Here is a 72,089-nt window from a genome sequence, read left to right on the forward strand (position 1 = left end):
GCAGGCAATGATATCCTATGGAAGGGAATTCAAGTTACTGGTAAGTATTGTTAGAATTTCTTTTCAGGATCAGTATTGGGTTCGAAGATGCAGCACTGAGGTCTCTCATGATAATAGGTGAGTAATTCGGAATTCGTAGTTCGGCTGATTTTAAAGGAATATTTGTAAGTTTCTAAAAATCGACACTTAGAAACTTTTTCAGCAAAAAGCAGGCAATGATATCCTATGGAAGTAAATTCAAGTTACTGGTAAGTATTGTTAGAATTACTTTTCAGGATCAGTACTGGGCTCAAAGATGTAGCGCTGAGGTCTCTCCTGATAACAGGTGAGTAAACAGAATTCGTAGTTTGGCTGATTTTAGAGGAGTATTTGTAAGTTTCAAAAATCGACACTTAGAAAGTTTTTCAGCAAAAAGCAGGCAATGATATCCTATGGAAGGGAATTCAAGTTACTGGTAAGTATTGTTAGAATTTCAATTCAGGATCAGTATTGGGCTCAAAGATGCAGCACTGAGGTCTATCATAATAACAGGTGAGTAAATCGGAATTCGTAGTTCAGCTGATTTTAAAGGAATATTTGTAAATTTAAAAAATCAACACTTAGAAACTTTTTCAACAAAATGCAGGCAATGATATCCTATGGAAGGAAAATCAAGTTACTGGTAAGTACTTTTAGAATTACTTTTCAGGATCAGTACTGGGCTCAAAGATGCAGCACTGAGGTCTCTCCTGATAAAAGGTGAGTAAATCGTAATTCGTAATTCGACTGATTTTAGAGGAATCTTTGTAAGTTTCAAAACTCCACACGTAGAAGAATTTCCAAGTGAAACCAGTCAATGTTAGCCTACTGAAGGAAATTCAAGTTACTGGTAAGTATGGTTAGAATTACTTTTCAGGATCAGTACTGGGCTCAAAGATGCAGCACTGAGTTCTCTCCTGATAACAGGTGAGTAAATCGGAATTCGTAGTTTGGCTGATTTTAGAGGAATATTTGTAAGTTTCAAAACTCCACACTTGAAAGAATTTCCAAGTGAAACCAGTAAATCTTAGCCTATTGAAGGAAATTCAAGTTACTAGTAAGTATGGTTAGAATTACTTTTCAGGATCAGTACTGGGCTCAAAGATGCAGCACTGAGGTCTCTCCTGATAACAGGTGAGTAAATCGGAATTCGTAGTTCGGCTGATTTTAGAGGAATATTTGTAAGTTTCCAAACTCCACACTTATAAGAATTTCCAAGTAAAACCAGTCAATCCTAGCCTATGGAAGGAAATTCAAGTTACTGGTAAGTACGGTTAGAATAACTTTTCAGGATCAGTACTGGGCTCAAAGATGCAGCACTGAGGTCTCTCATGATAACAGGTGAGTAAATCGGAATTCGTAGTTCGGCTGATTTTAGAGGACTATTTGTAAGTTTAAAAAATCGACACTTAGAAACTTTTTCAGCAAAAAGCAGGCAATGATATCCTATGGAAGGAAATTCAAGTTACTGGTAAGTATTGTTAGAATTACTTTTCAGGCTCAGTACTGGGCTCAAAGATGCAGCTCTGAGCTCTCTCCTGATAACAGGTGAGTAAACAGAATTCGTAGTTTGGCTGATTTTAGAGGAATATTTGTAAGTTTCAAAAATCGACACTTAGAAAGTTTTTCAGCAAAAAGCAGGCAATGATATCCTATGGAAGGAAATTCAAGTTACTGGTAAGTACGGTTAGAATACCTTTTCAGGATCAGTACTGGGCTTAAAGATGCAGCCTTGAGGTCTCTCATGATAACAGGTGAGTAAATCGGAATTCATAGTTCGGCTGATTTTAGAGGACAATTTGTAAGTTTCAAAAATCGACACTTAGAAAGTTTTTCAGCAAAAAGCAGGCAATGATATCCTATGGAAGGAAAATCAAGTTACTGGTAAGTACGGTTAGAATAACTTTTCAGGATCAGTACTGGGCTTAAAGATGCAGCCTTGAGTTCTCTAATGATAACAGGTGAGTAAATCGGAATTCATAGTTCGGCTGATTTTAGAGGACAATTTGTAAGTTTCAAAAATCGACACTTAGAAAGTTTTTCAGCAAAAAGCAGGCAATGATATCCTATGGAAGGAAAATCAAGTTACTGGTAAGTACTTTTAGAATTACTTTTCAGGATCAGTACTGGGCTCAAAGATGCAGCACTGAGGTCTCTCCTGATAAAAGGTGAGTAAATCGTAATTCGTAATTCGACTGATTTTAGAGGAATCTTTGTAAGTTTCAAAACTCCACACTTAGAAGAATTTCCAAGTGAAACCAGTCAATGTTAGCCTACTGAAGGAAATTCAAGTTACTGGTAAGTATGGCTAGAATTACTTTTCAGGATCAGTACTGGGCTCAAAGATGCAGCACTGAGGTCTCTGCTGATAACAGGTGAGTAAATCAGAATTCGTAGTTCGGCTGATTTTAGGGGAATCTTTGTAAGTTTCAAAAATCGACAGTTAGAAACTTTTTCAGCAAAAAGCAGGCAATGATATCCTATGGAAGGAAATTCAAGATACTGGTAGGTACGGTTAGAATTACTTTTCAGGATCAGTACTGGGCTCAAAGATGCAGCACTGAGGTCTCTCCTGATAACAGATAAGTAAATCGGAATTCGTAGTTCGGCTGATTTTAGAGTAATAGTTGTAAGTTTCAAATATCGACACTTAGAAACTTTTTCAGCAAAAAGCAGGCAATGATATCCTATGGAAGGAAGTTACTGGTAAGTACAGTTAGAATTACATTTCAGGAGCAGTACTGGTCTCAAAGATGCAGCACTGAGATCTCTGCTGATAACAGGTAAGTAAATCGGAATTCATAATTCGGCTGATTTTAGAGGAATATTTGTAAGTTTCAAAACTCCACACTTGGAAGAATTTCCAAGTGAAACCAGTCAAGTTAGCCTACTGAAGGAAATTCAAGTTACTGATAAGTATGGTTAGAATAACTTTTCAGGATCAGTACTGGGCTCAAAGATGCAGCACTGAGTTCTCTCCTGATAACAGGTGAGTAAATCGGAATTCGTAGTTTGGCTGATTTTAGAGGAATATTTGTAAGTTTCAAAACTCCACACTTGGAAGAATTTCCAAGTGAAACCAGTAAATCTTAGCCTATTGAAGGAAATTCAAGTTACTGGTAAGTATGGTTAGAATTACTTTTCAGGATCAGTACTGGGCTCAAAGATGCAGCACTGAGGTCTCTCCTGATAACAGGTGAGTAAATCGAAATTCGTAGTTTGTCTGATTTTAGAGGAATCTTAGTAAGTTTCAAATATCGACACTTAGAAAAATTTTCAGCAAAAAGCAGGCAATGATATCCTATGGAAGGAAATTCAAGTTTCTGGTAAGTACGGTTAGAATTACTTTTCAGGATCAGTACAGGGCTCAAAGATGCAGCACTGAGATCTCTGCTGATAATAGGTGAGTAATTCGGAATTCGTAGTTCGGCTGATTTTAAAGGAATATTTGTAAGTTTCTAAAAATCGACACTTAGAAACTTTTTCAGCAAAAAGCAGGCAATGATATCCTATGGAAGTAAATTCAAGTTACTGGTAAGTATTGTTAGAATTACTTTTCAGGATCAGTACTGGGCTCAAAGATGCAGCGCTGAGGTCTCTCCTGATAACAGGTGAGTAAACAGAATTCGTAGTTTGGCTGATTTTAGAGGAGTATTTGTAAGTTTCAAAAATCGACACTTAGAAAGTTTTTCAGCAAAAAGCAGGCAATGATATCCTATGGAAGGGAATTCAAGTTACTGGTAAGTATTGTTAGAATTTCAATTCAGGATCAGTATTGGGCTCAAAGATGCAGCACTGAGGTCTATCATGATAACAGGTGAGTAAATCGGAATTCGTAGTTCAGCTGATTTTAAAGGAATATTTGTAAATTTAAAAAATCAACACTTAGAAACTTTTTCAACAAAATGCAGGCAATGATATCCTATGGAAGGAAAATCAAGTTACTGGTAAGTACTTTTAGAATTACTTTTCAGGATCAGTACTGGGCTCAAAGATGCAGCACTGAGGTCTCTCCTGATAAAAGGTGAGTAAATCGTAATTCGTAATTCGACTGATTTTAGAGGAATATTTGTAAGTTTCAAAACTCCACACTTGGAAGAATTTCCAAGTGAAACCAGTAAATCTTAGCCTATTGAAGGAAATTCAAGTTACTAGTAAGTATGGTTAGAATTACTTTTCAGGATCAGTACTGGGCTCAAAGATGCAGCACTGAGGTCTCTCCTGATAACAGGTGAGTAAATCGGAATTCGTAGTTCGGCTGATTTTAGAGGAATATTTGTAAGTTTCCAAACTCCACACTTATAAGAATTTCTAAGTAAAACCAGTCAATCCTAGCCTATGGAAGGAAATTCAAGTTACTGGTAAGTACGGTTAGAATAACTTTTCAGGATCAGTACTGGGCTCAAAGATGCAGCACTGAGGTCTCTCATGATAACAGGTGAGTAAATCGGAATTCGTAGTTCGGCTGATTTTAGAGGACTATTTGTACGTTTAAAAAATCGACACTTAGAAACTTTTTCAGCAAAAAGCAGGCAATGATATCCTATGGAAGGAAATTCAAGTTACTGGTAAGTATTGTTAGAATTACTTTTCAGGCTCAGTACTGGGCTCAAAGATGCAGCTCTGAGCTCTCTCCTGATAACAGGTGAGTAAACAGAATTCGTAGTTTGGCTGATTTTAGAGGAATATTTGTATGTTTCAAAAATCGACACTTAGAAAGTTTTTCAGCAAAAAGCAGGCAATGATATCCTATGGAAGGAAATTCAAGTTACTGGTAAGTACGGTTAGAATACCTTTTCAGGATCAGTACTGGGCTTAAAGATGCAGCCTTGAGGTCTCTCATGATAACAGGTGAGTAAATCGGAATTCATAGTTCGGCTGATTTTAGAGGACAATTTGTAAGTTTCAAAAATCGACACTTAGAAAGTTTTTCAGCAAAAAGCAGGCAATGATATCCTATGGAAGGAAAATCAAGTTACTGGTAAGTACGGTTAGAATAACTTTTCAGGATCAGTACTGGGCTTAAAGATGCAGCCTTGAGGTCTCTCATGATAACAGGTGAGTAAATCGGAATTCATAGTTCGGCTGATTTTAGAGGACAATTTGTAAGTTTCAAAAATCGACACTTAGAAAGTTTTTCAGCAAAAAGCAGGCAATGATATCCTATGGAAGGAAAATCAAGTTACTGGTAAGTACTTTTAGAATTACTTTTCAGGATCAGTACTGGGCTCAAAGATGCAGCACTGAGGTCTCTCCTGATAAAAGGTGAGTAAATCGTAATTCGTAATTCGACTGATTTTAGAGGAATCTTTGTAAGTTTCAAAACTCCACACTTAGAAGAATTTCCAAGTGAAACCAGTCAATGTTAGCCTACTGAAGGAAATTCAAGTTACTGGTAAGTATGGCTAGAATTACTTTTCAGGATCAGTACTGGGCTCAAAGATGCAGCACTGAGGTCTCTGCTGATAACTGGTGAGTAAATCAGAATTCGTAGTTCGGCTGATTTTAGGGGAATCTTTGTAAGTTTCAAAAATCGACAGTTAGAAACTTTTTCAGCAAAAAGCAGGCAATGATATCCTATGGAAGGAAATTCAAGATACTGGTAGGTACGGTTAGAATTACTTTTCAGGATCAGTACTGGGCTCAAAGATGCAGCACTGAGGTCTCTCCTGATAACAGATGAGTAAATCGGAATTCGTAGTTCGGCTGATTTTAGAGTAATAGTTGTAAGTTTCAAATATCGACACTTAGAAACTTTTTCAGCAAAAAGCAGGCAATGATATCCTATGGAAGGAAGTTACTGGTAAGTACAGTTAGAATTACATTTCAGGAGCAGTACTGGTCTCAAAGATGCAGCACTGAGATCTCTGCTGATAACAGGTAAGTAAATCGGAATTCATAATTCGGCTGATTTTAGAGGAATATTTGTAAGTTTCAAAACTCCACACTTGGAAGAATTTCCAAGTGAAACCAGTCAAGTTAGCCTACTGAAGGAAATTCAAGTTACTGATAAGTATGGTTAGAATAACTTTTCAGGATCAGTACTGGGCTCAAAGATGCAGCACTGAGTTCTCTCCTGATAACAGGTGAGTAAATCGGAATTCGTAGTTTGGCTGATTTTAGAGGAATATTTGTAAGTTTCAAAACTCCACACTTGGAAGAATTTCCAAGTGAAACCAGTAAATCTTAGCCTATTGAAGGAAATTCAAGTTACTGGTAAGTATGGTTAGAATTACTTTTCAGGATCAGTACTGGGCTCAAAGATGCAGCACTGAGGTCTCTCCTGATAACAGGTGAGTAAATCGAAATTCGTAGTTTGTCTGATTTTAGAGGAATCTTAGTAAGTTTCAAATATCGACACTTAGAAAAATTTTCAGCAAAAAGCAGGCAATGATATCCTATGGAAGGAAATTCAAGTTTCTGGTAAGTACGGTTAGAATTACTTTTCAGGATCAGTACAGGGCTCAAAGATGCAGCACTGAGATCTCTGCTGATAACAGGTGAGTAAATCGGAATTCGTAGTTCGGCTGATTTTAGAGGAATATTTGTAAGTTTCCAAACTCCACACTTATAAGAATTTCCAAGTAAAACCAGTCAATCTTAGCCTATGGAAGGAAATTCAAGTTACTGGTAAGTACAGTTAGAATAACTTTTCAGGATCAGTACTGGGCTCAAAGATGCAGCACTGAGGTCTCTCATGATAACAGGTGAGTAAATCGGAATTCGTAGTTCGGCTGATTTTAGAGGACTATTTGTAAGTTTAAAAAATCGACACTTAGAAACCTTTTCAGCAAAAAGCAGGCAATGATATCCTATGGAAGGGAATTCAAGTTACTGGTAAGTATTGTTAGAATTTCTTTTCAGGATCAGTATTGGGCTCAAAGATGCAGCACTGAGGTCTCTCATGATAATAGGTGAGTAATTCGTAATTCGTAGTTCGGTTGATTTTAAAGGAATATTTGTAAGTTTCTAAAAATCGACACTTAGAAACTTTTCCAGCAAAAAGCAGGCAATGATATCCCATGGAAGGAAATTCAAGTTACTGGTAAGTATTGTTAGAATTACTTTTCAGGATCAGTACTGGGCTTAAAGATGCAGCTCTGAGCTCTCTCCTGATAACAGGTGAGTAAACAGAATTCGTAGTTTGGCTGATTTTAGAGGAATATTTGTAAGTTTCAAAATTCGACACTTAGAAAGCTTTTCAGCAAAAAGCAGGCAATGATATCCTATGGAAGGGAATTCAAGTTACTGGTAAGTATTGTTAGAATTTCTTTTCAGGATCAGTATTGGGTTCGAAGATGCAGCACTGAGGTCTCTCATGATAATAGGTGAGTAATTCGGAATTCGTAGTTCGGCTGATTTTAAAGGAATATTTGTAAGTTTCTAAAAATCGACACTTAGAAACTTTTTCAGCAAAAAGCAGGCAATGATATCCTATGGAAGTAAATTCAAGTTACTGGTAAGTATTGTTAGAATTACTTTTCAGGATCAGTACTGGGCTCAAAGATGCAGCGCTGAGGTCTCTCCTGATAACAGGTGAGTAAACAGAATTCGTAGTTTGGCTGATTTTAGAGGAGTATTTGTAAGTTTCAAAAATCGACACTTAGAAAGTTTTTCAGCAAAAAGCAGGCAATGATATCCTATGGAAGGGAATTCAAGTTACTGGTAAGTATTGTTAGAATTTCAATTCAGGATCAGTATTGGGCTCAAAGATGCAGCACTGAGGTCTATCATGATAACAGGTGAGTAAATCGGAATTCGTAGTTCAGCTGATTTTAAAGGAATATTTGTAAATTTAAAAAATCAACACTTAGAAACTTTTTCAACAAAATGCAGGCAATGATATCCTATGGAAGGAAAATCAAGTTACTGGTAAGTACTTTTAGAATTACTTTTCAGGATCAGTACTGGGCTCAAAGATGCAGCACTGAGGTCTCTCCTGATAAAAGGTGAGTAAATCGTAATTCGTAATTCGACTGATTTTAGAGGAATATTTGTAAGTTTCAAAACTCCACACTTGGAAGAATTTCCAAGTGAAACCAGTAAATCTTAGCCTATTGAAGGAAATTCAAGTTACTAGTAAGTATGGTTAGAATTACTTTTCAGGATCAGTACTGGGCTCAAAGATGCAGCACTGAGGTCTCTCCTGATAACAGGTGAGTAAATCGGAATTCGTAGTTCGGCTGATTTTAGAGGAATATTTGTAAGTTTCCAAACTCCACACTTATAAGAATTTCTAAGTAAAACCAGTCAATCCTAGCCTATGGAAGGAAATTCAAGTTACTGGTAAGTACGGTTAGAATTACTTTTCAGGATCAGTACAGGGCTCAAAGATGCAGCACTGAGGTCTCTCCTGATAACAGGTCAGTAAATCAGAATTCGTAGTTCGGCTGATTTTAGAGGAATCTTTGTAAGTTTCAAAACTCCACACTTAGAAGAATTTCCAAGTGAAACCAGTCAATGTTAGCCTACTGAAGGAAATTCAAGTTACTGGTAAGTATGGCTAGAATTACTTTTCAGGATCAGTACTGGGCTCAAAGATGCAGCACTGAGGTCTCTGCTGATAACTGGTGAGTAAATCAGAATTCGTAGTTCGGCTGATTTTAGGGGAATCTTTGTAAGTTTCAAAAATCGACAGTTAGAAACTTTTTCAGCAAAAAGCAGGCAATGATATCCTATGGAAGGAAATTCAAGATACTGGTAGGTACGGTTAGAATTACTTTTCAGGATCAGTACTGGGCTCAAAGATGCAGCACTGAGGTCTCTCCTGATAACAGATGAGTAAATCGGAATTCGTAGTTCGGCTGATTTTAGAGTAATAGTTGTAAGTTTCAAATATCGACACTTAGAAACTTTTTCAGCAAAAAGCAGGCAATGATATCCTATGGAAGGAAGTTACTGGTAAGTACAGTTAGAATTACATTTCAGGAGCAGTACTGGTCTCAAAGATGCAGCACTGAGATCTCTGCTGATAACAGGTAAGTAAATCGGAATTCATAATTCGGCTGATTTTAGAGGAATATTTGTAAGTTTCAAAACTCCACACTTGGAAGAATTTCCAAGTGAAACCAGTCAAGTTAGCCTACTGAAGGAAATTCAAGTTACTGATAAGTATGGTTAGAATAACTTTTCAGGATCAGTACTGGGCTCAAAGAGGCAGCACTGAGTTCTCTCCTGATAACAGGTGAGTAAATCGGAATTCGTAGTTTGGCTGATTTTAGAGGAATATTTGTAAGTTTCAAAACTCCACACTTGGAAGAATTTCCAAGTGAAACCAGTAAATCTTAGCCTATTGAAGGAAATTCAAGTTACTGGTAAGTATGGTTAGAATTACTTTTCAGGATCAGTACTGGGCTCAAAGATGCAGCACTGAGGTCTCTCCTGATAACAGGTGAGTAAATCGAAATTCGTAGTTTGTCTGATTTTAGAGGAATCTTAGTAAGTTTCAAATATCGACACTTAGAAAAATTTTCAGCAAAAAGCAGGCAATGATATCCTATGGAAGGAAATTCAAGTTTCTGGTAAGTACGGTTAGAATTACTTTTCAGGATCAGTACAGGGCTCAAAGATGCAGCACTGAGATCTCTGCTGATAACAGGTGAGTAAATCGGAATTCGTAGTTCGGCTGATTTTAGAGGAATATTTGTAAGTTTCCAAACTCCACACTTATAAGAATTTCCAAGTAAAACCAGTCAATCTTAGCCTATGGAAGGAAATTCAAGTTACTGGTAAGTACAGTTAGAATAACTTTTCAGGATCAGTACTGGGCTCAAAGATGCAGCACTGAGGTCTCTCATGATAACAGGTGAGTAAATCGGAATTCGTAGTTCGGCTGATTTTAGAGGACTATTTGTAAGTTTAAAAAATCGACACTTAGAAACTTTTTCAGCAAAAAGCAGGCAATGATATCCTATGGAAGGGAATTCAAGTTACTGGTAAGTATTGTTAGAATTTCTTTTCAGGATCAGTATTGGGCTCAAAGATGCAGCACTGAGGTCTCTCATGATAATAGGTGAGTAATTCGTAATTCGTAGTTCGGTTGATTTTAAAGGAATATTTGTAAGTTTCTAAAAATCGACACTTAGAAACTTTTCCAGCAAAAAGCAGGCAATGATATCCCATGGAAGGAAATTCAAGTTACTGGTAAGTATTGTTAGAATTACTTTTCAGGATCAGTACTGGGCTTAAAGATGCAGCTCTGAGCTCTCTCCTGATAACAGGTGAGTAAACAGAATTCGTAGTTTGGCTGATTTTAGAGGAATATTTGTAAGTTTCAAAATTCGACACTTAGAAAGCTTTTCAGCAAAAAGCAGGCAATGATATCCTATGGAAGGGAATTCAAGTTACTGGTAAGTATTGTTAGAATTTCTTTTCAGGATCAGTATTGGGTTCGAAGATGCAGCACTGAGGTCTCTCATGATAATAGGTGAGTAATTCGGAATTCGTAGTTCGGCTGATTTTAAAGGAATATTTGTAAGTTTCTAAAAATCGACACTTAGAAACTTTTTCAGCAAAAAGCAGGCAATGATATCCTATGGAAGTAAATTCAAGTTACTGGTAAGTATTGTTAGAATTACTTTTCAGGATCAGTACTGGGCTCAAAGATGCAGCGCTGAGGTCTCTCCTGATAACAGGTGAGTAAACAGAATTCGTAGTTTGGCTGATTTTAGAGGAGTATTTGTAAGTTTCAAAAATCGACACTTAGAAAGTTTTTCAGCAAAAAGCAGGCAATGATATCCTATGGAAGGGAATTCAAGTTACTGGTAAGTATTGTTAGAATTTCAATTCAGGATCAGTATTGGGCTCAAAGATGCAGCACTGAGGTCTATCATGATAACAGGTGAGTAAATCGGAATTCGTAGTTCAGCTGATTTTAAAGGAATATTTGTAAATTTAAAAAATCAACACTTAGAAACTTTTTCAACAAAATGCAGGCAATGATATCCTATGGAAGGAAAATCAAGTTACTGGTAAGTACTTTTAGAATTACTTTTCAGGATCAGTACTGGGCTCAAAGATGCAGCACTGAGGTCTCTCCTGATAAAAGGTGAGTAAATCGTAATTCGTAATTCGACTGATTTTAGAGGAATATTTGTAAGTTTCAAAACTCCACACTTGGAAGAATTTCCAAGTGAAACCAGTAAATCTTAGCCTATTGAAGGAAATTCAAGTTACTAGTAAGTATGGTTAGAATTACTTTTCAGGATCAGTACTGGGCTCAAAGATGCAGCACTGAGGTCTCTCCTGATAACAGGTGAGTAAATCGGAATTCGTAGTTCGGCTGATTTTAGAGGAATATTTGTAAGTTTCCAAACTCCACACTTATAAGAATTTCTAAGTAAAACCAGTCAATCCTAGCCTATGGAAGGAAATTCAAGTTACTGGTAAGTACGGTTAGAATAACTTTTCAGGATCAGTACTGGGCTCAAAGATGCAGCACTGAGGTCTCTCATGATAACAGGTGAGTAAATCGGAATTCGTAGTTCGGCTGATTTTAGAGGACTATTTGTACGTTTAAAAAATCGACACTTAGAAACTTTTTCAGCAAAAAGCAGGCAATGATATCCTATGGAAGGAAATTCAAGTTACTGGTAAGTATTGTTAGAATTACTTTTCAGGCTCAGTACTGGGCTCAAAGATGCAGCTCTGAGCTCTCTCCTGATAACAGGTGAGTAAACAGAATTCGTAGTTTGGCTGATTTTAGAGGAATATTTGTATGTTTCAAAAATCGACACTTAGAAAGTTTTTCAGCAAAAAGCAGGCAATGATATCCTATGGAAGGAAATTCAAGTTACTGGTAAGTACGGTTAGAATACCTTTTCAGGATCAGTACTGGGTTTAAAGATGCAGCCTTGAGGTCTCTCATGATAACAGGTGAGTAAATCGGAATTCATAGTTCGGCTGATTTTAGAGGACAATTTGTAAGTTTCAAAAATCGACACTTAGAAAGTTTTTCAGCAAAAAGCAGGCAATGATATCCTATGGAAGGAAAATCAAGTTACTGGTAAGTACGGTTAGAATAACTTTTCAGGATCAGTACTGGGCTTAAAGATGCAGCCTTGATGTCTCTCATGATAACAGGTGAGTAAATCGGAATTCATAGTTCGGCTGATTTTAGAGGACAATTTGTAAGTTTCAAAAATCGACACTTAGAAAGTTTTTCAGCAAAAAGCAGGCAATGATATCCTATGGAAGGAAAATCAAGTTACTGGTAAGTACTTTTAGAATTACTTTTCAGGATCAGTACTGGGCTCAAAGATGCAGCACTGAGGTCTCTCCTGATAAAAGGTGAGTAAATCGTAATTCGTAATTCGACTGATTTTAGAGGAATCTTTGTAAGTTTCAAAACTCCACACTTAGAAGAATTTCCAAGTGAAACCAGTCAATGTTAGCCTACTGAAGGAAATTCAAGTTACTGGTAAGTATGGCTAGAATTACTTTTCAGGATCAGTACTGGGCTCAAAGATGCAGCACTGAGGTCTCTGCTGATAACTGGTGAGTAAATCAGAATTCGTAGTTCGGCTGATTTTAGGGGAATCTTTGTAAGTTTCAAAAATCGACAGTTAGAAACTTTTTCAGCAAAAAGCAGGCAATGATATCCTATGGAAGGAAATTCAAGATACTGGTAGGTACGGTTAGAATTACTTTTCAGGATCAGTACTGGGCTCAAAGATGCAGCACTGAGGTCTCTCCTGATAACAGATGAGTAAATCGGAATTCGTAGTTCGGCTGATTTTAGAGTAATAGTTGTAAGTTTCAAATATCGACACTTAGAAACTTTTTCAGCAAAAAGCAGGCAATGATATCCTATGGAAGGAAGTTACTGGTAAGTACAGTTAGAATTACATTTCAGGAGCAGTACTGGTCTCAAAGATGCAGCACTGAGATCTCTGCTGATAACAGGTAAGTAAATCGGAATTCATAATTCGGCTGATTTTAGAGGAATATTTGTAAGTTTCAAAACTCCACACTTGGAAGAATTTCCAAGTGAAACCAGTCAAGTTAGCCTACTGAAGGAAATTCAAGTTACTGATAAGTATGGTTAGAATAACTTTTCAGGATCAGTACTGGGCTCAAAGATGCAGCACTGAGTTCTCTCCTGATAACAGGTGAGTAAATCGGAATTCGTAGTTTGGCTGATTTTAGAGGAATATTTGTAAGTTTCAAAACTCCACACTTGGAAGAATTTCCAAGTGAAACCAGTAAATCGTAGCCTATTGAAGGAAATTCAAGTTACTGGTAAGTATGGTTAGAATTACTTTTCAGGATCAGTACTGGGCTCAAAGATGCAGCACTGAGGTCTCTCCTGATAACAGGTGAGTAAATCGAAATTCGTAGTTTGTCTGATTTTAGAGGAATCTTAGTAAGTTTCAAATATCGACACTTAGAAAAATTTTCAGCAAAAAGCAGGCAATGATATCCTATGGAAGGAAATTTAAGTTTCTGGTAAGTACGGTTAGAATTACTTTTCAGGATCAGTACAGGGCTCAAAGATGCAGCACTGAGATCTCTGCTGATAACAGGTGAGTAAATCGGAATTCGTAGTTCGGCTGATTTTAGAGGAATATTTGTAAGTTTCCAAACTCCACACTTATAAGAATTTCCAAGTAAAACCAGTCAATCTTAGCCTATGGAAGGAAATTCAAGTTACTGGTAAGTACAGTTAGAATAACTTTTCAGGATCAGTACTGGGCTCAAAGATGCAGCACTGAGGTCTCTCATGATAACAGGTGAGTAAATCGGAATTCGTAGTTCGGCTGATTTTAGAGGACTATTTGTAAGTTTAAAAAATCGACACTTAGAAACTTTTTCAGCAAAAAGCAGGCAATGATATCCTATGGAAGGGAATTCAAGTTACTGGTAAGTATTGTTAGAATTTCTTTTCAGGATCAGTATTGGGCTCAAAGATGCAGCACTGAGGTCTCTCATGATAATAGGTGAGTAATTCGTAATTCGTAGTTCGGTTGATTTTAAAGGAATATTTGTAAGTTTCTAAAAATCGACACTTAGAAACTTTTCCAGCAAAAAGCAGGCAATGATATCCCATGGAAGGAAATTCAAGTTACTGGTAAGTATTGTTAGAATTACTTTTCAGGATCAGTACTGGGCTTAAAGATGCAGCTCTGAGCTCTCTCCTGATAACAGGTGAGTAAACAGAATTCGTAGTTTGGCTGATTTTAGAGGAATATTTGTAAGTTTCAAAATTCGACACTTAGAAAGCTTTTCAGCAAAAAGCAGGCAATGATATCCTATGGAAGGGAATTCAAGTTACTGGTAAGTATTGTTAGAATTTCTTTTCAGGATCAGTATTGGGTTCGAAGATGCAGCACTGAGGTCTCTCATGATAATAGGTGAGTAATTCGGAATTCGTAGTTCGGCTGATTTTAAAGGAATATTTGTAAGTTTCTAAAAATCGACACTTAGAAACTTTTTCAGCAAAAAGCAGGCAATGATATCCTATGGAAGTAAATTCAAGTTACTGGTAAGTATTGTTAGAATTACTTTTCAGGATCAGTACTGGGCTCAAAGATGCAGCGCTGAGGTCTCTCCTGATAACAGGTGAGTAAACAGAATTCGTAGTTTGGCTGATTTTAGAGGAGTATTTGTAAGTTTCAAAAATCGACACTTAGAAAGTTTTTCAGCAAAAAGCAGGCAATGATATCCTATGGAAGGGAATTCAAGTTACTGGTAAGTATTGTTAGAATTTCAATTCAGGATCAGTATTGGGCTCAAAGATGCAGCACTGAGGTCTATCATGATAACAGGTGAGTAAATCGGAATTCGTAGTTCAGCTGATTTTAAAGGAATATTTGTAAATTTAAAAAATCAACACTTAGAAACTTTTTCAACAAAATGCAGGCAATGATATCCTATGGAAGGAAAATCAAGTTACTGGTAAGTACTTTTAGAATTACTTTTCAGGATCAGTACTGGGCTCAAAGATGCAGCACTGAGGTCTCTCCTGATAAAAGGTGAGTAAATCGTAATTCGTAATTCGACTGATTTTAGAGGAATCTTTGTAAGTTTCAAAACTCCACACTTAGAAGAATTTCCAAGTGAAACCAGTCAATGTTAGCCTACTGAAGGAAATTCAAGTTACTGGTAAGTATGGTTAGAATTACTTTTCAGGATCAGTACTGGGCTCAAAGATGCAGCACTGAGTTCTCTCCTGATAACAGGTGAGTAAATCGGAATTCGTAGTTTGGCTGATTTTAGAGGAATATTTGTAAGTTTCAAAACTCCACACTTGGAAGAATTTCCAAGTGAAACCAGTAAATCTTAGCCTATTGAAGGAAATTCAAGTTACTAGTAAGTATGGTTAGAATTACTTTTCAGGATCAGTACTGGGCTCAAAGATGCAGCACTGAGGTCTCTCCTGATAACAGGTGAGTAAATCGGAATTCGTAGTTCGGCTGATTTTAGAGGAATATTTGTAAGTTTCCAAACTCCACACTTATAAGAATTTCCAAGTAAAACCAGTCAATCCTAGCCTATGGAAGGAAATTCAAGTTACTGGTAAGTACGGTTAGAATAACTTTTCAGGATCAGTACTGGGCTCAAAGATGCAGCACTGAGGTCTCTCATGATAACAGGTGAGTAAATCGGAATTCGTAGTTCGGCTGATTTTAGAGGACTATTTGTACGTTTAAAAAATCGACACTTAGAAACTTTTTCAGCAAAAAGCAGGCAATGATATCCTATGGAAGGAAATTCAAGTTACTGGTAAGTATTGTTAGAATTACTTTTCAGGCTCAGTACTGGGCTCAAAGATGCAGCTCTGAGCTCTCTCCTGATAACAGGTGAGTAAACAGAATTCGTAGTTTGGCTGATTTTAGAGGAATATTTTTATGTTTCAAAAATCGACACTTAGAAAGTTTTTCAGCAAAAAGCAGGCAATGATATCCTATGGAAGGAAATTCAAGTTACTGGTAAGTACGGTTAGAATACCTTTTCAGGATCAGTACTGGGCTTAAAGATGCAGCCTTGAGGTCTCTCATGATAACAGGTGAGTAAATCGGAATTCATAGTTCGGCTGATTTTAGAGGACAATTTGTAAGTTTCAAAAATCGACACTTAGAAAGTTTTTCAGCAAAAAGCAGGCAATGATATCCTATGGAAGGAAAATCAAGTTACTGGTAAGTACGGTTAGAATAACTTTTCAGGATCAGTACTGGGCTTAAAGATGCAGCCTTGAGGTCTCTCATGATAACAGGTGAGTAAATCGGAATTCATAGTTCGGCTGATTTTAGAGGACAATTTGTAAGTTTCAAAAATCGACACTTAGAAAGTTTTTCAGCAAAAAGCAGGCAATGATATCCTATGGAAGGAAAATCAAGTTACTGGTAAGTACTTTTAGAATTACTTTTCAGGATCAGTACTGGGCTCAAAGATGCAGCACTGAGGTCTCTCCTGATAAAAGGTGAGTAAATCGTAATTCGTAATTCGACTGATTTTAGAGGAATCTTTGTAAGTTTCAAAACTCCACACTTAGAAGAATTTCCAAGTGAAACCAGTCAATGTTAGCCTACTGAAGGAAATTCAAGTTACTGGTAAGTATGGCTAGAATTACTTTTCAGGATCAGTACTGGGCTCAAAGATGCAGCACTGAGGTCTCTGCTGATAACAGGTGAGTAAATCAGAATTCGTAGTTCGGCTGATTTTAGGGGAATCTTTGTAAGTTGGAAAAATCGACAGTTAGAAACTTTTTCAGCAAAAAGCAGGCAATGATATCCTATGGAAGGAAATTCAAGATACTGGTAGGTACGGTTAGAATTACTTTTCAGGATCAGTACTGGGCTCAAAGATGCAGCACTGAGGTCTCTCCTGATAACAGATGAGTAAATCGGAATTCGTAGTTCGGCTGATTTTAGAGTAATAGTTGTAAGTTTCAAATATCGACACTTAGAAACTTTTTCAGCAAAAAGCAGGCAATGATATCCTATGGAAGGAAGTTACTGGTAAGTACAGTTAGAATTACATTTCAGGAGCAGTACTGGTCTCAAAGATGCAGCACTGAGATCTCTGCTGATAACAGGTAAGTAAATCGGAATTCATAATTCGGCTGATTTTAGAGGAATATTTGTAAGTTTCAAAACTCCACACTTGGAAGAATTTCCAAGTGAAACCAGTCAAGTTAGCCTACTGAAGGAAATTCAAGTTACTGATAAGTATGGTTAGAATAACTTTTCAGGATCAGTACTGGGCTCAAAGATGCAGCACTGAGTTCTCTCCTGATAACAGGTGAGTAAATCGGAATTCGTAGTTTGGCTGATTTTAGAGGAATATTTGTAAGTTTCAAAACTCCACACTTGGAAGAATTTCCAAGTGAAACCAGTAAATCTTAGCCTATTGAAGGAAACTCAAGTTACTGGTAAGTATGGTTAGAATTACTTTTCAGGATCAGTACTGGGCTCAAAGATGCAGCACTGAGGTCTCTCCTGATAACAGGTGAGTAAATCGAAATTCGTAGTTTGTCTGATTTTAGAGGAATCTTAGTAAGTTTCAAATATCGACACTTAGAAAAATTTTCAGCAAAAAGCAGGCAATGATATCCTATGGAAGGAAATTCAAGTTTCTGGTAAGTACGGTTAGAATTACTTTTCAGGATCAGTACAGGGCTCAAAGATGCAGCACTGAGATCTCTGCTGATAACAGGTGAGTAAATCGGAATTCGTAGTTCGGCTGATTTTAGAGGAATATTTGTAAGTTTCCAAACTCCACACTTATAAGAATTTCCAAGTAAAACCAGTCAATCTTAGCCTATGGAAGGAAATTCAAGTTACTGGTAAGTACAGTTAGAATAACTTTTCAGGATCAGTACTGGGCTCAAAGATGCAGCACTGAGGTCTCTCATGATAACAGGTGAGTAAATCGGAATTCGTAGTTCGGCTGATTTTAGAGGACTATTTGTAAGTTTAAAAAATCGACACTTAGAAACTTTTTCAGCAAAAAGCAGGCAATGATATCCTATGGAAGGGAATTCAAGTTACTGGTAAGTATTGTTAGAATTTCTTTTCAGGATCAGTATTGGGCTCAAAGATGCAGCACTGAGGTCTCTCATGATAATAGGTGAGTAATTCGTAATTCGTAGTTCGGTTGATTTTAAAGGAATATTTGTAAGTTTCTAAAAATCGACACTTAGAAACTTTTCCAGCAAAAAGCAGGCAATGATATCCCATGGAAGGAAATTCAAGTTACTGGTAAGTATTGTTAGAATTACTTTTCAGGATCAGTACTGGGCTTAAAGATGCAGCTCTGAGCTCTCTCCTGATAACAGGTGAGTAAACAGAATTCGTAGTTTGGCTGATTTTAGAGGAATATTTGTAAGTTTCAAAATTCGACACTTAGAAAGCTTTTCAGCAAAAAGCAGGCAATGATATCCTATGGAAGGGAATTCAAGTTACTGGTAAGTATTGTTAGAATTTCTTTTCAGGATCAGTATTGGGCTCGAAGATGCAGCACTGAGGTCTCTCATGATAATAGGTGAGTAATTCGGAATTCGTAGTTCGGCTGATTTTAAAGGAATATTTGTAAGTTTCTAAAAATCGACACTTAGAAACTTTTTCAGCAAAAAGCAGGCAATGATATCCTATGGAAGTAAATTCAAGTTACTGGTAAGTATTGTTAGAATTACTTTTCAGGATCAGTACTGGGCTCAAAGATGCAGCACTGAGATCTCTGCTGATAACAGGTGAGTAAATCGGAATTCGTAGTTCGGCTGATTTTAGAGGAATATTTGTAAGTTTCCAAACTCCACACTTAGAAGAATTTCCAAGTGAAACCAGTCAATGTTAGCCTACTGAAGGAAATTCAAGTTACTGGTAAGTATGGCTAGAATTACTTTTCAGGATCAGTACTGGGCTCAAAGATGCAGCACTGAGGTCTCTGCTGATAACAGGTGAGTAAATCAGAATTCGTAGTTCGGCTGATTTTAGGGGAATCTTTGTAAGTTTCAAAAATCGACAGTTAGAAACTTTTTCAGCAAAAAGCAGGCAATGATATCCTATGGAAGGAAATTCAAGATACTGGTAGGTACGGTTAGAATTACTTTTCAGGATCAGTACTGGGCTCAAAGATGCAGCACTGAGGTCTCTCCTGATAACAGATGAGTAAATCGGAATTCGTAGTTCGGCTGATTTTAGAGTAATAGTTGTAAGTTTCAAATATCGACACTTAGAAACTTTTTCAGCAAAAAGCAGGCAATGATATCCTATGGAAGGAAGTTACTGGTAAGTACAGTTAGAATTACATTTCAGGAGCAGTACTGGTCTCAAAGATGCAGCACTGAGATCTCTGCTGATAACAGGTAAGTAAATCGGAATTCATAATTCGGCTGATTTTAGAGGAATATTTGTAAGTTTCAAAACTCCACACTTGGAAGAATTTCCAAGTGAAACCAGTCAAGTTAGCCTACTGAAGGAAATTCAAGTTACTGATAAGTATGGTTAGAATAACTTTTCAGGATCAGTACTGGGCTCAAAGATGCAGCACTGAGTTCTCTCCTGATAACAGGTGAGTAAATCGGAATTCGTAGTTTGGCTGATTTTAGAGGAATATTTGTAAGTTTCAAAACTCCACACTTGGAAGAATTTCCAAGTGAAACCAGTAAATCTTAGCCTATTGAAGGAAATTCAAGTTACTGGTAAGTATGGTTAGAATTACTTTTCAGGATCAGTACTGGGCTCAAAGATGCATCACTGAGGTCTCTCCTGATAACAGGTGAGTAAATCGAAATTCGTAGTTTGTCTGATTTTAGAGGAATCTTAGTAAGTTTCAAATATCGACACTTAGAAAAATTTTCAGCAAAAAGCAGGCAATGATATCCTATGGAAGGAAATTCAAGTTTCTGGTAAGTACGGTTAGAATTACTTTTCAGGATCAGTACAGGGCTCAAAGATGCAGCACTGAGATCTCTGCTGATAACAGGTGAGTAAATCGGAATTCGTAGTTCGGCTGATTTTAGAGGAATATTTGTAAGTTTCCAAACTCCACACTTATAAGAATTTCCAAGTAAAACCAGTCAATCTTAGCCTATGGAAGGAAATTCAAGTTACTGGTAAGTACAGTTAGAATAACTTTTCAGGATCAGTACTGGGCTCAAAGATGCAGCACTGAGGTCTCTCATGATAACAGGTGAGTAAATCGGAATTCGTAGTTCGGCTGATTTTAGAGGACTATTTGTAAGTTTAAAAAATCGACACTTAGAAACTTTTTCAGCAAAAAGCAGGCAATGATATCCTATGGAAGGGAATTCAAGTTACTGGTAAGTATTGTTAGAATTTCTTTTCAGGATCAGTATTGGGCTCAAAGATGCAGCACTGAGGTCTCTCATGATAATAGGTGAGTAATTCGTAATTCGTAGTTCGGTTGATTTTAAAGGAATATTTGTAAGTTTCTAAAAATCGACACTTAGAAACTTTTCCAGCAAAAAGCAGGCAATGATATCCCATGGAAGGAAATTCAAGTTACTGGTAAGTATTGTTAGAATTACTTTTCAGGATCAGTACTGGGCTTAAAGATGCAGCTCTGAGCTCTCTCCTGATAACAGGTGAGTAAACAGAATTCGTAGTTTGGCTGATTTTAGAGGAATATTTGTAAGTTTCAAAATTCGACACTTAGAAAGCTTTTCAGCAAAAAGCAGGCAATGATATCCTATGGAAGGGAATTCAAGTTACTGGTAAGTATTGTTAGAATTTCTTTTCAGGATCAGTATTGGGCTCGAAGATGCAGCACTGAGGTCTCTCATGATAATAGGTGAGTAATTCGGAATTCGTAGTTCGGCTGATTTTAAAGGAATATTTGTAAGTTTCTAAAAATCAACACTTAGAAACTTTTTCAGCAAAAAGCAGGCAATGATATCCTATGGAAGTAAATTCAAGTTACTGGTAAGTATTGTTAGAATTACTTTTCAGGATCAGTACTGGGCTCAAAGATGCAGCACTGAGATCTCTGCTGATAACAGGTGAGTAAATCGGAATTCGTAGTTCGGCTGATTTTAGAGGAATATTTGTAAGTTTCCAAACTCCACACTTAGAAGAATTTCCAAGTGAAACCAGTCAATGTTAGCCTACTGAAGGAAATTCAAGTTACTGGTAAGTATGGCTAGAATTACTTTTCAGGATCAGTACTGGGCTCAAAGATGCAGCACTGAGGTCTCTGCTGATAACAGGTGAGTAAATCAGAATTCGTAGTTCGGCTGATTTTAGGGGAATCTTTGTAAGTTTCAAAAATCGACAGTTAGAAACTTTTTCAGCAAAAAGCAGGCAATGATATCCTATGGAAGGAAATTCAAGATACTGGTAGGTACGGTTAGAATTACTTTTCAGGATCAGTACTGGGCTCAAAGATGCAGCACTGAGGTCTCTCCTGATAACAGATGAGTAAATCGGAATTCGTAGTTCGGCTGATTTTAGAGTAATAGTTGTAAGTTTCAAATATCGACACTTAGAAACTTTTTCAGCAAAAAGCAGGCAATGATATCCTATGGAAGGAAGTTACTGGTAAGTACAGTTAGAATTACATTTCAGGAGCAGTACTGGTCTCAAAGATGCAGCACTGAGATCTCTGCTGATAACAGGTAAGTAAATCGGAATTCATAATTCGGCTGATTTTAGAGGAATATTTGTAAGTTTCAAAACTCCACACTTGGAAGAATTTCCAAGTGAAACCAGTCAAGTTAGCCTACTGAAGGAAATTCAAGTTACTGATAAGTATGGTTAGAATAACTTTTCAGGATCAGTACTGGGCTCAAAGATGCAGCACTGAGTTCTCTCCTGATAACAGGTGAGTAAATCGGAATTCGTAGTTTGGCTGATTTTAGAGGAATATTTGTAAGTTTCAAAACTCCACACTTGGAAGAATTTCCAAGTGAAACCAGTAAATCTTAGCCTATTGAAGGAAATTCAAGTTACTGGTAAGTATGGTTAGAATTACTTTTCAGGATCAGTACTGGGCTCAAAGATGCATCACTGAGGTCTCTCCTGATAACAGGTGAGTAAATCGAAATTCGTAGTTTGTCTGATTTTAGAGGAATCTTAGTAAGTTTCAAATATCGACACTTAGAAAAATTTTCAGCAAAAAGCAGGCAATGATATCCTATGGAAGGAAATTCAAGTTTCTGGTAAGTACGGTTAGAATTACTTTTCAGGATCAGTACAGGGCTCAAAGATGCAGCACTGAGATCTCTGCTGATAACAGGTGAGTAAATCGGAATTCGTAGTTCGGCTGATTTTAGAGGAATATTTGTAAGTTTCCAAACTCCACACTTATAAGAATTTCCAAGTAAAACCAGTCAATCTTAGCCTATGGAAGGAAATTCAAGTTACTGGTAAGTACAGTTAGAATAACTTTTCAGGATCAGTACTGGGCTCAAAGATGCAGCACTGAGGTCTCTCATGATAACAGGTGAGTAAATCGGAATTCGTAGTTCGGCTGATTTTAGAGGACTATTTGTAAGTTTAAAAAATCGACACTTAGAAACTTTTTCAGCAAAAAGCAGGCAATGATATCCTATGGAAGGGAATTCAAGTTACTGGTAAGTATTGTTAGAATTTCTTTTCAGGATCAGTATTGGGCTCAAAGATGCAGCACTGAGGTCTCTCATGATAATAGGTGAGTAATTCGTAATTCGTAGTTCGGTTGATTTTAAAGGAATATTTGTAAGTTTCTAAAAATCGACATTTAGAAACTTTTCCAGCAAAAAGCAGGCAATGATATCCCATGGAAGGAAATTCAAGTTACTGGTAAGTATTGTTAGAATTACTTTTCAGGATCAGTACTGGGCTTAAAGATGCAGCTCTGAGCTCTCTCCTGATAACAGGTGAGTAAACAGAATTCGTAGTTTGGCTGATTTTAGAGGAATATTTGTAAGTTTCAAAATTCGACACTTAGAAAGCTTTTCAGCAAAAAGCAGGCAATGATATCCTATGGAAGGGAATTCAAGTTACTGGTAAGTATTGTTAGAATTTCTTTTCAGGATCAGTATTGGGCTCGAAGATGCAGCACTGAGGTCTCTCATGATAATAGGTGAGTAATTCGGAATTCGTAGTTCGGCTGATTTTAAAGGAATATTTGTAAGTTTCTAAAAATCGACACTTAGAAACTTTTTCAGCAAAAAGCAGGCAATGATATCCTATGGAAGTAAATTCAAGTTACTGGTAAGTATTGTTAGAATTTCTTTTCAGGATCAGTATTGGGCTCAAAGATGCAGCACTGAGGTCTCTCATGATAATAGGTGAGTAATTCGTAATTCGTAGTTCGGTTGATTTTAAAGGAATATTTGTAAGTTTCTAAAAATCGACACTTAGAAACTTTTCCAGCAAAAAGCAGGCAATGATATCCCATGGAAGGAAATTCAAGTTACTGGTAAGTATTGTTAGAATTACTTTTCAGGATCAGTACTGGGCTTAAAGATGCAGCACTGAGATCTCTGCTGATAACAGGTGAGTAAATCGGAATTCGTAGTTCGGCTGATTTTAGAGGAATATTTGTAAGTTTCCAAACTCCACACTTATAAGAATTTCCAAGTAAAACCAGTCAATCTTAGCCTATGGAAGGAAATTCAAGTTACTGGTAAGTACAGTTAGAATAACTTTTCAGGATCAGTACTGGGCTCAAAGATGCAGCACTGAGGTCTCTCATGATAACAGGTGAGTAAATCGGAATTCGTAGTTCGGCTGATTTTAGAGGACTATTTGTAAGTTTAAAAAATCGACACTTAGAAACTTTTTCAGCAAAAAGCAGGCAATGATATCCTATGGAAGGGAATTCAAGTTACTGGTAAGTATTGTTAGAATTTCTTTTCAGGATCAGTATTGGGCTCAAAGATGCAGCACTGAGGTCTCTCATGATAATAGGTGAGTAATTCGTAATTCGTAGTTCGGTTGATTTTAAAGGAATATTTGTAAGTTTCTAAAAATCGACACTTAGAAACTTTTCCAGCAAAAAGCAGGCAATGATATCCCATGGAAGGAAATTCAAGTTACTGGTAAGTATTGTTAGAATTACTTTTCAGGATCAGTACTGGGCTTAAAGATGCAGCTCTGAGCTCTCTCCTGATAACAGGTGAGTAAACAGAATTCGTAGTTTGGCTGATTTTAGAGGAATATTTGTAAGTTTCAAAATTCGACACTTAGAAAGCTTTTCAGCAAAAAGCAGGCAATGATATCCTATGGAAGGGAATTCAAGTTACTGGTAAGTATTGTTAGAATTTCTTTTCAGGATCAGTATTGGGTTCGAAGATGCAGCACTGAGGTCTCTCATGATAATAGGTGAGTAATTCGGAATTCGTAGTTCGGCTGATTTTAAAGGAATATTTGTAAGTTTCTAAAAATCGACACTTAGAAACTTTTTCAGCAAAAAGCAGGCAATGATATCCTATGGAAGTAAATTCAAGTTACTGGTAAGTATTGTTAGAATTACTTTTCAGGATCAGTACTGGGCTCAAAGATGCAGCGCTGAGGTCTCTCCTGATAACAGGTGAGTAAACAGAATTCGTAGTTTGGCTGATTTTAGAGGAGTATTTGTAAGTTTCAAAAATCGACACTTAGAAAGTTTTTCAGCAAAAAGCAGGCAATGATATACTATGGAAGGGAATTCAAGTTACTGGTAAGTATTGTTAGAATTTCAATTCAGGATCAGTATTGGGCTCAAAGATGCAGCACTGAGGTCTATCATGATAACAGGTGAGTAAATCGGAATTCGTAGTTCAGCTGATTTTAAAGGAATATTTGTAAATTTAAAAAATCAACACTTAGAAACTTTTTCAACAAAATGCAGGCAATGATATCCTATGGAAGGAAAATCAAGTTACTGGTAAGTACTTTTAGAATTACTTTTCAGGATCAGTACTGGGCTCAAAGATGCAGCACTGAGGTCTCTCCTGATAAAAGGTGAGTAAATCGTAATTCGTAATTCGACTGATTTTAGAGGAATCTTTGTAAGTTTCAAAACTCCACACTTAGAAGAATTTCCAAGTGAAACCAGTCAATGTTAGCCTACTGAAGGAAATTCAAGTTACTGGTAAGTATGGTTAGAATTACTTTTCAGGATCAGTACTGGGCTCAAAGATGCAGCACTGAGTTCTCTCCTGATAACAGGTGAGTAAATCGGAATTCGTAGTTTGGCTGATTTTAGAGGAATATTTGTAAGTTTCAAAACTCCACACTTGGAAGAATTTCCAAGTGAAACCAGTAAATCTTAGCCTATTGAAGGAAATTCAAGTTACTAGTAAGTATGGTTAGAATTACTTTTCAGGATCAGTACTGGGCTCAAAGATGCAGCACTGAGGTCTCTCCTGATAACAGGTGAGTAAATCGGAATTCGTAGTTCGGCTGATTTTAGAGGAATATTTGTAAGTTTCCAAACTCCACACTTATAAGAATTTCCAAGTAAAACCAGTCAATCCTAGCCTATGGAAGGAAATTCAAGTTACTGGTAAGTACGGTTAGAATAACTTTTCAGGATCAGTACTGGGCTCAAAGATGCAGCACTGAGGTCTCTCATGATAAAAGGTGAGTAAATCGGAATTCGTAGTTCGGCTGATTTTAGAGGACTATTTGTACGTTTAAAAAATCGACACTTAGAAACTTTTTCAGCAAAAAGCAGGCAATGATATCCTATGGAAGGAAATTCAAGTTACTGGTAAGTATTGTTAGAATTACTTTTCAGGCTCAGTACTGGGCTCAAAGATGCAGCTCTGAGCTCTCTCCTGATAACAGGTGAGTAAACAGAATTCGTAGTTTGGCTGATTTTAGAGGAATATTTGTAAGTTTCAAAAATCGACACTTAGAAAGTTTTTCAGCAAAAAGCAGGCAATGATATCCTATGGAAGGAAATTCAAGTTACTGGTAAGTACGGTTAGAATACATTTTCAGGATCAGTACTGGGCTTAAAGATGCAGCCTTGAGGTCTCTCATGATAACAGGTGAGTAAATCGGAATTCATAGTTCGGCTGATTTTAGAGGACAATTTGTAAGTTTCAAAAATCGACACTTAGAAAGTTTTTCAGCAAAAAGCAGGCAATGATATCCTATGGAAGGAAAATCAAGTTACTGGTAAGTACGGTTAGAATAACTTTTCAGGATCAGTACTGGGCTTAAAGATGCAGCCTTGAGGTCTCTCATGATAACAGGTGAGTAAATCGGAATTCATAGTTCGGCTGATTTTAGAGGACAATTTGTAAGTTTCAAAAATCGACACTTAGAAAGTTTTTCAGCAAAAAGCAGGCAATGATATCCTATGGAAGGAAAATCAAGTTACTGGTAAGTACTTTTAGAATTACTTTTCAGGATCAGTACTGGGCTCAAAGATGCAGCACTGAGGTCTCTCCTGATAAAAGGTGAGTAAATCGTAATTCGTAATTCGACTGATTTTAGAGGAATCTTTGTAAGTTTCAAAACTCCACACTTAGAAGAATTTCCAAGTGAAACCAGTCAATGTTAGCCTACTGAAGGAAATTCAAGTTACTGGTAAGTATGGCTAGAATTACTTTTCAGGATCAGTACTGGGCTCAAAGATGCAGCACTGAGGTCTCTGCTGATAACAGGTGAGTAAATCAGAATTCGTAGTTCGGCTGATTTTAGGGGAATCTTTGTAAGTTTCAAAAATCGACAGTTAGAAACTTTTTCAGCAAAAAGCAGGCAATGATATCCTATGGAAGGAAATTCAAGATACTGGTAGGTACGGTTAGAATTACTTTTCAGGATCAGTACTGGGCTCAAAGATGCAGCACTGAGGTCTCTCCTGATAACAGATGAGTAAATCGGAATTCGTAGTTCGGCTGATTTTAGAGTAATAGTTGTAAGTTTCAAATATCGACACTTAGAAACTTTTTCAGCAAAAAGCAGGCAATGATATCCTATGGAAGGAAGTTACTGGTAAGTACAGTTAGAATTACATTTCAGGAGCAGTACTGGTCTCAAAGATGCAGCACTGAGATCTCTGCTGATAACAGGTAAGTAAATCGGAATTCATAATTCGGCTGATTTTAGAGGAATATTTGTAAGTTTCAAAACTCCACACTTGGAAGAATTTCCAAGTGAAACCAGTCAAGTTAGCCTGCTGAAGGAAATTCAAGTTACTGATAAGTATGGTTAGAATAACTTTTCAGGATCAGTACTGGGCTCAAAGATGCAGCACTGAGTTCTCTCCTGATAACAGGTGAGTACATCGGAATTCGTAGTTTGGCTGATTTTAGAGGAATATTTGTAAGTTTCAAAACTCCACACTTGGAAGAATTTCCAAGTGAAACCAGTAAATCTTAGCCTATTGAAGGAAATTCAAGTTACTGGTAAGTATGGTTAGAATTACTTTTCAGGATCAGTACTGGGCTCAAAGATGCAGCACTGAGGTCTCTCCTGATAACAGGTGAGTAAATCGAAATTCGTAGTTTGTCTGATTTTAGAGGAATCTTAGTAAGTTTCAAATATCGACACTTAGAAAAATTTTCAGCAAAAAGCAGGCAATGATATCCTATGGAAGGAAATTCAAGTTTCTGGTAAGTACGGTTAGAATTACTTTTCAGGATCAGTACAGGGCTCAAAGATGCAGCACTGAGATCTCTGCTGATAACAGGTGAGTAAATCGGAATTCGTAGTTCGGCTGATTTTAGAGGAATATTTGTAAGTTTCCAAACTCCACACTTATAAGAATTTCCAAGTAAAACCAGTCAATCTTAGCCTATGGAAGGAAATTCAAGTTACTGGTAAGTACAGTTAGAATAACTTTTCAGGATCAGTACTGGGCTCAAAGATGCAGCACTGAGGTCTCTCATGATAACAGGTGAGTAAATCGGAATTCGTAGTTCGGCTGATTTTAGAGGACTATTTGTAAGTTTAAAAAATCGACACTTAGAAACTTTTTCAGCAAAAAGCAGGCAATGATATCCTATGGAAGGGAATTCAAGTTACTGGTAAGTATTGTTAGAATTTCTTTTCAGGATCAGTATTGGGCTCAAAGATGCAGCACTGAGGTCTCTCATGATAATAGGTGAGTAATTCGTAATTCGTAGTTCGGTTGATTTTAAAGGAATATTTGTAAGTTTCTAAAAATCGACACTTAGAAACTTTTCCAGCAAAAAGCAGGCAATGATATCCCATGGAAGGAAATTCAAGTTACTGGTAAGTATTGTTAGAATTACTTTTCAGGATCAGTACTGGGCTTAAAGATGCAGCTCTGAGCTCTCTCCTGATAACAGGTGAGTAAACAGAATTCGTAGTTTGGCTTATTTTAGAGGAGTATTTGTAAGTTTCAAAAATCGACACTTAGAAAGTTTTTCAGCAAAAAGCAGGCAATGATATCCTATGGAAGGGAATTCAAGTTACTGGTAAGTATTGTTAGAATTTCAATTCAGGATCAGTATTGGGCTCAAAGATGCAGCACTGAGGTCTATCATGATAACAGGTGAGTAAATCGGAATTCGTAGTTCAGCTGATTTTAAAGGAATATTTGTAAATTTAAAAAATCAACACTTAGAAACTTTTTCAACAAAATGCAGGCAATGATATCCTATGGAAGGAAAATCAAGTTACTGGTAAGTACTTTTAGAATTACTTTTCAGGATCAGTACTGGGCTCAAAGATGCAGCACTGAGGTCTCTCCTGATAAAAGGTGAGTAAATCGTAATTCGTAATTCGACTGATTTTAGAGGAATCTTTGTAAGTTTCAAAACTCCACACTTAGAAGAATTTCCAAGTGAAACCAGTCAATGTTAGCCTACTGAAGGAAATTCAAGTTACTGGTAAGTATGGTTAGAAGTACTTTTCAGGATCAGTACTGGGCTCAAAGATGCAGCACTGAGTTCTCTCCTGATAACAGGTGAGTAAATCGGAATTCGTAGTTTGGCTGATTTTAGAGGAATATTTGTAAGTTTCAAAACTCCACACTTGGAAGAATTTCCAAGTGAAACCAGTAAATCTTAGCCTATTGAAGGAAATTCAAGTTACTAGTAAGTATGGTTAGAATTACTTTTCAGGATCAGTACTGGGCTCAAAGATGCAGCACTGAGGTCTCTCCTGATAACAGGTGAGTAAATCGGAATTCGTAGTTCGGCTGATTTTAGAGGAATATTTGTAAGTTTCCAAACTCCACACATAAGAATTTCCAAGTAAAACCAGTCAATCCTAGCCTATGGAAGGAAATTCAAGTTACTGGTAAGTACGGTTAGAATAACTTTTCAGGATCAGTACTGGGCTCAAAGATGCAGCACTGAGGTCTCTCCTGATAACAGGTGAGTAAACAGAATTCGTAGTTTGGCTGATTTTAGAGGAATATTTGTAAGTTTCAAAAATCGACACTTAGAAAGTTTTTCAGCAAAAAGCAGGCAATGATATCCTATGGAAGGAAATTCAAGTTACTGGTAAGTATTGTTAGAATTACTTTTCAGGCTCAGTACTGGGCTCAAAGATGCAGCTCTGAGCTCTCTCCTGATAACAGGTGAGTAAACAGAATTCGTAGTTTGGCTGATTTTAGAGGAATATTTGTAAGTTTCAAAAATCGACACTTAGAAAGTTTTTCAGCAAAAAGCAGGCAATGATATCCTATGGAAGGAAATTCAAGTTACTGGTAAGTACGGTTAGAATAACTTTTCAGGATCAGTACTGGGCTTAAAGATGCAGCCTTGAGGTCTCTCATGATAACAGGTGAGTAAATCGGAATTCATAGTTCGGCTGATTTTAGAGGACAATTTGTAAGTTTCAAAAATCGACACTTAGAAAGTTTTTCAGCAAAAAGCAGGCAATGATATCCTATGGAAGGAAAATCAAGTTACTGGTAAGTACTTTTAGAATTACTTTTCAGGATCAGTACTGGGCTCAAAGATGCAGCACTGAGGTCTCTCCTGATAAAAGGTGAGTAAATCGTAATTCGTAATTCGACTGATTTTAGAGGAATCTTTGTAAGTTTCAAAACTCCACACTTAGAAGAATTTCCAAGTGAAACCAGTCAATGTTAGCCTACTGAAGGAAATTCAAGTTTCTGGTAAGTACGGTTAGAATTACTTTTCAGGATCAGTACAGGGCTCAAAGATGCAGCACTGAGATCTCTGCTGATAACAGGTGAGTAAATCGGAATTCGTAGTTCGGCTGATTTTAGAGGAATATTTGTAAGTTTCCAAACTCCACACTTAGAAGAATTTCCAAGTGAAACCAGTCAATGTTAGCCTACTGAAGGAAATTCAAGTTTCTGGTAAGTACGGTTAGAATAACTTTTCAGGATCAGTATTGGGCTCAAAGATGCAGCACTGAGGTCTCTCATGATAATAGGTGAGTAATTCGTAATTCGTAGTTCAGTTGATTTTAAAGGAATATTTGTAAGTTTCTAAAAATCGACACTTAGAAACTTTTCCAGCAAAAAGCAGGCAATGATATCCCATGGAAGGAAATTCAAGTTACTGGTAAGTATTGTTAGAATTACTTTTCAGGATCAGTACTGGGCTTAAAGATGCATCTCTGAGCTCTCTCCTGATAACAGGTGAGTAAACAGAATTCGTAGTTTGGCTGATTTTAGAGGAATATTTGTAAGTTTCAAAATTCGACACTTAGAAAGCTTTTCAGCAAAAAGCAGGCAATGATATCCTATGGAAGGGAATTCAAGTTACTGGTAAGTATTGTTAGAATTTCTTTTCAGGATCAGTATTGGGCTCGAAGATGCAGCACTGAGGTCTCTCATGATAATAGGTGAGTAATTCGGAATTCGTAGTTCGGCTGATTTTAAAGGAATATTTGTAAGTTTCTAAAAATCGACACTTAGAAACTTTTTCAGCAAAAAGCAGGCAATGATATCCTATGGAAGTAAATTCAAGTTACTGGTAAGTATTGTTAGAATTACTTTTCAGGATCAGTACTGGGCTCAAAGATGCAGCGCTGAGGTCTCTCCTGATAACAGGTGAGTAAACAGAATTCGTAGTTTGGCTGATTTTAGAGGAGTATTTGTAAGTTTCAAAAATCGACACTTAGAAAGTTTTTCAGCAAAAAGCAGGCAATGATATCCTATGGAAGGGAATTCAAGTTACTGGTAAGTATTGTTAGAATTTCAATTCAGGATCAGTATTGGGCTCAAAGATGCAGCACTGAGGTCTATCATGATAACAGGTGAGTAAATCGGAATTCGTAGTTCAGCTGATTTTAAAGGAATATTTGTAAATTTAAAAAATCAACACTTAGAAACTTTTTCAACAAAATGCAGGCAATGATATCCTATGGAAGGAAAATCAAGTTACTGGTAAGTACTTTTAGAATTACTTTTCAGGATCAGTACTGGGCTCAAAGATGCAGCACTGAGGTCTCTCCTGATAAAAGGTGAGTAAATCGTAATTCGTAATTCGACTGATTTTAGAGGAATCTTTGTAAGTTTCAAAACTCCACACTTAGAAGAATTTCCAAGTGAAACCAGTCAATGTTAGCCTACTGAAGGAAATTCAAGTTACTGGTAAGTATGGTTAGAATTACTTTTCAGGATCAGTACTGGGCTCAAAGATGCAGCACTGAGTTCTCTCCTGATAACAGGTGAGTAAATCGGAATTCGTAGTTTGGCTGATTTTAGAGGAATATTTGTAAGTTTCAAAACTCCACACTTGGAAGAATTTCCAAGTGAAACCAGTAAATCTTAGCCTATTGAAGGAAATTCAAGTTACTAGTAAGTATGGTTAGAATTACTTTTCAGGATCAGTACTGGGCTCAAAGATGCAGCACTGAGGTCTCTCCTGATAACAGGTGAGTAAATCGGAATTCGTAGTTCGGCTGATTTTAGAGGAATATTTGTAAGTTTCCAAACTCCACACTTATAAGAATTTCCAAGTAAAACCAGTCAATCCTAGCCTATGGAAGGAAATTCAAGTTACTGGTAAGTACGGTTAGAATAACTTTTCAGGATCAGTACTGGGCTCAAAGATGCAGCACTGAGGTCTCTCATGATAACAGGTGAGTAAATCGGAATTCGTAGTTCGGCTGATTTTAGAGGACTATTTGCAAGTTTAAAAAATCGACACTTAGAAACTTTTTCAGCAAAAAGCAGGCAATGATATCCTATGGAAGTAAATTCAAGTTACTGGTAAGTATTGTTAGAATTACTTTTCAGGATCAGTACTGGGCTCAAAGATCCAGCGCTGAGGTCTCTCCTGATAACAGGTGAGTAAACAGAATTCGTAGTTTGGCTGATTTTAGAGGAGTATTTGTAAGTTTCAAAAATCGACACTTAGAAAGTTTTTCAGCAAAAAGCAGGCAATGATATCCTATGGAAGGGAATTCAAGTTACTGGTAAGTATTGTTAGAATTTCAATTCAGGATCAGTATTGGGCTCAAAGATGCAGCACTGAGGTCTATCATGATAACAGGTGAGTAAATCGGAATTCGTAGTTCAGCTGATTTTAAAGGAATATTTGTAAATTTAAAAAATCAACACTTAGAAACTTTTTCAACAAAATCCAGGCAATGATATCCTATGGAAGGAAAATCAAGTTACTGGTAAGTACTTTTAGAATTACTTTTCAGGATCAGTACTGGGCTCAAAGATGCAGCACTGAGGTCTCTCCTGATAAAAGGTGAGTAAATCGTAATTCGTAATTCGACTGATTTTAGAGGAATCTTTGTAAGTTTCAAAACTCCACACTTAGAAGAATTTCCAAGTGAAACCAGTCAATGTTAGCCTACTGAAGGAAATTCAAGTTACTGGTAAGTATGGTTAGAATTACTTTTCAGGATCAGTACTGGGCTCAAAGATGCAGCACTGAGTTCTCTCCTGATAACAGGTGAGTACATCGGAATTCGTAGTTTGGCTGATTTTAGAGGAATATTTGTAAGTTTCAAAACTCCACACTTGGAAGAATTTCCAAGTGAAACCAGTAAATCTTAGCCTATTGAAGGAAATTCAAGTTACTAGTAAGTATGGTTAGAATTACTTTTCAGGATCAGTACTGGGCTCAAAGATGCAGCACTGAGGTCTCTCCTGATAACAGGTGAGTAAATCGGAATTCGTAGTTCGGCTGATTTTAGAGGAATATTTGTAAGTTTCCAAACTCCACACTTATAAGAATTTCCAAGTAAAACCAGTCAATCCTAGCCTATGGAAGGAAATTCAAGTTACTGGTAAGTACGGTTAGAATAACTTTTCAGGATCAGTACTGGGCTCAAAGATGCAGCACTGAGGTCTCTCATGATAACAGGTGAGTAAATCGGAATTCGTAGTTCGGCTGATTTTAGAGGACTATTTGTAAGTTTAAAAAATCGACACTTAGAAACTTTTTCAGCAAAAAGCAGGCAATGATATCCTATGGAAGGAAATTCAAGTTACTGGTAAGTATTGTTAGAATTACTTTTCAGGATCAGTACTGGGCTCAAAGATGCAGCTCTGAGCTCTCTCCTGATAACAGGTGAGTAAACAGAATTCGTAGTTTGGCTGATTTTAGAGGAATATTTGTAAGTTTCAAAAATCAAAACTTAGAAAGTTTTTCAGCAAAAAGCAGGCAATGATATCCTATGGAAGGAAATTCAAGTTACTGGTAAGTACGGTTAGAATAACTTTTCAGGATCAGTAATGGGCTTAAAGATGCAGCCTTGAGGTCTCTCATGATAACAGGTGAGTAAATCGGAATTCATAGTTCGGCTGATTTTAGAGGACAATTTGTAAGTTTCAAAAATCGACACTTAGAAAGTTTTTCAGCAAAAAGCAGGCAATGATATCCTATGGAAGGAAAATCAAGTTACTGGTAAGTACTTTTAGAATTACTTTTCAGGATCAGTACTGGGCTCAAAGATGCAGCACTGAGGTCTCTCCTGATAAAAGGTGAGTAAATCGTAATTCGTAATTCGACTGATTTTAGAGGAATCTTTGTAAGTTTTAAAACTCCACACTTAGAAGAATTTCCAAGTGAAACCAGTCAATGTTAGCCTACTGAAGGAAATTCAAGTTACTGGTAAGTATGGTTAGAATTACTTTTCAGGATCAGTACTGGGCTCAAAGATGCAGCACTGAGTTCTCTCCTGATAACAGGTGAGTAAATCGGAATTCGTAGTTTGGCTGATTTTAGAGGAATATTTGTAAGTTTCAAAACTCCACACTTGGAAGAATTTCCAAGTGAAACCAGTAAATCTTAGCCTATTGAAGGAAATTCAAGTTACTAGTAAGTATGGTTAGAATTACTTTTCAGGATCAGTACTGGGCTCAAAGATGCAGCACTGAGGTCTCTCCTGATAACAGGTGAGTAAATCGGAATTCGTAGTTCGGCTGATTTTAGAGGAATATTTGTAAGTTTCCAAACTCCACACTTATAAGAATTTCCAAGTAAAACCAGTCAATCCTAGCCTATGGAAGGAAATTCAAGTTACTGGTAAGTACGGTTAGAATAACTTTTCAGGATCAGTACTGGGCTCAAAGATGCAGCACTGAGGTCTCTCATGATAACAGGTGAGTAAATCGGAATTCGTAGTTCGGCTGATTTTAGAGGACTATTTGTAAGTTTAAAAAATCGACACTTAGAAACTTTTTCAGCAAAAAGCAGGCAATGATATCCTATGGAAGGAAATTCAAGTTACTGGTAAGTATTGTTAGAATTACTTTTCAGGATCAGTACTGGGCTCAAAGATGCAGCTCTGAGCTCTCTCCTGATAACAGGTGAGTAAACAGAATTCGTAGTTTGGCTGATTTTAGAGGAATATTTGTAAGTTTCAAAAATCGACACTTAGAAAGTTTTTCAGCAAAAAGCAGGCAATGATATCCTATGGAAGGAAATTCAAGTTACTGGTAAGTACGGTTAGAATAACTTTTCAGGATCAGTACTGGGCTTAAAGATGCAGCACTGAGGTCTCTCATGATAACAGGTGAGTAAATCGGAATTCATAGTTCGGCTGATTTTAGAGGACAATTTGTAAGTTTCAAAAATCGACACTTAGAAAATTTTTCAGCAAAAAGCAGGCAATGATATCCTATGGAAGGAAATTCAAGTTACTGGTAAGTATTGTTAGAATTACTTTTCAGGATCAGTACTGGGCTCAAAGATGCAGCTCTGAGCTCTCTCCTGATAACAGGTGAGTAAACAGAATTCGTAGTTTGGCTGATTTTAGAGGAATATTTGTAAGTTTCAAAAATCGACACTTAGAAAGTTTTTCAGCAAAAAGCAGGCAATGATATCCTATGGAAGGAAATTCAAGTTACTGGTAAGTACGGTTAGAATAACTTTTCAGGATCAGTACTGGGCTTAAAGATGCAGCACTGAGGTCTCTCATGATAACAGGTGAGTAAATCGGAATTCATAGTTCGGCTGATTTTAGAGGAATCTTTGTAAGTTTCAAAACTCCACACTTAGAAGAATTTCCAAGTGAAACCAGTCAATGTTAGCCTATGGAAGGAAATTCAAGTTACTGGTATGTACGGTTAGAATTACTTTTCAGGATCAGTACTGGTCTCAAGGATGCAGCACTGAGGTCTCTGCTGATAACAGGTGAGTAAATCGGAATTCGTAGTTCGGCTGATTTTAGAGGAATATTTGAAGTTTCAAAACTCCACACTTGGTAGAATTTCCAAGTGAAACCAGTCAATCTTAGCCTATGGAAGGAAATTCAAGTTACCAGTAAGTACGGTTAGAATTACTTTTCAGGATCAGTACTGGGCTCAAATATGCAGCACTGAAGTCTCTCCTGAGAACAGGTGAGTAAATCGGAATTCGTAGTTCGGCTGATTTTAGATCAGTATTTTAAAATTCAAAAACTCCATACTTAGAAGAATTTCCAACTGAAACCAGTCAATGTTAGCCTATGGAAGGAAATTCAAGTTACTGGTAAGTACGGTTAGACTTAATTTTCAGGATCAGTACTGGGTCAAAGATGCAGCACTGAGGTCTCTCCTGATAGGTGAGTAAATTGGAATTCGTAGTTCGGCTGATTTTAGAGTAATAGTTGTAAGTTTCAAATATCGACACTTAGAAACTTTTTCAGCAAAAAGCAGGCAATGATATCCTATGGAAGGAAGTTACTGGTAAGTACAGTTAGAATTACATTTCAGGAGCAGTACTGGTCTCAAAGATGCAGCACTGAGATCTCTGCTGATAACAGGTAAGTAAATCGGAATTCATAATTCGGCTGATTTTAGAGGAATATTTGTAAGTTTCAAAACTCCACACTTGGAAGAATTTGCAAGTGAAACCAATCAATGTTAGCCTACTGAAGGAAATTCAAGTTACTGATAAGTATGGTTAGAATAACTTTTCAGGATCAGTACTGGGCTCAAAGATGCAGCACTGAGTTCTCTCCTGATAACAGGTGAGTAAATCGGAATTCGTAGTTTGGCTGATTTTAGAGGAATATTTGAAGTTTCAAAACTCCACACTTGGAAGAATTTCCAAGTGAAACCAGTCAATCTTAGCCTATGGAAGGAAATTCAAGTTACCGGTAAGAACGGTTAGAATTACTTTTCAGGATCAGTACTGGGCTCAAATATGCAGCACGGAGGTCTCGCATGATAACAGGTGAGTAAATCGGAATTCGTAGTTTGACTGATTTTAGAGGAACATTGGTAAGTTTCAAAAATCGACACTTAAAACCTTTTCCAGCAAAAAGCAGGCAAAGATATCCTATGGAAGGAAATTTAAGTTACCGGTAAGTACTGTTAGAATTACTTTTCAGGATCAGTACTGGGCTCAAAGATGCAGCACTGAGGTCTGTCCTGATAACAGGTGAGTAAATCGGAATTCGTCGTTCGGCTGATTTTAGAGGAATATTTGTAAGTTTCAAAACACCACACTTAGAAGATTTTCCAAGTGAAACCAGTCAATCTTAGCCTGTGAAAGGAAATTCAAGTTTCTGGTAAGTATGGTTAGAAGTACTTTTCAGGATCAGTACTGGGCTCAAAGATGCAGCACTGACGTCACTCCTGATAACAGGTGAGTAAATCGGAATTCGTAGTTCGGCTGATTTTAGAGGAATATTTGTAAGTTTCAAAACTCCCCACTTAGAAGAATTTCCAAGTGAAACCAGTCAATCTTAGCCTATGGAAGGAAATTCAAGTTACTGGTAAGTATGGTTAGAATTAATTTTCAGGATCAGTACTGGACTCAAAGATGCAGCACTGAGATCTCTGCTGATAACAGGTGAGTAAATCGGAATTCGTAGTTCGGCTGATTTTAGAGGAATATTAGTAAGTTTCAAATATCGACACTTAGAAACATTTTCAGCAAAAAGCAGGCAATGATATCCTATGGAAGGAAATTCAAATTTCTGGTAAGTACGGTTAGAATTACTTTTCAGGATCAGTACTGGGCTCAAAGATGCAGCACTGAGGTCTCTCCTGATAACAGGTGAGTAAATCGGAATTCGTAGTTCGGCTGATTTAGGAGGAATATTTTTAAGTTTCAAAACTCCCCACTTAGAAGAATTTCCAAGTGAAACCAGTCAATCTTAGCCTATGGAAAGAAATTCAAGTTATTGGTAAGTATGATTAGAATTACTTTTCAGGATCAGTACTGGGCTCAAAGATGCAGCATTGTCTCCTGATAACAGGTAAGTAAATTGGAATTCGTAGTTCGGCTGATTTTAGAGGAATATTAGTAAATTTCAAATATCGACACTTAGAAACTTTTTCTGCAAAAAGCAGGCAATGATATCCTATGGAAGGAAATTCAAGTTTTTGGTAAGTATGGTTAGAATTACTTTTCAGGATCAGTACTGGGCTCAAAGATGCAGCACTGAGGTCTCTCCTGATAACAGGTGAGTAAATCGGAATTCGTAGTTCGGCTGATTTTAGAAGAATTTTAGTAAGTTTCAAAACTCCACACTAAGAAACTTTTCCAGCAAAAAGCAGGCAATGATATCCTATGGAAGGAAATTTAAGTTACTGGTAAGTACTGTTAGAATTACTTTTCAGGATCAGTACTGGGCTCAAAGATGCAGCACTGAGGTCTGTCCTGATAACAGGTGAGTAAATCAGAATTCGTCGTTCGGCTGATTTTAGAGGAATATTTGTAAGTTTCAAAACACCACACTTAGAAGATTTTCCAAGTGAAACCAGTCAATCCTAGCCTGTGGAAGGAAATTCAAGTTTCTGGTAAGTATTGTTAGAATTACTTTTCAGGATCAGTACTGGGGTTAAAGATGCAGCACTGAGGTCTCTCCTGATAACAGGTGAATAAATCGGAATTCGTAGTTCGGCTGATTTTAGAGGAATATTTGTATATTTAAAAAATAGACACTTAGAAACTTTTTCAGCAAAAAGCAGGCAATGATATCCTATGGAAGGGAATTCAAGTTACTGGTAAGTATTGTTAGAATTTCTTTTCAGGATCAGTATTTGGCTCAAAGATGCAGCACTGAGGTCTCTCATGATAACAGGGGAGTAATTCAGAATTCGTAGTTCGGCTGATTATAAAGGAATATTTGTGAGTTTCTAAAAATCTACACTTAGAAACTTTTTCAGCAAAAAGCAGGCAATGATATCCTATGGAAGGAAAATCAAGTTACTGGAAAGTACTGTCAGAATTACTTTTCAGGATCAGTACCGGGCTCAAAGATGCAGCACTGAGGTCTCTCCTGATAACAGGTGAGTAAATCGGAATTGTAGTTTGGCTGATTTTAGGGGAATATTTGTGAGTTTCAAAACTCCACACTTATAAGAATTTCCAAGTGAAACTAGTCAATCTTAGCCTACGGAAGGAAATTCAAGTTATTGGTAAGTACGGTTAGAATTACTTTTCAGGATCAGTACTGGGCTCAAAGATGCAGCACTAAAGTCTCTCCTGAGAACAGGTGAGTAAATTGGAATTCATAGTTTGGCTGATTTTAGATCAATATTTTAAAGTTCTAAAACTCCACACTTAGAAAAATTTCCATGTGAAACCAGTCAATGTGAGCCTATGGAAGGAAATTCAAGTTACTGGTAAGTACGGATAGAATTACTTTTCAGGATCAGTAATGGGCTCAAAGATGCAGCACTGAAGTCTCTCCTGAGAACAGGTGAGTAAATCAGAATTCGTAGTTCTGCTGATTTTAGTGGAATATTTGTAAGTTTCAAAACTCCGCACTTAGAAGAATTTCCAAGTGAAACCAGTTAATGTTAGCCTATGGAAGGAAATTCAAGTTACTGGTAAGTATGGTTAGAATTACTTTTCAAGATCAGTACTGGGCACAAAGATGCAGCACTGAGGTCTCTCATGATAACAGGTGAGTAAATCGGAATTCGTAGTTCGGCTGATTTTAGAGGAATATTTGTAAGTTTCAAAACTCCACACTTAGAAGAATTTCCAAGTGAAACCAGTCAACCTTAGCCTATGGAAGGAAATTCAAGTTACTGGTAAGTGCGGTTAGAATTACTTTTCATGATCAGTACTGGGCTCAAAGATGTAGCATTGAGGTCTCTCCTGATAACAGGTGAGTAAATCGGAATTCGTAGTTTGGCTGATTTTAGAGGAATATTAGTAAGTTTCAAATATCAACACTTAGAAACTTTTTCAGCAAAAAGCAGGCAATGATATCCTATGAAAGGAAATTCAAGTTTCTGGTAAGTATGGTTAGAATTACTTTTCAGGATCAGTACTGGGCTCAAAGATGCAGCACTGCGGTCTCTCCTGTTAACAGGTGAGTAAATCGGAATTCGTAGTTCGGCTGATTTTAGAGGAATATTTGTAAGTTTCAAAACTCCACACTTAGAAGAATTTCCAAGTGAAACCAGTCAATCTTAGCCTATGGAAGGAAATTCAAGTTATTGGTAAGTACAGTTAGAATTACTATTCATGATAAGTACTGGGCTCAAAGCTGCAGCATTGAGGTCTCGCCTGATAACAGGTGAGTAAATCGGAATTCGGAGTTCGGCTGATTTTAGAGGAATATTTGTAAGTTTCAAATATCGACACTTAGAAACTTTTTCAGCAAAAAGCAGGCAATGATATCCTATGAAAGGAAATTTAAGTTACTGGTAAGTACTGTTAGAATTACTTTTCAGGATCAGTACTGGGCTCAAAGATGCAGCACTGAGGTCTCTCCTGATAACAGGTGAGTAAATCGGAATTTGTAGTTCGGCTGATTTTAGAGGAATATTTGTAAGTTTCAAAACTCCACACTTAGAAGAATTTCCAAGTGAAACCAGTCAATCTTAGCCTATGGAAGGAAATTCAAGTTATTGGTAAGTACAGTTAGAATTACTTTTCAGGATCAGTACTGGGCTCAAAGATGCAGCACTGAGGTCTCTCCAGATAACAGGTGAGTAAATTGGAATTCGTAGTTCGGCTGATTTTAGAGGAATATTTGTAAGTTTCAAAACTCCACACTTAGAAGAATTTCCAAGTGAAACCAGTCAATCTTAGCCTATGGAAGGAAATTCAAGTTATTGGTAAGTACGGTTAGAATTACTTTTCAGGATCAGTACTGGGCTCAAAGATGCAGCATTGTCTCCTGATAACAGGTGAGTAAATCGAATTCGTAGTTCGGCTGATTTTAGAGGAATATTTGTAAGTTTCAAAACTCCACACTTAGAAGAATTTCCAAGAGAAACCAGTCAATCTTAGCCTATGGAAGGAAATTCAAGTTACTGGTAAGTGTGGTTAGAATTACTTTTCATGTTCAGTGCTGGGCTCAAAGATGCAGCATTGAGGTCTCTCCTGATAACAGGTGAGTAAATCAGAATTCATAGTTCGGCTGATTTTAGAGGAATATTAGTAAGTTTCAAATATCGACACTTAGAAACTTTTTCAGCAAAAAGCAGGCAATGATATCCTATGGAGGGAAATTCAAGTTTCTGGTAAGTACGGTTAGAATTACTTTTCAGGATCAGTACTGGGCTCAAAGATGCAGCAACTGAGGTCTCTCCAGATAACAGGTGAGTAAATCGGAATTCGTAGTTCTGCTGATTTTAGTGGAATATTTGTAAGTTTCAAAACTCCACACTTAGAAGAATTTCCAAGTGAAACCAGTCAATCTTAGCCTATGGAAGGAAATTCAAGTTATTGGTAAGTACGGTTACAATTACTTTTCAGGATCAGTACTGGGCTCAAAGATGCAGCATTGTCTCCTGATAACAGGTGAGTAAATCGAAATTCGTAGTTCGGCTGATTTTAGAGGAATATTTGTAAGTTTCAAAATTCCACACTTAGAAGAATTTTCAAGAGAAACCAGTCAATCTTAGCCTATGGAAGGAAATTCAAGTTATTGGTAAGTACAGTTAGAAATACTTTTCAGGATAAGTACTGGGCTCAAAGATGCAGCATTGAGGTCTCTCCTGATAACTGGTGAGTAAATTGGAATTCGTAGTTCAGCTGATTTTAGAGGAATATTAGTAAGTTTCAAATATCGACACTTAGAAACTTTTTCAGCAAAAAGCAGGCTATGATATCCTATGGAAGGAAATTCAAGTTTCTGGTAAGTATGGTTAGAATTACTTTTCAGGATCAGTACTGGGCTCAAAGATGCAGCACTGAGGTCTCTCCTGATAACAGGTGAGTAAATCGGAATTAGTAGTTCGGCTGATTTTAGAGGAATATTTGTAAGTTTCAAAACTCCACACTTAGAAACTTTTTCAGCAAAAAGCAGGCAATGATATCCTATGGAAGGAAATTTAAGTTACTGGTAAGTACTGTTAGAATTACTTTTCAGGATCAGTACTGAGCTCAAAGATGCAGCACTGAGGTCTCCCCTGATAACAGGTGAGTAAATCGGAATTTGTAGTTCGGCTGATTTTAGAGGAATATTTGTACGTTTCAAAACTCCACACTTAGAAGAATTTCCAAGTGAAACCAGTCAATCTTAGCCTATGGAAGGAAATTCAAGTTACTGGTGAGTGCGGTTAGAATTACTTTTCAGAATCAGTACTGGGCTCAAAGATGCAGCATTGAGGTCTCTCCTGATAATAGGTGAGTAAATCGGAATTCATAGTTCGGCTGTTTTTAGAGGAATATTAGTAAGTTTCAAATATCGACACTTAGAAACTTTTTCAGCAAAAAGCAGGCAATGATATCCTATGGAAGGAAATTCAAGTTTCTGGTAAGTACGGTTAGAATTACTTTTCAGGATCAGTAATGGGCTCAAAGATGCAGCACTGAGGTCTCTCCAGATAACAGGTGAGTAAATCGGAATTCGTAGTTCTGCTGTTTTAGTGGAATATTTGTAAGTTTCAAAACTCCACGCTTGAAAGAATTTCCAAGTGAAACCAGTTAATGTTAGCCTGTGGAACGAAATTCAAGTTACTGGCAAGTATGGTTAGAATTACTTTTCAAGATCAGTACTGGGCTCAAAGATGCAGCATTGTTTCCTGATAACAGGTGAGTAAATCGAAATTCGTTGTTCGGCTGATTTTAGAGGAATATTTGTAAGTTTTAAAACTCCACACTTAGAAGAATTTCCAAGAGAAACCAGTCAATCTTAGCCTATGGAAGGAAATTCAAGTTACTGGTAAGTGCGGTTAGAATTCCTTTTCAGGATCAGTACTTGGCTCAAAGATGTAGCATTGAGGTCTCTCCTGATAACAGGTCAGTAAATTGGAATTCGTAGTTCGGCTGATTTTAGAGGAATATTAGTAAGTTTCAAATATCGACACTTAGAAACTTTTTCAGCAAAAAGAAGGCAATGATATCCTATGGAAGGAAATTCAAGTTTCTGGTAAGTATGGTTAGAATTAATTTTCAGGATCAGTACTGGGCTCAAAGATGCAGCACTGAGGTCTCTCCTGATAACAGGTGAGTAAATCGGAATTCGTAGTTCGGCTGATTTTAGAGGAATATTTGTAAGTTTCAAAACTCCACACTTAGAAACTTTTTCAGCAAAAAGCAGGCAATGATATCCTATGGAAGGAAATTTAAGTTACTGGTAAGTACGGTTAGAATTACTTTTCAGGATCAGTACTGGGCTCAAAGATGCAGCAACTGAGGTCTCTCCAGATAACAGATGAGTAAATCGGAATTCGTAGTTCTGCTGATTTTAGTGGAATATTTGTAAGTTTCAAAACTCCGCACTTAGAAGAATTTCCAAGTGAAACCAGTTAATGTTAGCCTATGGAAGGAAATTCAAGTTACTGGTAAGTATGGTTAGAATTACTTTTCAAGATCAGTACTGGGCACAAAGATGCAGCACTGAGGTCTCTCATGATAACAGGTGAGTAAATCGGAATTCGTAGTTCGGCTGATTTTAGAGGAATATTTGTAAGTTTCAAAACTCCACACTTAGAAGAATTTCCAAGTGAAACCAGTCAACCTTAGCCTATGGAAGGAAATTCAAGTTACTGGTAAGTGCAGTTAGAATTACTTTTCAGGATCAGTACTGGGCTCAAAGATGTAGCATTGAGGTCTCTCCTGATAACAGGTGAGTAAATCGGAATTCGTAGTTTGGCTGATTTTAGAGGAATATTAGTAAGTTTCAAATATCGACTCTTAGAAACTTTTTCAGCAAAAAGCAGGCAATGATATCCTATGAAAGGAAATTCAAGTTTCTGGTAAGTATGGTTAGAATTACTTTTCAGGATCAGTACTGGGCTCAAAGATGCAGCACTGCGGTCTCTCCTGATAACAGGTGAGTAAATCGGAATTCGTAGATCGGCTGATTTTAGAGGAATATTTGTAAGTTTCAAAACTCCACACTTAGAAGAATTTCCAAGTGAAACCAGTCAATCTTAGCCTATGGAAGGAAATTCAAGTTATTGGTAAGTACAGTTAGAATTACTTTTCATGATAAGTACTGGGCTCAAAACTGCAGCATTGAGGTCTCGCCTGATAACAGGTGAGTAAATCGGAATTCGGAGTTCGGCTGATTTTAGAGGAATATTAGTACGTTTCAAATATCGACACTTAGAAACTTTTTCAGCAAAAAGCAGGCAATGATATCCTATGAAAGGAAATTTAAGTTACTGGTAAGTACTGTTAGAATTACTTTTCAGGATCAGTACTGGGCTCAAAGATGCAGCACTGAGGTCTCTCCTGATAACAGGTGAGTAAATCGGAATTTGTAGTTCGGCTGATTTTAGAGGAATATTTGTAAGTTTCAAAACTCCACACTTAGAAGATTTTCCAAGTGAAACCAGTCAATCTTAGCCTATGGAAGGAAATTCAAGTTACTGGTAAGTGCGGTTAGAATTACTTTTCAGTATCAGTACTGGGCTCAAAGATGCAGCACTGAGATCTCTGCTGATAACATGTGAGTAAATCGGAATTCGTAGTTCGGCTGATTTTAGAGGAATATTTGTAAGTTTCTAAACTCCACACTTAGAAACTTTTTCAGCAAAACGCAGGCAATTATGTCCTATGGAAGGAAATTCAAGTTTCTGGTAAGTACGGTTAGAATTACTTTTCAGGATCAGTACTGGGCTCAAAGATGCAGCACTGAGATCTCTGCTGATAACAGGTGAATAAATCGGAATTCGTAGTTCGGCTGATTTTAGAGGAATATTAGTAAGTTTCAAATATCGACACTTAGAAACTTTTTCAGCAAAAAGCAGGCAATGATATCCTATGAAAGGAAATTCAAGTTTCTGGTAAGTATGGTTAGAATTACTTTTCAGGATCAGTACTGGGCTCAAAGATGCAGCACTGAGGTCTCTCCTGATAACAGGTGAGTAAATCGGAATTCGTAGTTTGGCTGATTTTAGAGGAATATTTGTAAGTTTCAAAACTCCACACTTAGAAGAATTTCCAAGTGAAACCAGTCAATCTTAGCCTATGGAAGGAAATTCAAGTTATTGGTAAGTACAGTTAGAATTACTTTTCTTTATAAGTATTGGGCTCAAAGATGCAGCATTTAGGTCTCTCTGATAACTGGTGAGTAAATCGGAATTCGGTGTTCGGCTGATTTTAGAGGAATATTAGTAAGTTTCAAATATCGACACTTAGAAACTTTTTCAGCAAAAAGCAGGCAATGATATCCTATGAAAGGAAATTTAAGTTACTGGTAAGTACTGTTAGAATTACTTTTCAGGATCAGTACTGGGCTCAAAGATGCAGCACTAAGGTCTCTCCTGATAACAGGTCAGTAAATCAGAATTCGTAGTTCGGCTGATTTTAGAGGAATATTTGTAAGTTTCAAAACTCCACACTTAGAAGATTTTCCAAGTGAAACCAGTCAATCTTAGCCTATGGAAGGAAATTTAAGTTACTGGTAAGTGCGGTTAGAATTACTTTTCAGGATCAGTACTGGGCTCAAAGATGCAGCACTGAGATCTCTGCTGCTAACATGTGAGTAAATCAGAATTCGTAGTTCGGCTGATTTTAGAGGAATATTTGTAAGTTTCAAAACTCCACACTTAGAAACTTTATCAGCAAAAAGCAAGCAATGATATCCTATGGAAGGAAATTTAAGTTACTGGTAAATACTGTTAGAATTACTTTTCAGGATCAGTACTGGGCTCAAAGATGCAGCACTGAGGTCTCTCCTGATAACAGGTGAGTAAATCAGAATTCGTAGTTCGGCTGATTTTAGAGGAATATATGTAAATTTCAAAACACCACATTTAAAAGATTTTCCAAGTGAAACCAGTCAATCTTAGCCTATGGAAGAAAATTCAAGTTACTGGTAAGTGTGGTTAGAATTACTTTTCATGATCAGTACTGGGCTCAAAGATGCAGCATTGAGGTCTCTCCTGATAACAGGTGAGTAAATCGGAATTCATAGTTCGGCTGATTTTAGATGAATATTAGTAAGTTTCAAATATCGACACTTAGAAACTTTTTCAGCAAAAATCAGGCAATGATATCCTATGGAAGGAAATTCAAGTTTCTGGTAAGTACGGTTAGAATTACTTTTTAGGATCAGTACTCGGCTCAAAGATACAGCACTGAGGTCTCTCCTGATAACAGGTGAGTAAATCGGAATTCATCGTTCAGCTGATTTTAGAGGAATATTTGTAAGTTTCAAAACTCCACACTTAGAAGAATTTCCAAGTGAAACCAGTCAATCTTAGCCTATGGAAGGAAATTCAAGTTATTGGTAAGTACAGTTAGAATTACTTTTCAGGATCAGTACTGGGCTCAAAGATGCAGCACTGAGGTCTCTCCAGATAACAGGTGAGTAAATTGGAATTTGTAGTTCGGCTGATTTTAGAGGAATATTTGTAAGTTTCAAAACTCCACACTTAGAAGAATTTCCAAGTGAAACCAGTCAATCTTAGCCTATGGAAGGAAATTCAAGTTATTGGTAAGTACGGTTAGAATTACTTTTCAGGATCAGTACTGGGCTCAAAGATGCAGCATTGTCTCCTGATAACAGGTGAGTAAATCGAATTCGTAGTTCGGCTGATTTTAGAGGAATATTTGTAAGTTTCAAAACTCCACACTTAGAAGAATTTCCAAGAGAAACCAGTCAATCTTAGCCTATGGAAGGAAATTCAAGTTACTGGTAAGTGTGGTTAGAATTACTTTTCATGTTCAGTACTGGGCTCAAAGATGCAGCATTGAGGTCTCTCCTGATAACAGGTGAGTAAATCAGAATTCATAGTTCGGCTGATTTTAGAGGAATATTAGTAAGTTTCAAATATCGACACTTAGAAACTTTTTCAGCAAAACGCAGGCAATGATGTCCTGTGGAAGGAAATTCAAGTTTCTGGTAAGTACAGTTAGAATTACTTTTCAGGATCAGTACTGGGCTCAAAGATGCAGCATTGTCTCCTGATAACAGGTCAGTAAATCAGAATTCGTAGTTCGGCTGATTTTAAAGAGGAATATTTGTAAGTTTCAAAACTCCACACTTAGAAGGATTTCCAAGTGAAACCAGTCAATGTTAGCCTGTGGAAGGAAATTCAAGTTACTGGTAAGTATGGTTAGAATTACTTTTCAGGATCAGTACTGGGCTCAAAGATGCAGCACTGAGATCTCTGCTGATAACAGGTGAGTAAATCGGAATTCGTAGTTCGGCTGATTTTAGAGGAATATTTGTAAGTTTCAAAACTCCACACTTAGAAACTTTATCAGCAAAAAGCAGGCAATGATATCCTATGGAAGGAAATTCAAGTTTCTGGTAAGTACGGTTAGAATTACTTTTCAGGATCAGTACTGGGCTCAAAGATGCAGCACTGAGGTCTCTCCTGATAACAGGTGAGTAAATCGGAATTTGTAGTTCGGCTGATTTTAGAGGAATATTTGTAAGTTTCAAAACTCCACACTTAGAAGAATTTCCAAGTGAAACCAGTCAATCTTAGCCTATGGAAGGAAATTCAAGTTATTGGTAAGTACGGTTAGAATTACTTTTCAGGATCAGTACTGGGCTCAAAGATGCAGCATTGTCTCCTGATAACAGGTGAGTAAATCGAATTCGTAGTTCGGCTGATTTTAGAGGAATATTTGTAAGTTTCAAAACTCCACACTTAGAAGAATTTCCAAGAGAAACCAGTCAATCTTAGCCTATGGAAGGAAATTCAAGTTACTGGTAAGTGTGGTTAGAATTACTTTTCATGTTCAGTACTGGGCTCAAAGATGCAGCATTGAGGTCTCTCCTGATAACAGGTGAGTAAATCAGAATTCATAGTTCGGCTGATTTTAGAGGAATATTAGTAAGTTTCAAATATCGACACTTAGAAACTTTTTCAGCAAAAAGCAGGCAATGATATCCTATGGAGGGAAATTCAAGTTTCTGGTAAGTACGGTTAGAATTACTTTTCAGGATCAGTACTGGGCTCAAAGATGCAGCAACTGAGGTCTCTCCAGATAACAGGTGAGTAAATCGGAATTCGTAGTTCTGCTGATTTTAGTGGAATATTTGTAAGTTTCAAAACTCCACACTTAGAAGAATTTCCAAGTGAAACCAGTCAATCTTAGCCTATGGAAGGAAATTCAAGTTATTGGTAAGTACGGTTACAATTACTTTTCAGGATCAGTACTGGGCTCAAAGATGCAGCATTGTCTCCTGATAACAGGTGAGTAAATCGAAATTCGTAGTTCGGCTGATTTTAGAGGAATATTTGTAAGTTTCGAAATTCCACACTTAGAAGAATTTTCAAGAGAAACCAGTCAATCTTAGCCTATGGAAGGAAATTCAAGTTATTGGTAAGTACAGTTAGAAATACTTTTCAGGATAAGTACTGGGCTCAAAGATGCAGCATTGAGGTCTCTCCTGATAACTGGTGAGTAAATTGGAATTCGTAGTTCAGCTGATTTTAGAGGAATATTAGTAAGTTTCAAATATCGACACTTAGAAACTTTTTCAGCAAAAAGCAGGCTATGATATCCTATGGAAGGAAATTCAAGTTTCTGGTAAGTATGGTTAGAATTACTTTTCAGGATCAGTACTGGGCTCAAAGATGCAGCACTGAGGTCTCTCCTGATAACAGGTGAGTAAATCGGAATTAGTAGTTCGGCTGATTTTAGAGGAATATTTGTAAGTTTCAAAACTCCACACTTAGAAACTTTTTCAGCAAAAAGCAGGCAATGATATCCTATGGAAGGAAATTTAAGTTACTGGTAAGTACTGTTAGAATTACTTTTCAGGATCAGTACTGAGCTCAAAGATGCAGCACTGAGGTCTCCCCTGATAACAGGTGAGTAAATCGGAATTCATAGTTCGGCTGATTTTAGAGGAATATTAGTAAGTTTCAAATATCGACACTTAGAAACTTTTTCAGCAAAAAGCAGGCAATGATATCCTATGGAAGGAAATTCAAGTTTCTGGTAAGTACGGTTAGAATTACTTTTCAGGATCAGTAATGGGCTCAAAGATGCAGCACTGAGGTCTCTCCAGATAACAGGTGAGTAAATCGGAATTTGTAGTTCGGCTGATTTTAGAGGAATATTTGTAAGTTTCAAAACTCCACACTTAGAAGAATTTCCAAGTGAAACCAGTCAATCTTAGCCTATGGAAGGAAATTCAAGTTATTGGTAAGTACAGTTAGAATTACTTTTCAGGATCAGTACTGGGCTCAAAGATGCAGCACTGAGGTCTCTCCAGATAACAGGTGAGTAAATTGGAATTCGTAGTTCGGCTGATTTTAGAGGAATATTTGTAAGTTTCAAAACTCCACACTTAGAAGAATTTCCAAGTGAAACCAGTCAATCTTAGCCTATGGAAGGAAATTCAAGTTATTGGTAAGTACGGTTAGAATTACTTTTCAGGATCAGTACTGGGCTCAAAGATGCAGCATTGTCTCCTGATAACAGGTGAGTAAATCGAATTCGTAGTTCGGCTGATTTGAGAGGAATATTTGTAAGTTTCAAAACTCCACACTTAGAAGAATTTCCAAGAGAAACCAGTCAATCTTAGCCTATGGAAGGAAATTCAAGTTACTGGTAAGTGTGGTTAGAATTACTTTTCATGTTCAGTACTGGGCTCAAAGATGCAGCATTGAGGTCTCTCCTGATAACAGGTGAGTAAATCAGAATTCATAGTTCGGCTGATTTTAGAGGAATATTAGTAAGTTTCCAATATCGACACTTAGAAACTTTTTCAGCAAAAAGCAGGCAATGATATCCTATGGAGGGAAATTCAAGTTTCTGGTAAGTACGGTTAGAATTACTTTTCAGGATCAGTACTGGGCTCAAAGATGCAGCAACTGAGGTCTCTCCAGATAACAGGTGAGTAAATCGGAATTCGTAGTTCTGCTGATTTTAGTGGAATATTTGTAAGTTTCAAAACTCCACACTTAGAAGAATTTCCAAGTGAAACCAGTCAATCTTAGCCTATGGAAGGAAATTCAAGTTATTGGTAAGTACGGTTACAATTACTTTTCAGGATCAGTACTGGGCTCAAAGATGCAGCATTGTCTCCTGATAACAGGTGAGTAAATCGAAATTCGTAGTTCGGCTGATTTTAGAGGAATATTTGTAAGTTTCAAAATTCCACACTTAGAAGAATTTTCAAGAGAAACCAGTCAATCTTAGCCTATGGAAGGAAATTCAAGTTATTGGTAAGTACAGTTAGAAATACTTTTCAGGATAAGTACTGGGCTCAAAGATGCAGCATTGAGGTCTCTCCTGATAACTGGTGAGTAAATTGGAATTCGTAGTTCAGCTGATTTTAGAGGAATATTAGTAAGTTTCAAATATCGACACTTAGAAACTTTTTCAGCAAAAAGCAGGCAATGATATCCTATGGAGGGAAATTCAAGTTTCTGGTAAGTACGGTTAGAATTACTTTTCAGGATCAGTACTGGGCTCAAAGATGCAGCAACTGAGGTCTCTCCAGATAACAGGTGAGTAAATCGGAATTCGTAGTTCTGCTGATTTTAGTGGAATATTTGTAAGTTTCAAAACTCCACACTTAGAAGAATTTCCAAGTGAAACCAGTCAATCTTAGCCTATGGAAGGAAATTCAAGTTATTGGTAAGTACGGTTACAATTACTTTTCAGGATCAGTACTGGGCTCAAAGATGCAGCATTGTCTCCTGATAACAGGTGAGTAAATCGAAATTCGTAGTTCGGCTGATTTTAGAGGAATATTTGTAAGTTTCAAAATGCCACACTTAGAAGAATTTTCAAGAGAAACCAGTCAATCTTAGCCTATGGAAGGAAATTCAAGTTATTGGTAAGTACAGTTAGAAATACTTTTCAGGATAAGTACTGGGCTCAAAGATGCAGCATTGAGGTCTCTCCTGATAACTGGTGAGTAAATTGGAATTCGTAGTTCAGCTGATTTTAGAGGAATATTAGTAAGTTTCAAATATCGACACTTAGAAACTTTTTCAGCAAAAAGCAGGCTATGATATCCTATGGAAGGAAATTCAAGTTTCTGGTAAGTATGGTTAGAATTACTTTTCAGGATCAGTACTGGGCTCAAAGATGCAGCACTGAGGTCTCTCCTGATAACAGGTGAGTAAATCGGAATTAGTAGTTCGGCTGATTTTAGAGGAATATTTGTAAGTTTCAAAACTCCACACTTAGAAACTTTTTCAGCAAAAAGCAGGCAATGATATCCTATGGAAGGAAATTTAAGTTACTGGTAAGTACTGTTAGAATTACTTTTCAGGATCAGTACTGAGCTCAAAGATGCAGCACTGAGGTCTCCCCTGATAACAGGTGAGTAAATCGGAATTTGTAGTTCGGCTGATTTTAGAGGAATATTTGTACGTTTCAAAACTCCACACTTAGAAGAATTTCCAAGTGAAACCAGTCAATCTTAGCCTATGGAAGGAAATTCAAATTACTGGTGAGTGCGGTTAGAATTACTTTTCAGAATCAGTACTGGGCTCAAAGATGCAGCATTGAGGTCTCTCCTGATAATAGGTGAGTAAATCGGAATTCATAGTTCGGCTGATTTTAGAGGAATATTAGTAAGTTTCAAATATCGACACTTAGAAACTTTTTCAGCAAAAAGCAGGCAATGATATCCTATGGAAGGAAATTCAAGTTTCTGGTAAGTACGGTTAGAATTACTTTTCAGGATCAGTAATGGGCTCAAGATGCAGCACTGAGGTCTCTCCAGATAACAGGTGAGTAAATCGGAATTCGTAGTTCAACTGTTTTAGTGGAATATTTGTAAGTTTCAAAACTCCACACTTGAAAGAATTTCCAAGTGAAACCAGTTAATGTTAGCCTGTGGAAGGAAATTCAAGTTACTGGCAAGTATGGTTAGAATTACTTTTCAAGATCAGTACTGGGCTCAAAGATGCAGCATTGTCTCCTGATAACAGGTGAGTAAATCGAAATTCGTTGTTCGGCTGATTTTAGAGGAATATTTGTAAGTTTTAAAACTCCACACTTAGAAGAATTTCCAAGAGAAACCAGTCAATCTTAGCCTATGGAAGGAAATTCAAGTTACTGGTAAGTGCGGTTAGAATTCCTTTTCAGGATCAGTACTTGGCTCAAAGATGTAGCATTGAGGTCTCTCCTGATAACAGGTCAGTAAATTGGAATTCGTAGTTCGGCTGATTTTAGAGGAATATTAGTAAGTTTCAAATATCGACACTTAGAAACTTTTTCAGCAAAAAGAAGGCAATGATATCCTATGGAAGGAAATTCAAGTTTCTGGTAAGTATGGTTAGAATTAATTTTCAGGATCAGTACTGGGCTCAAAGATGCAGCACTGAGGTCTCTCCTGATAACAGGTGAGTAAATCGGAATTCGTAGTTCGGCTGATTTTAGAGGAATATTTGTAAGTTTCAAAACTCCACACTTAGAAACTTTTTCAGCAAAAAGCAGGCAATGATATCCTATGGAAGGAAATTTAAGTTACTGGTAAGTACGGTTAGAATTACTTTTCAGGATCAGTACTGGGCTCAAAGATGCAGCAACTGAGGTCTCTCCAGATAACAGATGAGTAAATCGGAATTCGTAGTTCTGCTGATTTTAGTGGAATATTTGTAAGTTTCAAAACTCCGCACTTAGAAGAATTTCCAAGTGAAACCAGTTAATGTTAGCCTATGGAAGGAAATTCAAGTTACTGGTAAGTATGGTTAGAATTACTTTTCAAGATCAGTACTGGGCACAAAGATGCAGCACTGAGGTCTCTCATGATAACAGGTGAGTAAATCGGAATTCGTAGTTCGGCTGATTTTAGAGGAATATTTGTAAGTTTCAAAACTCCACACTTAGAAGAATTTCCAAGTGAAACCAGTCAACCTTAGCCTATGGAAGGAAATTCAAGTTACTGGTAAGTGCGGTTAGAATTACTTTTCAGGATCAGTACTGGGCTCAAAGATGTAGCATTGAGGTCTCTCCTGATAACAGGTGAGTAAATCGGAATTCGTAGTTTGGCTGATTTTAGAGGAATATTAGTAAGTTTCAAATATCGACTCTTAGAAACTTTTTCAGCAAAAAGCAGGCAATGATATCCTATGAAAGGAAATTCAAGTTTCTGGTAAGTATGGTTAGAATTACTTTTCAGGATCAGTACTGGGCTCAAAGATGCAGCACTGCGGTCTCTCCTGATAACAGGTGAGTAAATCGGAATTCGTAGATCGGCTGATTTTAGAGGAATATTTGTAAGTTTCAAAACTCCACACTTAGAAGAATTTCCAAGTGAAACCAGTCAATCTTAGCCTATGGAAGGAAATTCAAGTTATTGGTAAGTACAGTTAGAATTACTTTTCATGATAAGTACTGGGCTCAAAACTGCAGCATTGAGGTCTCGCCTGATAACAGGTGAGTAAATCGGAATTCGGAGTTCGGCTGATTTTAGAGGAATATTAGTTCGTTTCAAATATCGACACTTAGAAACTTTTTCAGCAAAAAGCAGGCAATGATATCCTATGAAAGGAAATTTAAGTTACTGGTAAGTACTGTTAGAATTACTTTTCAGGATCAGTACTGGGCTCAAAGATGCAGCACTGAGGTCTCTCCTGATAACAGGTGAGTAAATCGGAATTTGTAGTTCGGCTGATTTTAGAGGAATATTTGTAAGTTTCAAAACTCCACACTTAGAAGATTTTCCAAGTGAAACCAGTCAATCTTAGCCTATGGAAGGAAATTCAAGTTACTGGTAAGTGCGGTTAGAATTACTTTTCAGGATCAGTACTGGGCTCAAAGATGCAGCACTGAGATCTCTGCTGATAACATGTGAGTAAATCGGAATTCGTAGTTCGGCTGATTTTAGAGGAATATTTGTAAGTTTCTAAACTCCACACTTAGAAACTTTTTCAGCAAAACGCAGGCAATTATGTCCCATGGAAGGAAATTCAAGTTTCTGGTAAGTACGGTTAGAATTACTTTTCAGGATCAGTACTGGGCTCAAAGATGCAGCACTGAGATCTCTGCTGATAACAGGTGAGTAAATCGGAATTGGTAGTTCGGCTGATTTTAGAGGAATATTAGTAAGTTTCAAATATCGACACTTAGAAACTTTTTCAGCAAAAAGCAGGCAATGATATCCTATGAAAGGAAATTCAAGTTTCTGGTAAGTATGGTTAGAATTACTTTTCAGGATCAGTACTGGGCTCAAAGATGCAGCACTGAGGTCTCTCCTGATAACAGGTGAGTAAATCGGAATTCGTAGTTTGGCTGATTTTAGAGGAATATTTGTAAGTTTCAAAACTCCACACTTAGAAGAATTTCCAAGTGAAACCAGTCAATCTTAGCCTATGGAAGGAAATTCAAGTTATTGGTAAGTACAGTTAGAATTACTTTTCATGATAAGTATTGGGCTCAAAGATGCAGCATTGAGGTCTCTCTGATAACTGGTGAGTAAATCGGAATTCGGTGTTCGGCTGATTTTAGAGGAATATTAGTAAGTTTCAAATATCGACACTTAGAAACTTTTTCAGCAAAAAGCAGGCAATGATATCCTATGAAAGGAAATTTAAGTTACTGGTAAGTACTGTTAGAATTACTTTTCAGGATCAGTAATGGGCTCAAGATGCAGCACTGAGGTCTCTCCAGATAACAGGTGAGTAAATCGGAATTCGTAGTTCAACTGTTTTAGTGGAATATTTGTAAGTTTCAAAACTCCACACTTGAAAGAATTTCCAAGTGAAACCAGTTAATGTTAGCCTGTGGAAGGAAATTCAAGTTACTGGCAAGTATGGTTAGAATTACTTTTCAAGATCAGTACTGGGCTCAAAGATGCAGCATTGTCTCCTGATAACAGGTGAGTAAATCGAAATTCGTTGTTCGGCTGATTTTAGAGGAATATTTGTAAGTTTTAAAACTCCACACTTAGAAGAATTTCCAAGAGAAACCAGTCAATCTTAGCCTATGGAAGGAAATTCAAGTTACTGGTAAGTGCGGTTAGAATTCCTTTTCAGGATCAGTACTTGGCTCAAAGATGTAGCATTGAGGTCTCTCCTGATAACAGGTCAGTAAATTGGAATTCGTAGTTCGGCTGATTTTAGAGGAATATTAGTAAGTTTCAAATATCGACACTTAGAAACTTTTTCAGCAAAAAGAAGGCAATGATATCCTATGGAAGGAAATTCAAGTTTCTGGTAAGTATGGTTAGAATTAATTTTCAGGATCAGTACTGGGCTCAAAGATGCAGCACTGAGGTCTCTCCTGATAACAGGTGAGTAAATCGGAATTCGTAGTTCGGCTGATTTTAGAGGAATATTTGTAAGTTTCAAAACTCCACACTTAGAAACTTTTTCAGCAAAAAGCAGGCAATGATATCCTATGGAAGGAAATTTAAGTTACTGGTAAGTACGGTTAGAATTACTTTTCAGGATCAGTACTGGGCTCAAAGATGCAGCAACTGAGGTCTCTCCAGATAACAGATGAGTAAATCGGAATTCGTAGTTCTGCTGATTTTAGTGGAATATTTGTAAGTTTCAAAACTCCGCACTTAGAAGAATTTCCAAGTGAAACCAGTTAATGTTAGCCTATGGAAGGAAATTCAAGTTACTGGTAAGTATGGTTAGAATTACTTTTCAAGATCAGTACTGGGCACAAAGATGCAGCACTGAGGTCTCTCATGATAACAGGTGAGTAAATCGGAATTCGTAGTTCGGCTGATTTTAGAGGAATATTTGTAAGTTTCAAAACTCCACACTTAGAAGAATTTCCAAGTGAAACCAGTCAACCTTAGCCTATGGAAGGAAATTCAAGTTACTGGTAAGTGCGGTTAGAATTACTTTTCAGGATCAGTACTGGGCTCAAAGATGTAGCATTGAGGTCTCTCCTGATAACAGGTGAGTAAATCGGAATTCGTAGTTTGGCTGATTTTAGAGGAATATTAGTAAGTTTCAAATATCGACTCTTAGAAACTTTTTCAGCAAAAAGCAGGCAATGATATCCTATGAAAGGAAATTCAAGTTTCTGGTAAGTATGGTTAGAATTACTTTTCAGGATCAGTACTGGGCTCAAAGATGCAGCACTGCGGTCTCTCCTGATAACAGGTGAGTAAATCGGAATTCGTAGATCGGCTGATTTTAGAGGAATATTTGTAAGTTTCAAAACTCCACACTTAGAAGAATTTCCAAGTGAAACCAGTCAATCTTAGCCTATGGAAGGAAATTCAAGTTATTGGTAAGTACAGTTAGAATTACTTTTCATGATAAGTACTGGGCTCAAAACTGCAGCATTGAGGTCTCGCCTGATAACAGGTGAGTAAATCGGAATTCGGAGTTCGGCTGATTTTAGAGGAATATTAGTTCGTTTCAAATATCGACACTTAGAAACTTTTTCAGCAAAAAGCAGGCAATGATATCCTATGAAAGGAAATTTAAGTTACTGGTAAGTACTGTTAGAATTACTTTTCAGGATCAGTACTGGGCTCAAAGATGCAGCACTGAGGTCTCTCCTGATAACAGGTGAGTAAATCGGAATTTGTAGTTCGGCTGATTTTAGAGGAATATTTGTAAGTTTCAAAACTCCACACTTAGAAGATTTTCCAAGTGAAACCAGTCAATCTTAGCCTATGGAAGGAAATTCAAGTTACTGGTAAGTGCGGTTAGAATTACTTTTCAGGATCAGTACTGGGCTCAAAGATGCAGCACTGAGATCTCTGCTGATAACATGTGAGTAAATCGGAATTCGTAGTTCGGCTGATTTTAGAGGAATATTTGTAAGTTTCTAAACTCCACACTTAGAAACTTTTTCAGCAAAACGCAGGCAATTATGTCCCATGGAAGGAAATTCAAGTTTCTGGTAAGTACGGTTAGAATTACTTTTCAGGATCAGTACTGGGCTCAAAGATGCAGCACTGAGATCTCTGCTGATAACAGGTGAGTAAATCGGAATTGGTAGTTCGGCTGATTTTAGAGGAATATTAGTAAGTTTCAAATATCGACACTTAGAAACTTTTTCAGCAAAAAGCAGGCAATGATATCCTATGAAAGGAAATTCAAGTTTCTGGTAAGTATGGTTAGAATTACTTTTCAGGATCAGTACTGGGCTCAAAGATGCAGCACTGAGGTCTCTCCTGATAACAGGTGAGTAAATCGGAATTCGTAGTTTGGCTGATTTTAGAGTAATATTTGTAAGTTTCAAAACTCCACACTTAGAAGAATTTCCAAGTGAAACCAGTCAATCTTAGCCTATGGAAGGAAATTCAAGTTATTGGTAAGTACAGTTAGAATTACTTTTCATGATAAGTATTGGGCTCAAAGATGCAGCATTGAGGTCTCTCTGATAACTGGTGAGTAAATCGGAATTCGGTGTTCGGCTGATTTTAGAGGAATATTAGTAAGTTTCAAATATCGACACTTAGAAACTTTTTCAGCAAAAAGCAGGCAATGATATCCTATGAAAGGAAATTTAAGTTACTGGTAAGTACTGTTAGAATTACTTTTCAGGATCAGTACTGGGCTCAAAGATGCAGCACTAAGGTCTCTCCTGATAACAGGTCAGTAAATCAGAATTCGTAGTTCGGCTGATTTTAGAGGAATATTTGTAAGTTTCAAAACTCCACACTTAGAAGATTTTCCAAGTGAAACCAGTCAATCTTAGCCTATGGAAGGAAATTCAAGTTACTGGTAAGTGCGGTTAGAATTACTTTTCAGGATCAGTACTGGGCTCAAAGATGCAGCACTGAGATCTCTGCTGATAACATGTGAGTAAATCAGAATTCGTAGTTCGGCTGATTTTAGAGGAATATTTGTAAGTTTCAAAACTCCACACTTAGAAGAATTTCCAAGAGAAACCAGTCAATCTTAGCCTATGGAAGGAAATTCAAGTTACTGGTAAGTGTGGTTAGAATTACTTTTCATGTTCAGTACTGGGCTCAAAGATGCAGCATTGAGGTCTCTCCTGATAACAGGTGAGTAAATCAGAATTCATAGTTCGGCTGATTTTAGAGGAATATTAGTAAGTTTCAAATATCGACACTTAGAAACTTTTTCAGCAAAAAGCAGGCAATGATATCCTATGGAGGGAAATTCAAGTTTCTGGTAAGTACGGTTAGAATTACTTTTCAGGATCAGTACTGGGCTCAAAGATGCAGCAACTGAGGTCTCTCCAGATAACAGGTGAGTAAATCGGAATTCGTAGTTCTGCTGATTTTAGTGGAATATTTGTAAGTTTCAAAACTCCACACTTAGAAGAATTTCCAAGTGAAACCAGTCAATCTTAGCCTATGGAAGGAAATTCAAGTTATTGGTAAGTACGGTTACAATTACTTTTCAGGATCAGTACTGGGCTCAAAGATGCAGCATTGTCTCCTGATAACAGGTGAGTAAATCGAAATTCGTAGTTCGGCTGATTTTAGAGGAATATTTGTAAGTTTCAAAATTCCACACTTAGAAGAATTTTCAAGAGAAACCAGTCAATCTTAGCCTATGGAAGGAAATTCAAGTTATTGGTAAGTACAGTTAGAAATACTTTTCAGGATAAGTACTGGGCTCAAAGATGCAGCATTGAGGTCTCTCCTGATAACTGGTGAGTAAATTGGAATTCGTAGTTCAGCTGATTTTAGAGGAATATTAGTAAGTTTCAAATATCGACACTTAGAAACTTTTTCAGCAAAAAGCAGGCTATGATATCCTATGGAAGGAAATTCAAGTTTCTGGTAAGTATGGTTAGAATTACTTTTCAGGATCAGTACTGGGCTCAAAGATGCAGCACTGAGGTCTCTCCTGATAACAGGTGAGTAAATCGGAATTAGTAGTTCGGCTGATTTTAGAGGAATATTTGTAAGTTTCAAAACTCCACACTTAGAAACTTTTTCAGCAAAAAGCAGGCAATGATATCCTATGGAAGGAAATTTAAGTTACTGGTAAGTACTGTTAGAATTACTTTTCAGGATCAGTACTGAGCTCAAAGATGCAGCACTGAGGTCTCCCCTGATAACAGGTGAGTAAATCGGAATTCATAGTTCGGCTGATTTTAGAGGAATATTAGTAAGTTTCAAATATCGACACTTAGAAACTTTTTCAGCAAAAAGCAGGCAATGATATCCTATGGAAGGAAATTCAAGTTTCTGGTAAGTACGGTTAGAATTACTTTTCAGGATCAGTAATGGGCTCAAAGATGCAGCACTGAGGTCTCTCCAGATAACAGGTGAGTAAATCGGAATTTGTAGTTCGGCTGATTTTAGAGGAATATTTGTAAGTTTCAAAACTCCACACTTAGAAGAATTTCCAAGTGAAACCAGTCAATCTTAGCCTATGGAAGGAAATTCAAGTTATTGGTAAGTACAGTTAGAATTACTTTTCAGGATCAGTACTGGGCTCAAAGATGCAGCACTGAGGTCTCTCCAGATAACAGGTGAGTAAATTGGAATTCGTAGTTCGGCTGATTTTAGAGGAATATTTGTAAGTTTCAAAACTCCACACTTAGAAGAATTTCCAAGTGAAACCAGTCAATCTTAGCCTATGGAAGGAAATTCAAGTTATTGGTAAGTACGGTTAGAATTACTTTTCAGGATCAGTACTGGGCTCAAAGATGCAGCATTGTCTCCTGATAACAGGTGAGTAAATCGAATTCGTAGTTCGGCTGATTTGAGAGGAATATTTGTAAGTTTCAAAACTCCACACTTAGAAGAATTTCCAAGAGAAACCAGTCAATCTTAGCCTATGGAAGGAAATTCAAGTTACTGGTAAGTGTGGTTAGAATTACTTTTCATGTTCAGTACTGGGCTCAAAGATGCAGCATTGAGGTCTCTCCTGATAACAGGTGAGTAAATCAGAATTCATAGTTCGGCTGATTTTAGAGGAATATTAGTAAGTTTCCAATATCGACACTTAGAAACTTTTTCAGCAAAAAGCAGGCAATGATATCCTATGGAGGGAAATTCAAGTTTCTGGTAAGTACGGTTAGAATTACTTTTCAGGATCAGTACTGGGCTCAAAGATGCAGCAACTGAGGTCTCTCCAGATAACAGGTGAGTAAATCGGAATTCGTAGTTCTGCTGATTTTAGTGGAATATTTGTAAGTTTCAAAACTCCACACTTAGAAGAATTTCCAAGTGAAACCAGTCAATCTTAGCCTATGGAAGGAAATTCAAGTTATTGGTAAGTACGGTTACAATTACTTTTCAGGATCAGTACTGGGCTCAAAGATGCAGCATTGTCTCCTGATAACAGGTGAGTAAATCGAAATTCGTAGTTCGGCTGATTTTAGAGGAATATTTGTAAGTTTCAAAATTCCACACTTAGAAGAATTTTCAAGAGAAACCAGTCAATCTTAGCCTATGGAAGGAAATTCAAGTTATTGGTAAGTACAGTTAGAAATACTTTTCAGGATAAGTACTGGGCTCAAAGATGCAGCATTGAGGTCTCTCCTGATAACTGGTGAGTAAATTGGAATTCGTAGTTCAGCTGATTTTAGAGGAATATTAGTAAGTTTCAAATATCGACACTTAGAAACTTTTTCAGCAAAAAGCAGGCTATGATATCCTATGGAAGGAAATTCAAGTTTCTGGTAAGTATGGTTAGAATTACTTTTCAGGATCAGTACTGGGCTCAAAGATGCAGCACTGAGGTCTCTCCTGATAACAGGTGAGTAAATCGGAATTAGTAGTTTGGCTGATTTTAGAGGAATATTTGTAAGTTTCAAAACTGCACACTTAGAAACTTTTTCAGCAAAAAGCAGGCAATGATATCCTATGGAAGGAAATTTAAGTTACTGGTAAGTACTGTTAGAATTACTTTTCAGGATCAGTACTGAGCTCAAAGATGCAGCACTGAGGTCTCCCCTGATAACAGGTGAGGAAATCGGAATTTGTAGTTCGGCTGATTTTAGAGGAATATTTGTACGTTTCAAAACTCCACACTTAGAAGAATTTCCAAGTGAAACCAGTCAATCTTAGCCTATGGAAGGAAATTCAAATTACTGGTGAGTGCGGTTAGAATTACTTTTCAGAATCAGTACTGGGCTCAAAGATGCAGCATTGAGGTCTCTCCTGATAATAGGTGAGTAAATCGGAATTCATAGTTCGGCTGATTTTAGAGGAATATTAGTAAGTTTCAAATATCGACACTTAGAAACTTTTTCAGCAAAAAGCAGGCAATGATATCCTATGGAAGGAAATTCAAGTTTCTGGTAAGTACGGTTAGAATTACTTTTCAGGATCAGTAATGGGCTCAAGATGCAGCACTGAGGTCTCTCCAGATAACAGGTGAGTAAATCGGAATTCGTAGTTCTGCTGTTTTAGTGGAATATTTGTAAGTTTCAAAACTCCACACTTGACAGAATTTCCAAGTGAAACCAGTTAATGTTAGCCTGTGGAAGGAAATTCAAGTTACTGGCAAGTATGGTTAGAATTACTTTTCAAGATCAGTACTGGGCTCAAAGATGCAGCATTGTCTCCTGATAACAGGTGAGTAAATCGAAATTCGTTGTTCGGCTGATTTTAGAGGAATATTTGTAAGTTTTAAAACTCCACACTTAGAAGAATTTCCAAGAGAAACCAGTCAATCTTAGCCTATGGAAGGAAATTCAAGTTACTGGTAAGTGCGGTTAGAATTCCTTTTCAGGATCAGTACTTGGCTCAAAGATGTAGCATTGAGGTCTCTCCTGATAACAGGTCAGTAAATTGGAATTCGTAGTTCGGCTGATTTTAGAGGAATATTAGTAAGTTTCAAATATCGACACTTAGAAACTTTTTCAGCAAAAAGAAGGCAATGATATCCTATGGAAGGAAATTCAAGTTTCTGGTAAGTATGGTTAGAATTAATTTTCAGGATCAGTACTGGGCTCAAAGATGCAGCACTGAGGTCTCTCCTGATAACAGGTGAGTAAATTGGAATTCGTAGTTCGGCTGATTTTAGAGGAATATTTGTAAGTTTCAAAACTCCGCACTTAGAAGAATTTCCAAGTGAAACCAGTTAATGTTATCCTATGGAAGGAAATTCAAGTTACTGGTAAGTATGGTTAGAATTACTTTTCAAGATCAGTACTGGGCACAAAGATGCAGCACTGAGGTCTCTCATGATAACAGGTGAGTAAATCGGAATTCGTAGTTCGGCTGATTTTAGAGGAATATTTGTAAGTTTCAAAACTCCACACTTAGAAGAATTTCCAAGTGAAACCAGTCAACCTTAGCCTATGGAAGGAAATTCAAGTTACTGGTAAGTGCGGTTAGAATTACTTTTCAGGATCAGTACTGGGCTCAAAGATGTAGCATTGAGGTCTCTCCTGATAACAGGTGAGTAAATCGGAATTCGTAGTTTGGCTGATTTTAGAGGAATATTAGTAAGTTTCAAATATCGACTCTTAGAAACTTTTTCAGCAAAAAGCAGGCAATGATATCCTATGAAAGGAAATTCAAGTTTCTGGTAAGTATGGTTAGAATTACTTTTCAGGATCAGTACTGGGCTCAAAGATGCAGCACTGCGGTCTCTCCTGATAACAGGTGAGTAAATCGGAATTCGTAGATCGGCTGATTTTAGAGGAATATTTGTAAGTTTCAAAACTCCACACTTAGAAGAATTTCCAAGTGAAACCAGTCAATCTTAGCCTATGGAAGGAAATTCAAGTTATTGGTAAGTACAGTTAGAATTACTTTTCATGATAAGTACTGGGCTCAAAACTGCAGCATTGAGGTCTCGCCTGATAACAGGTGAGTAAATCGGAATTCGGAGTTCGGCTGATTTTAGAGGAATATTAGTTCGTTTCAAATATCGACACTTAGAAACTTTTTCAGCAAAAAGCAGGCAATGATATCCTATGAAAGGAAATTTAAGTTACTGGTAAGTACTGTTAGAATTACTTTTCAGGATCAGTACTGGGCTCAAAGATGCAGCACTGAGGTCTCTCCTGATAACAGGTGAGTAAATCGGAATTTGTAGTTCGGCTGATTTTAGAGGAATATTTGTAAGTTTCAAAACTCCACACTTAGAAGATTTTCCAAGTGAAACCAGTCAATCTTAGCCTATGGAAGGAAATTCAAGTTACTGGTAAGTGCGGTTAGAATTACTTTTCAGGATCAGTACTGGGCTCAAAGATGCAGCACTGAGATCTCTGCTGATAACATGTGAGTAAATCGGAATTCGTAGTTCGGCTGATTTTAGAGGAATATTTGTAAGTTTCTAAACTCCACACTTAGAAACTTTTTCAGCAAAACGCAGGCAATTATGTCCTATGGAAGGAAATTCAAGTTTCTGGTAAGTACGGTTAGAATTACTTTTCAGGATCAGTACTGGGCTCAAAGATGCAGCACTGAGATCTCTGCTGATAACAGGTGAGTAAATCGGAATTGGTAGTTCGGCTGATTTTAGAGGAATATTAGTAAGTTTCAAATATCGACACTTAGAAACTTTTTCAGCAAAAAGCAGGCAATGATATCCTATGAAAGGAAATTCAAGTTTCTGGTAAGTATGGTTAGAATTACTTTTCAGGATCAGTACTGGGCTCAAAGATGCAGCACTGAGGTCTCTCCTGATAACAGGTGAGTAAATCGGAATTCGTAGTTCTGCTGATTTTAGTGGAATATTTGTAAGTTTCAAAACTCCGCACTTAGAAGAATTTCCAAGTGAAACCAGTTAATGTTAGCCTATGGAAGGAAATTCAAGTTACTGGTAAGTATGGTTAGAATTACTTTTCAAGATCAGTACTGGGCACAAAGATGCAGCACTGAGGTCTCTCATGATAACAGGTGAGTAAATCGGAATTCGTAGTTCGGCTGAGTTTAGAGGAATATTTGTAAGTTTCAAAACTCCACACTTAGAAGAATTTTATTGATAAAATGATATCCTATGAAAGGAAATTCAAGTTTCTGGTAAGTATGGTTAGAATTACTTTTCAGGATCAGTACTGGGCTCAAAGATGCAGCACTGAGGTCTCTCCTGATAACAGGTGAGTAAATCGGAATTCGTAGTTTGGCTGATTTTAGAGGAATATTTGTAAGTTTCAAAACTCCACACTTAGAAGAATTTCCAAGTGAAACCAGTCAATCTTAGCCTATGGAAGGAAATTCAAGTTATTGGTAAGTACAGTTAGAATTACTTTTCATGATAAGTATTGGGCTCAAAGATGCAGCATTGAGGTCTCTCTGATAACTGGTGAGTAAATCGGAATTCGGTGTTCGGCTGATTTTAGAGGAATATTAGTAAGTTTCAAATATCGACACTTAGAAACTTTTTCAGCAAAAAGCAGGCAATGATATCCTATGAAAGGAAATTTAAGTTACTGGTAAGTACTGTTAGAATTACTTTTCAGGATCAGTACTGGGCTCAAAGATGCAGCACTGAGGTCTCTCCTGATAACAGGTCAGTAAATCAGAATTCGTAGTTCGGCTGATTTTAGAGGAATATTTGTAAGTTTCAAAACTCCACACTTAGAAGATTTTCCAAGTGAAACCAGTCAATCTTAGCCTATGGAAGGAAATTCAAGTTACTGGTAAGTGCGGTTAGAATTACTTTTCAGGATCAGTACTGGGCTCAAAGATGCAGCACTGAGATCTCTGCTGATAACATGTGAGTAAATCAGAATTCGTAGTTCGGCTGATTTTAGAGGAATATTTGTAAGTTTCAAAACTCCACACTTAGAAACTTTATCAGCAAAAAGCAGGCAATGATATCCTATGGAAGGAAATTTAAGTTACTGGTAAATACTGTTAGAATTACTTTTCAGGATCAGTACTGGGCTCAAAGATGCAGCACTGAGGTCTCTCCTGATAACAGGTGAGTAAATCTGAATTCGTAGTTCGGCTGATTTTAGAGGAATATTTGTAAGTTTCAAAACTCCACACTTAGAAGAATTTCCAAGAGAAACCAGTCAATCTTAGCCTATGGAAGGAAATTCAAGTTACTGGTAAGTGTGGTTAGAATTACTTTTCATGTTCAGTACTGGGCTCAAAGATGCAGCATTGAGGTCTCTCCTGATAACAGGTGAGTAAATCAGAATTCATAGTTCGGCTGATTTTAGAGGAATATTAGTAAGTTTCAAATATCGACACTTAGAAACTTTTTCAGCAAAACGCAAGCAATGATGTCCTATGGAAGGAAATTCAAGTTTCTGGTAAGTACGGTTAGAATTACTTTTCAGGATCAGTACTGGGCTCAAAGATGCAGCACTGAGGTCTCTCCTGATAACAGGTCAGTAAATCAGAATTCGTAGTTCGGCTGATTTTAAAGAGGAATATTTGTAAGTTTCAAAACTCCACACTTAGAAGGATTTCCAAGTGAAACCAGTCAATGTTAGCCTGTGGAAGGAAATTCAAGTTACTGGTAAGTATGGTTAGAATTACTTTTCAGGATCAGTACTGGGCTCAAAGATGCAGCACTGAGATCTCTGCTGATAACAGGTGAGTAAATCAGAATTCGTAGTTCGGCTGATTTTAGAGGAATATTTGTAAGTTTCAAAACTCCACACTTAGAAACTTTATCAGCAAAAAGCAGGCAATGATATCCTATAGAAGGAAATTTAAGTTACTGGTAAATACTGTTAGAATTACTTTTCAGGATCAGTACTGGGCTCAAAGATGCAGCACTGAGGTCTCTCCTGATAACAGATGAGTAAATCGGAATTCGTAGTTCGGCTGATTTTAGAGGAATATATGTAAATTTCAAAACACCACATTTAAAAGATTTTCCAAGTGAAACCAGTCAATCTTAGCCTATGGAAGAAAATTCAAGTTACTGGTAAGTGTGGTTAGAATTACTTTTCATGATCAGTACTGCGCTCAAAGATGCAGAATTGAGGTCTCTCCTGATAACAGGTGAGTAAATCGGAATTCATAGTTCGGCTGATTTTAGATGAATATTAGTAAGTTTCAAATATCGACACTTAGAAACTTTTTCATCAAAAATCAGGCAATGATAGCCTATGGAAGGAAATTCATGTTTCTGGTAAGTACGGTTAGAATTACTTTTTAGGATCAGTACTGGGCTCAAAGATACAGCACTGAGGTCTCTCCTGATAACAGGTGAGTAAATCGGAATTCATCGTTCAGCTGATTTTAGAGGAATATTTGTAAGTTTCAAAACTCCACACCTAGAAGAATTTCCAAGAGAAACCAGTCAATCTTAGCCTATGGAAGGAAATTCAAGTTACTGGTAAGTGTGGTTAGAATTACTTTTCATGTTCAGTACTGGGCTCAAAGATGCAGCATTGAGGTCTCCTGATAACAGGTGAGTGAATCAGAATTCATAGTTCGGCTGATTTTAGAGGAATATTAGTAAGTTTGAAATATCGACACTTAGAAACTTTTTCAGCAAAAAGCAGGCAATGATATCCTATGGAGGGAAATTCAAGTTTCTGGTAAGTACGGTTAGAATTACTTTTCAGGATCAGTACTGGGCTCAAAGATGCAGCAACTGAGGTCTCTCCAGATAACAGGTGAGTAAATCGGAATTCGTAGTTCTGCTGATTTTAGTGGAATATTTGTAAGTTTCAAAACTCCACACTTAGAAGAATTTCCAAGTGAAACCAGTCAATCTTGGCCTATGGAAGGAAATTCAAGTTATTGGTAAGTACGGTTACAATTACTTTTCAGGATCAGTACTGGGCTCAAAGATGCAGCATTGTCTCCTGATAACAGGTGAGTAAATCGAAATTCGTAGTTCGGCTGATTTTAGAGAAATATTTGTAAGTTTCAAAATTCCACACTTAGAAGAATTTCCAAGAGAAACCAGTCAATCTTAGCCTATGGAAGGAAATTCAAGTTATTGGTAAGTACAGTTAGAAATACTTTTCAGGATAAGTACTGGGCTCAAAGATGCAGCATTGAGGTCTCTCCTGATAACTGGTGAGTAAATTGGAATTCGTAGTTCAGCTGATTTTAGAGGAATATTAGTAAGTTTCAAATATCGACACTTAGAAACTTTTTCAGCAAAAAGCAGGCAATGATATCCTATGGAAGGAAATTCAAGTTTCTGGTAAGTATGGTTAGAATTACTTTTCAGGATCAGTACTGGGCTCAAAGATGCAGCACTGAGGTCTCTCCTGATAACAGGTGAGTAAATCGGAATTAGTAGTTCGGCTGATTTTAGAGGAATATTTGTAAGTTTCAAAACTCCACACTTAGAAACTTTTTCAGCAAAAAGCAGGCAATGATATCCTATGGAAGGAAATTTAAGTTACTGGTAAGTACTGTTAGAATTACTTTTCAGGATCAGTACTGAGCTCAAAGATGCAGCACTGAGGTCTCCCCTGATAACAGGTGAGTAAATCGGAATTTGTAGTTCGACTGATTTTAGAGGAATATTTGTACGTTTCAAAACTCCACACTTAGAAGAATTTCCAAGTGAAACCAGTCAATCTTAGCCTATGGAAGGAAATTCAAGTTACTGGTGAGAGCGGTTAGAATTACTTTTCAGAATCAGTACTGGGCTCAAAGATGCAGCATTGAGGTCTCTCCTGATAATAGGTGAGTAAATCGGAATTCATAGTTCGGCTGATTTTAGAGGAATATTAGTAAGTTTCAAATATCGACACTTAGAAACTTTTTCAGCAAAAAGCAGGCAATGATATCCTATGGAAGGAAATTCAAGTTTCTGGTAAGTACGGTTAGAATTACTTTTCAGGATCAGTAATGGGCTCAAAGATGCAGCACTGAGGTCTCTCCAGATAACAGGTGAGTAAATCGGAATTCATAGTTCTGCTGATTTTAGTGGAATATTTGTAAGTTTCAAAACTCCACACTTGAAAGAATTTCCAAGTGAAACCAGTTAATGTTAGCCTGTGGAAGGAAATTCAAGTTACTGGTAAGTATGGTTAGAATTCCTTTTCAGGATCAGTACTTGGCTCAAAGATGTAGCATTGAGGTCTCTCCTGATAACAGGTCAGTAAATTGGAATTCGTAGTTCGGCTGATTTTAGAGGAATATTAGTAAGTTTCAAATATCGACACTTAGAAACTTTTTCAGCAAAAAGAAGGCAATGATATCCTATGGAAGGAAATTCAAGTTTCTGGTAAGTATGGTTAGAATTACTTTTCAGGATCAGTACTGGGCTCAAAGATGCAGCACTGAGGTCTCTCCTGATAACAGGTGAGTAAATCGGAATTCGTAGTTCGGCTGATTTTAGAGGAATATTTGTAAGTTTCAAAACTCCACACTTAGAAACTTTTTCAGCAAAAAGCAAGCAATGATATCCTATGGAAGGAAATTTAAATTACTGGTAAGTACGGTTAGAATTACTTTTCAGGATCAGTACTGGGCTCAAAGATGCAGCAACTGAGGTCTCTCCAGATAACAGGTGAGTAAATCGGAATTCGTAGTTCTGCTGATTTTAGTGGAATATTTGTAAGTTTCAAAACTCCGCACTTAGAAGAATTTCCAAGTGAAACCAGTTAATGTTAGCCTATGGAAGGAAATTCAAGTTACTGGTAAGTATGGTTAGAATTACTTTTCAAGATCAGTACTGGGCACAAAGATGCAGCACTGAGGTCTCTCATGATAACAGGTGAGTAAATCGGAATTCGTAGTTCGTCTGATTTTAGAGGAATATTTGTAAGTTTCAAAACTCCACACTTAGAATTTCCAAGTGAAACCAGTCAATCTTAGCCTATGGAAGGAAATTCAAGTTACTGGTAAGTGCGGTTAGAATTACTTTTCAGGATCAGTACTGGGCTCAAAGATGTAGCATTGAGGTCTCTCCTGATAACAGGTGAGTAAATCGGAATTTGTAGTTTGGCTGATTTTAGAGGAATATTAGTAAGTTTCAAATATCGACACTTAGAAACTTTTTCAGCAAAAAGCAGGCAATGATATCCTATGAAAGGAAATTCAAGTTTCTGGTAAGTATGGTTAGAATTACTTTTCAGGATCAGTACTGGGCTCAAAGATGCAGCACTGCGGTCTCTCCTGATAACAGGTGAGTAAATCGGAATTCGTAGTTCGGCTGATTTTAGAGGAATATTTGTAAGTTTCAAAACTCCACACTTAGAAGAATTTCCAAGTGAAACCAGTCAATCTTAGCCTATGGAAGGAAATTCAAGTTATTGGTAAGTACAGTTAGAATTACTTTTCATGATAAGTACTGGGCTCAAAGCTGCAGCATTGAGGTCTCGCCTGATAACAGGTGAGTAAATCGGAATTCGGAGTTCGGCTGATTTTAGAGGAATATTAGTAAGTTTCAAATATCGACACTTAGAAACTTTTTCAGCAAAAAGCAGGCAATGATATCCTATGAAAGGAAATTTAAGTTACTGGTAAGTACTGTTAGAATTACTTTTCAGGATCAGTACTGGGCTCAAAGATGCAGCACTGAGGTCTCTCCTGATAACAGGTGAGTAAATCGGAATTTGTAGTTCGGCTGATTTTAGAGGAATATTTGTAAGTTTCAAAACTCCACACTTAGAAGATTTTCCAAGTGAAACCAGTCAATCTTAGCCTATGGAAGGAAATTCAAGTTACTGGTAAGTGCGGTTAGAATTACTTTTCAGGATCAGTACTGGGCTCAAAGATGCAGCACTGAGGTCTCTCATGATAACAGGTGAGTAAATCGGAATTCGTAGTTCGGTGGATTTTAGAGGAATATTTGTAAGTTTCTAAACTCCACACTTAGAAACTTTTTCAGCAAAACGCAGGCAATTATGTCCTATGGAAGGAAATTCAAGTTTCTGGTAAGTACGGTTAGAATTACTTTTCAGGATCAGTACTGGGCTCAAAGATGCAGCACTGAGATCTCTGCTGATAACAGGTGAGTAAATCGGAATTCGTAGTTTGGCTGATTTTAGAGGAATATTAGTAAGTTTCAAATATCGACACTTAGAAACTTTTTCAGCAAAAAGCAGGCAATGATATCCTATGAAAGGAAATTCAAGTTTCTGGTAAGTATGGTTAGAATTACTTTTCAGGATCAGTACTGGGCTCAAAGATGCAGCACTGAGGTCTCTCCTGATAACAGGTGAGTAAATCGGAATTCGTAGTTTGGCTGATTTTAGAGAAATATTTGTAAGTTTCAAAACTCCACACTTAGAAGAATTTCCAAGTGAAACCAGTCAATCTTAGCCTATGGAAGGAAATTCAAGTTATTGGTAAGTACAGTTAGAATTACTTTTCATGATAAGTATTGGGCTCAAAGATGCAGCATTGAGGTCTCTCTGATAACTGGTGAGTAAATCGGAATTCGGGGTTCGGCTGATTTTAGAGGAATATTAGTAAGTTTCAAATATCGACACTTAGAAACTTTTTCAGCAAAAAGCAGGCAATGATATCCTATGAAAGGAAATTTAAGTTACTGGTAAGTACTGTTAGAATTACTTTTCAGGATCAGTACTGGGCTCAAAGATGCAGCACTGAGGTCTCTCCTGATAACAGGTCAGTAAATCAGAATTCGTAGTTCGGCTGATTTTAGAGGAATATTTGTAAGTTTCAAAACTCCACACTTAGAAGATTTTCCAAGTGAAACCAGTCAATCTTAGCCTATGGAAGGAAATTCAAGTTACTGGTAAGTGCGGTTAGAATTACTTTTCAGGATCAGTACTGGGCTCAAAGATGCAGCACTGAGATCTCTGCTGATAACATGTGAGTAAATCAGAATTCGTAGTTCGGCTGATTTTAGAGGAATATTTGTAAGTTTCAAAACTCCACACTTAGAAACTTTTTCAGCAAAACGCAGGCAATGATGTCCTATGGAAGGAAATTCAAGTTTCTGGTAAGTACGGTTAGAATTACTTTTCAGGATCAGTACTGGGCTCAAAGATGCAGCACTGAGATCTCTGCTGATAACAGGTGAGTAAATCGGAATTCGTAGTTCGGCTGATTTTAGAGGAATATTTGTAAGTTTCAAAACTCCACACTTAGAAACTTTATCAGCAAAAAGCAGGCAATGATATCCTATGGAAGGAAATTTAAGTTACTGGTAAATACTGTTAGAATTACTTTTCAGGATCAGTACTGGGCTCAAAGATGCAGCACTGAGGTCTCTCCTGATAACAGGTGAGTAAATCGGAATTCGTAGTTTGGCTGATTTTAGAGGAATATATGTAAATTTCAAAACACCACATTTAAAAGATTTTCCAAGTGAAACCAGTCAATCTTAGCCTATGGAAGAAAATTCAAGTTACTGGTAAGTGTGGTTAGAATTACTTTTCATGATCAGTACTGGGCTCAAAGATGCAGCATTGAGGTCTCTCCTGATAACAGGTGAGTAAATCGGAATTCATAGTTCGGCTGATTTTAGATGAATATTAGTAAGTTTCAAATATCGACACTTAGAAACTTTTTCAGCAAAAATCAGGCAATGATATCCTATGGAAGGAAATTCAAGTTTCTGGTAAGTACGGTTAGAATTACTTTTTAGGATCAGTACTGGGCTCAAAGATACAGCACTGAGGTCTCTCCTGATAACAGGTGAGTAAATCGGAATTCATCGTTCAGCTGATTTTAGAGGAATATTTGTAAGTTTCAAAACTCCACACTTAGAAGAATTTCCAAGTGAAACCAGTCAATCTTAGCCTATGGAAGGAAATTCAAGTTATTGGTAAGTACAGTTAGAATTACTTTTCAGGATCAGTACTGGGCTCAAAGATGCAGCACTGAGGTCTCTCCAGATAACAGGTGAGTAAATTGGAATTCGTAGTTCGGCTGATTTTAGAGGAATATTTGTAAGTTTCAAAACTCCACACTTAGAAGAATTTCCAAGTGAAACCAGTCAATCTTAGCCTATGGAAGGAAATTCAAGTTATTGGTAAGTACGGTTAGAATTACTTTTCAGGATCAGTACTGGGCTCAAAGATGCAGCATTGTCTCCTGATAACAGGTGAGTAAATCGAATTCGTAGTTCGGCTGATTTTAGAGGAATATTTGTAAGTTTCAAAACTCCACACTTAGAAGAATTTCCAAGAGAAACCAGTCAATCTTAGCCTATGGAAGGAAATTCAAGTTACTGGTAAGTGTGGTTAGAATTACTTTTCATGTTCAGTACTGGGCTCAAAGATGCAGCATTGAGGTCTCTCCTGATAACAGGTGAGTAAATCAGAATTCATAGTCGGGCTGATTTTAGAGGAATATTAGTAAGTTTCAAATATCGACACTTAGAAACTTTTTCAGCAAAAAGCAGGCAATGATATCCTATGGAGGGAAATTAAAGTTTCTGGTAAGTACGGTTAGAATTACTTTTCAGGATCAGTACTGGACTCAAAGATGCAGCAACGGAGGTCTCTCCAGATAACAGGTGAGTAAATCGGAATTCGTAGTTCTGCTGATTTTAGTGGAATATTTGTAAGTTTCAAAACTCCACACTTAGAAGAATTTCCAAGTGAAACCAGTCAATCTTAGCCTATGGAAGGAAATTCAAGTTATTGGTAAGTACAGTTAGAATTACTTTTCATGATAAGTATTGGGCTCAAAGATGCAGCATTGAGGTCTCTCTGATAACTGGTGAGTAAATCGGAATTCGGTGTTCGGCTGATTTTAGAGGAATATTAGTAATTTTCAAATATCGACACTTAGAAACTTTTTCAGCAAAAAACAGGCAATGATATCCTATGAAAGGAAATGTAA

The sequence above is a fragment of the Triturus cristatus genome, unplaced genomic scaffold (genome assembly GCF_964204655.1).
Source record: "Triturus cristatus unplaced genomic scaffold, aTriCri1.1 SCAFFOLD_118, whole genome shotgun sequence".
Taxonomy (NCBI): Eukaryota; Metazoa; Chordata; class Amphibia; order Caudata; family Salamandridae; genus Triturus; species Triturus cristatus.